Below are 69,764 nucleotides of genomic sequence, written 5' to 3' on the forward strand. Positions count from 1 at the left end.
ATGCTTTTTACAGACAAATTTATTGGTCTTTTATGAGAGTAGGAATATGTATCCTACATGACTTAATGTAGAATGGAGATGAGCCAAGTGCCTAAGAGTGATGAGGTGGCATTATCACTCAGTTGATGAAGGAATTGCAATGATGAAGAGCGCTGCTGTTTTTCATCATGAAAGTAGTGCTTTTCACTCCTTTTTATGAGGCTGAAGCAGAAGTGGGTAAATACATGAACCTAACAGTAGAGTACTTTACAAAAATGAGTGGGCATACTGGTTCAGGGTCTCCAAGGGAGTTAGGTAGCCAACTCCTCTTAACTTGCAAGGACCTAAATATCTCTGGACTCTCATCCAGAATCTGCCTAGAAATATCATACTTTGGGCAGTGTTTCTTGGTTTAAAAATGAGAGCAATCAGGCTGCTAAAGTCCAGGAAGTCCTATCTGCAGTTTTCTACAAGTCCATGCTGTGACACATGATGATTCGCAGCCCCTGCCTGGGGAGGCGCCTCGTCTCCTCCATGCTCAGACTCCACCAGTATTTACCAGTCTCAAAAACTGAATGTCCCATCACTAAGGACACGTGATGGTTACCATCACTGAAATCACTACCAAGCTAACCCAGAGTGCTTGTCACTGGGGTTTGAACCAAGACTGACTACCAGATTTGTCTAAAAAACTAATAGAATGGTGCTTTAGGACAGCCCCTGCTACAGGATAGGAGATGAAACTGAATTAGAAAAATGGTTCTGTGGAGTTCTTACTAAATGTCACCAGAAACAGCCAGTACAGCTCTCCACCTTACCCTCTTCACGGTGACTCGCTGGCTGTGTCACACTACGTCTCTCCTGCTTGTGCTGGTATATTCTTGCACTGGTATATTCCTGTGTTGGTATATTCTTGCGCTGGTATATTCTGCTGGCAGACTGGGCAGCTCTCCTCTGCTCTTCAGCAGGCACAGCCTCAGGCAGCAGATTGCTTCATGAGAAACTCTTAATGCATAAAATTGTTTGAAATGAAAGTTGTGGGAATGGTGCTGATGGTAATGCAAGTTATTTTCTCAGGAATGTTTATTATTTAATTAGTTAAGACCAGGGTCTGACTGTAATTCAGACCAGACTAAATTGAACAGGGCTTTGTTTTTAATTTCTCTTATGTCTTTAACAGTGTAAGAATTAACACATGAGTATGTATGAACATACGCTATGGGCAGCATGATTTAACTTTCCAAGACAGATCGGCGCTGACTCACAGTGAAGGAGTTGGTAACAAGAGGGGATCTCAGGCTGGCATCACAGGGCTCCTTTTGAAAGCTTGTGCTGTTCCCTTTATTACACTCCTGCCTCACCATCTGAACTCTGGCTTCAGAGCTGGGGAGAGGATTGCATCAAGAGCACGCTGTTCAACAGTATACTTGTTTTCTTCGTACAGAGAATGTTGCAGAACAGGTTTTACATAAGGGTCTGATCTTTGTTCCAGATGGGTTCTATCCCAAAACAGCACCGGGACTTGTCCAAACAAGAAGTGAGATGTGACAATAGACAGCTTGCAAAAAGGGAAGATAAAAGGCACAAGAAGAAGTGTGTAAGGGGGAATGCACACAACTTTTTTCTATCGTTCAGAAACTTCTAGTAGCTTTCAGTTAGAGAGATATTCTGTTACCAGGTGAGCAAGTAGATTTGATATTTACTAATACCGTACTGGCAGTATTTCACAAATATTAATGATTCCTTACTATTCATATTTTTTGTACAAGCTCCAAATTTTGTCTTAAGTGTCAGAAAATCCTGGACCCTGGCTTGTAATTAACCTGTCACAGGCAGAAGCTAGCAAACATTTCAGGACTGTGAACTCCGGGGCTAGATTTGGTGTGTCGTAAATGCAGATCCAAGATCTACACCTAAGCTGTTATCCTTTATTTCTTCAATATGAGAACTAGTAAACAAGAAACGCCACGGCTGGTAGTTCTTGACGGCTCGTCATGTCATTGCAAAAGCACCAGTATCTTCTAATCTCAAAGTGTACATTAAACTAGTTATTTTGGTTGTATGTTACTTGATTCTCTGATGAGTTAAGCACTGAGTTGTGGTTGAAATGCTCTCACAGCAGTTGTAACCCCGAGTTGTAGGTATGTTCTCAGTTGTAAGGAGACCCGCTGACGCACGATTTGGGGTTCACTTCGCACTTTCCCCCGTCCCAGAGGGCTCTGTCCCTCCTGGCCAGCGCAGCCGAGATCTCCGGTGACTTCTTCCAGGCTTTGAGTTCACAAAGCGAAGGGACTCAAAAGGCTCGTAGACATATGAAATAATTCTGCACGCGGATTTTAAACCGATTATGGCGAAATCTTTGCCAAACTCGAACACAGTTTGTTCCCCTCTCCCCAACAGTCTCTGATCTCTTCACCCGGCGGTTCCAAGGCCGAGGGTCCCCAGCACCCGCCGGCCGCGGCTCTGTCCCTGTTTAACCGACGCCTCTTTCCCCCCAGCGCCATTCCGCAGGATTCCGGGAGCCCTCGCGCGGGACAAGGCCTACACCGGGCGGAGGCGGCGCCGCTCCCGGAGCCGGCAGGTTCCCTCCGCCCCGGGGGCCCGGCCCGGCCCGCCGCCGGTGCCCGCTCCCCTCAGCGCCTCGGCCGTTCTCTCCCGGCCTTAAAGGCGCCGGCGGCGCTCAGCGAGACGCGCCGTTTAGAGCAGCGGCGCGCTGCGCTGCCCCTTTAAGGTTACCGCGGCGACGGGGCTGGGTGAGAGCGAGGCGCATTGACGTCACGGCGGGCAGTGATTGGCCGCCCCGGTTGGTTTCCGGTGGGAGCCGCCGCCGTTGCTGCCGTCGCCGAGGGCCGGGCCGGGCGCGGAGCGGGGCGGGGGGGCGGTGGTGAGGGCCCGGCGGAGCCGCCCGCGCCAGGTGAGCGGCGGCGGCGCCCGGCCTGGCGGGGCAGCCCCTGAGGGGATGGCGGGGAGGCCGGGCCGGGTGGGAAGGGCGCGGAGCGGGAGGCCTGCGGCCTTGGGGGCGGGGGCCGGCCCTGCTGGGGGGAGCGGCCCGGTGCCGGAGCCGGCAGCTCCCGGGGCGGGGGGGTCAGTGTCCCCTTTCCTGCCTTGGCTGAGACCCCGTGTCCCAGGGGGGAGAGCGGCCGCGCTGCGTGGGGGCCCCCCGCGGGCTCGTCGGGCCGTGCCGGGCGCCGCCTCCAGGCGTTGAGACGCTGAAACGATCCCCCAGCCCGGTTTGTCCCCCGGCCCGGGCACGCCGGGTGGTTCCTTTCGCCCTGGGGGCTGCTCGCACCGCACCGCTGGGCCGCGGCGGCTCTGGGGAGCGGCGAGCAGCCCCGGCCCTGCGGTGAGGGGCGGGCAGGGCTTGGCAGGGCAGCCCCGGGGCGGGCAGGCCGGGCCCGGGCGGTCCGCGGGAGCCCGAGGGCAGCCCTGTGTTACGGGACTCCGGAGAGCTTCGGGTTTGCAACGTGCAGAACAAAACCCTTGTCAAAATGCTGGAGTTTTGACGATTTCTTTAGTATTTTCCGCACTGGTCTTGCAGTTCTCGTGAGCAGCCGTGGCCCGGGTGTGCTGTCTGTCAGCAGCGCGATGCTTTTTCCATAGATTGTAATTAGTAGGCTGTCATGGAGCTACCGAGTTTCTCTGGGGCTGTTAATTAGGACTGACCTTCACTGTGCGAGTTGTCAAAACAAAAGAAGTAACTGGAGAACTTTAAGGCACTTTTGCAGTCCATGGGAAGCCCATACTTGGTGTTTATGCAACACATCGTACATCTGTCTGTGCGTACTTATGCAGGGATTAACTGTGACAAGAATGAAACCTGTTTGAAGTGTGAGCAATTTCGTGTTAACTGCAGTCCTCCTGTAATCTCTAGGAGCATAATTCAGAGGGACACAGTGTTACATTGCCTATGTCGTCTGTGTTTCTTGATCTGCTGCCTCACTAGGATAAAACTCATACTATGACTGCACCGCTTGGCTTTTCAGTGACTTGTCATTTCTCAAAATTATTTTGTCTGAATCCATTTTTTTCCCTTTCAAAAGCTGATCCTGGGATCAACGTATCTTACTGCATATTCATAAGCTGTTGTCACTGGCCCTGTACCAGGTAACTTTATATTTCATCAAAAATGCCTTGAGAAATTCTTTCCTATTTCTTTAGCTGTCTCAGTGTTAATTCCTTTCTGAAAAAAATGATGTGAAATATTTATATATATATAAATATATTTTAAAATGGTTCTATAACCTGAAAGGCGGGGGGAAAAACCTGCTTAAGAATATTTTTGAAAGTGTTACAGCTGACGCTATAATTTTAAAGTCTCTTGAAAACCTGGCATCGTAACAGATGTGTTTAAAGATGTACTCTTGATTATTTACAGTTGACAAAATATTTTGGGGATTGCAGTGTATCCACAGAGATAGTTATGAAGTATGGACCAGTTTAAACTGGAGAGTAGCTTTTTATGAGTAACACACCTAATCCCATAACTTTCCTTAGTGGACCCTGCCTTGGCGTTTGGTGAACTGGCTTTGGCTTCAACCTTAACATGTTTCACTTCCTAATACTTTTCATACCGGCCTCTCGGATTCCCAGCTTCCACCCACTGATCTCCTGGTCATCATCCCCATGACCCCATACAGACCGTACAGCTCTGTGCAGTGAGCTCCAATCCTACAAAATAGTAGGTTTAATCAGCAGAAAGTTTAGGTGGAAGCTTCCCTGGCTTTGAGTGCTTGCAGGGCTTGAATTGTTGAAGCTTTCCCAGCTCAATCAAATGCTTTTCCTTTTGTGCCTGGCTACAGAGCACCCAGATTTTTTATTTCTTTCCAGGTGCTAAATAAGTTCATAGCTTTTTCTTTCATGGTTTAGCTTAGTTACTAGTCTTAGAGATAAAGGTAGTTCTGTGCTGGGATATCAGTAAGATGATAATGCAGCATAACTTTTTTTTAGGCAGCATAACGTCCCTGACTCTATTGGGCAGCAGAATTTTCATTTCTGCTAGTTATTTAAGCTTCTCTTTCTCTTCTCTTCAGCAATGGCAGCTTCTAGCAGCAGCAGCAGCGAGGAGGAGCGTAGTCTTCGGGAATGTGAACTTTACGTCCAAAAACACAACATCCAGCAACTTCTGAAGGATTGCATTGTACAGTTATGCACCGTGAGACCTGAAAGACCCATGGGATTCCTCAGAGAATACTTTGAAAGATTGGAGAAGGTAAAAAATACGTGGTGGGAGGGGAGTGAAACAACCTGAACGTACATCATCTCTTTGTGATTTAGAGGTTGAGCGTCAGATTTGAAGTGCTCCTATTGGCTGTTGGAAATGGGGACTGATGCTTTTGGAAAACAAATCCTGTTTTCCAGTACTTCAGGCCAGTTGATCAGGGTGTGAAAGCACCTCTGTCATAACGAAGCACGCAGGGCAGAACGTAAAATGACAAGGAGACTTAATCCAGCTGGGATGAAGATGTAATCCCTGCCTCACGCTTACTCATAGAAGCTAAAAGAGAGCCTACACAATCATGCCTGCAGTTAGATGATTGACCAAAAGCGTTTGACCTTGGTTAGACACTGCAATAGGCATTTGGTTTCTTCTATTGAGACAAATGGTTTAGAGCCGTTCGGGTACAGCACAGCAGTAGTCGGCCAGCAGTAGTTACCCAGGCCTAGGTGAAGTCAGACACAAGTATTTGCATTCCAAATCTCTAGGAGAGCGAGCCTGTTTCTGCCTTCTCTTGGGAGTTTGGTGTTGGGGTTTTGCTTTGTTGTTCCTTTTGTGTTTGTCCTCAAGGTCTCGCTGGTGTTTTTGTTGTTGTTGTTGGAAGCATTCTGGGATCTTGGGATTGGAAAGCATTTTGTGATCTCGGTGCTCATGTTTGAGATGGTGATTTCACATTCTTTTGAACTGTTCACTTTATATTGATATCTAAGCCGATAGGAAAGCTGCTATGAAAATGGGAGGTTTTAAAGGCTAATGCAGAGGAAAGGTTAGATACAGTGACTCCATTCAGAGCACAATTAGTAAATAAAGTAGCTGTGACCTTCTACAGCAGTCATTTGCAGGTGCTGCTTGCAGTGTTTATATATGGGAGTTACAGCTTTTTCTTATTTTTATTCTAGCTACTTGCTGATGTAAAAAAGAAAGAAATTAACACTAGAGATCATAAATATGTATAGTGGAAATCGTCTTTAATGTTTAATGGAAATGTTCAAGGTAGATACTGGAAAATGACTAAATAGTGCAGACCAACCTCCTATAACACACAATGTGTTCAAGGAATGTTTTGCTTATTAAATGAACAAGAGCTCTGTAATATGTCTGACATTTTTTTGGGTAGTTGCATCTTGAGTACATTCTATTTCAGAGAGAATGCCAGCAGCAAACCAGGTAGTAATCAGGTCCTTAAAAATCCATTGTCCCTCCCTGTTACCGTGCCTCCTTCCCCACCTCAGATTCTGGAGTTTCTAAGTACGGATAGATTGATAATTTTTAAAACATCATCCCAACTGTTGATATATAAAGCTTTACAAAGTAAACTGCGTTACTGCACTTAGAATAAATTGTAAACCAATCCATATGTAAGGATATAAAATAGGAATGTTTGGATGCTTTTGTGTAGTGGACTTATGGTCAACATGCAGTATTTAAGATTAAAGGAAACTTAATTTGGTTTTAGCAATACAACAAGTTAGCTTTGAACTTAATCGTGTGTATTCTGGAGTTGAATAACTGTTGATGATTTGACTCTGGTGCAAATAGGCTGTCTAAGTACTCAATCAGCCTATAAGGAAGCTGAAAATAAAAATGCTTAGGTAATGTTTTTTCCCCTTAAATTACTCTAACAGTTTTGGTCAGGGTCTTTTATGAGTGGTGTTGGCGTGGGTTATACATGCCCACTAGTGCAGCTATAGCTACAAGTGAAACCGTAGCATTTTTCTTCTTGCCTTCTTGAATTTACAAATTGCTGCAGCTTTCTCGTACGTAATTTCACCACTGAGTCTAATGGATTGGTCTTAGTTTAACCAGGTACTCTGGTACCTTAATAGCTATCAAATAACAGGACAGTGAACATCCTGTGCTACGTTGATGAACTCCTCTGACATCCGTGTCTGGAAAGCATAAATGTTAAGTACTATTATTAACCAGCTCTAACCTGGTACTTAGCTCTGGTAAAGCAAAAATGTTTGAAATGGAATCTGCTTCACCTTCCAGAAGTAATGTCTGTTACATCTTTAATAAAGCAGAGCAGCTTTTCAATATACTTTCTAAATCTGTTAATCTGTTAGGCTGGATGAAATTGAAGTTGAGATACGGTATTTTTTTTTTTTAAGATTGAATTCTGAAAGAGCACCATTTAAAACCGAAGTGAGGTTGCTGTTTTCTCTCTAGTTATCCTGACAAGTCATCTCCTCCACAGAGCGCAAACACAGAGCTGATTCACTGTCATGTTATTAAAATACACTGAAGACATTTAAACATGCTTTTGAATTTATGTTGAGAAACATTAAAATTACTGCCTCTGAGATTGTGGTAGGTGCTATAGGAATTCAGATGTCCTGAGTTATGAAAGCTGTTACATGAATCTAATTACTACACATTGATTGTATAAATGTTTTTATTTTATCTGTTTGGTGTACTAAGGCCTCTGTTCTTTTGGCTGTGCAAACATGTCTGGTTACACCAATGCATACTAAAAGCTAACAGTTATCCAGTGCTGTGCTTGGCAGTGTAATGTAGTCTGAGCTATGGAAATTTAATGTAAAGATCGTTATTACAGCCTGCCATATGGATCTTGGATATTGGACATGGCTGTCCACTGGAGTAAGTGTGTGTTTGAAATACTGAGTGTAATGCAGTTATGTGCGTATTGGGCTTTATAGAAAGCTGGAATTATGAAGTGTGATTGACATCTAGGCACTGTACCTCTTCCCCACCACCTGCCCTGCCTCCACAGATACATGCCTGAATATTTTCCTATTTTCTTAAGTGTTTCTTTTGCAAAACATGGTAGGTAAGAAGGATACATTGTGCAGTTGAGAATTTTAACACTGCTTCTTTAGTTTCTGAGTGTTTGGGTTTTTTTAATATGTGGAGAGCTGATATAAATTAAATATTAATTAGCCAGAAATTGAGACTGTTTCTGGTGTAATGACAATTACCAGATGCCAGACTATACAGTGTAAAACATAATTCTGAAATGGTGAAGGTTGTCTTTAGTAGCTGATAGACTTAAATATGAGTATGTGAAGTCTCATCACTTTAATATTTCTCACTTGTAATAATTTAAATGGGCTTAATAACTATTTCTTACTTGTCAGGAAGAATAAAATTTACAGTCAGTGGTCACTGACACTGAAAACTTTGAACTGCTTGATCAGCTGAAAGACCAGGATCAACACTTGGATGTAATAAATAGGCTAACTTTATTATTAACCCTTTTTAAAATCCTGGTAATGGTTATAACTGATCAGCACAGAACAAAATGAATGCCTTTGTCCATTATGTGTTTAATCTGAGGAGCTTCTAAACCTGAACAAATACCTTTTCTCACTCATAAACACTGGCTAGATTCTAAGGTAACTGAGAATAATAACTGCCACTCTTTCTTCAGGTCCTGGTGTAATTTTTCTCTGATCTGATGGTATAACGTGATTTAATATTGGAAATTATAAAAGGTGTATTTTAAAAAGATGAATACAAGAAAAGCTACTGCTGTGAAAACAGTGGGATTTTAGCGTGTCACTCCATGGCACGGTGTTGTCTTGTGACGTGTAATGTGAATATATGGAGATTACCCTCATTCAGCGATAATCTTCCTCTTGATGAGTGTTTATACAGACTATTTAGAATGGGTGGTATATTTTAAGTTAATGTGTTATCTTACCCACCTGTGACTTGTTTCTGTGTCCATGCCCTACCTTAACATACTTTTTAATATAGTAATGTTGAATCTCAGATCAGGCAGAAGTTGTATTTTTTTTCTGTTAGTGCAGTTTCCTCGTTCCTTGATAAATGCTGCTGAAGTGCTTCTAACTCGGAAGGTTAGAGGATCTCCATATTTTATGTGATACTGCAGAAAATACAGCAGCTGGTGTTCACTTCTTTAAAAAGTGTCAAGCTTTTTTTCCCTGGGTTAAGTATTCTGTGTGTGAATGAACAGTATGTTTCTGTGGTTGGTGGTGTTGCCCACTTTGTAGGGAGGCAGTTTAAAGTGAACACTTACTACTGCTCAAGCTATTTTTAACTTCATCTCAGTTGAGACTTGTTTCTCTAAAATCAGAAGATAGAAACAAAGTTTTAAATATGGTTTGCTCCCATCATTTTGAAATGTAGCACTATTTTATCAATGGGCAAAAAGCAGGAAGCGAAATGTGATTTGATGGATCAGTGCTTGCTCTTCAGCCATCTGAGAGGTGTAAAATGTAAACTCACGGTAATGGTTATCTGATGTCCCTTTCCTCAAAGTGCTGGTGTTATACATAGCCTCGTGCACCTCCGGGGAGAGCGTGGCAGCCAAGCAGCGAGCTGCCTGCCTGGACAGGGGACGATTTCATCAAGGACACTGGGACAAACCCAGCTTTTCAAAGTGCCAGGAGCTCGCAGGGAACAGATGACTCCTTGTTCTTTTAAGGCATGTCCCAAAACCCTGTTTCCTTAACACTGGGAGAGTCATTTGAGCTGTTATGATGCAAATCCTCTGGCTCCGAGGTGGTTTTGGTTTTAATCTGATTTTAGTTGATTAAGGTGAATCTTCTGATGTATAGAAGAATCAAATTTCTGTATGTCAAGCTAGTTAGACTTCATTTTATTGTAGTTAGACTTCATTTTATTGTAGTTAGACTTCATTTTATTGTAGTTAGACTTCATTTTATTGTAGTTTTCTACAGTATCACTACAACACAGCGCAACAGGTAACTAAGGGAAATAAGGAAAATGTGTAACATTGTGCAAAATTGACAAATCTGTAGTTTGCGGGGAAAAAAACCCTACTGTTTGGCCTCTAGCATCCTTCCTCCAGCTCTTTTGTAAGCAGTGTTCATATTTCTTTCTCCTAAAATAACTGTTGGTTATTGAGTATCAAGTTGGTCCATGACTTGACCTTGTTTCAGAAGCTTCTCCTGTAACATGGATTTCAGAGGAATTGCTTTTCTGTCTTTCAAATCAAAAAAGGCTTAACACCTCGCAGCTGAGGGACAGAACTGCTGGGTTTACAGTCGGGAAAATGTCTTTAGCATTTGCAGAATGTCCTCATTGCCTGTTGAATAGACTAGTGGAAACTAGAATCAACTTGTTTAAACTTCTTAATTTCTTAAACTGTTAGTGTAACTTATTAAAATAAACACCAGTGTGATACGAATGTTCTGAATGAGAGGCATATCTACCATCGGTTTTGGAAGGCCTTTGATCTTGGTTGCTGTAGTCTCCTGTTTGCCTTAGTGTGGGAGTAATAGTACACAGGAAGCTCCTTTGCATTGGCAGGCTAAATTGGAATATGATATATAACGACTTTTTTTCTTTACTGGATTATGTGACACAAACATGTCTTCCTTCCTGTTTAGGAGGAAACAAAACAGTTGTTGAATCAACAGAAGTCTGGTTCACGCTCAGACTCACGGGAGGATGAAATCTCTCCTCCTCCTCCCCTGAACCCTGTGGTTAAGGGTCGAAGAAGGCGTGGGGCCATCAGTGCAGAAGTCTATACAGAAGAGGATGCTGCGTCGTATGTTAGAAAGGTGCTCTAACTTTTAAACATTGCTAAAAATTGCATCTACAATCCAAGAGTTTATCTAAGACCATCTTCTATCCAGTGTCTTAAATAACATGAAGCTCCTGTAGCCTGTTAAGTCTTGTGATAACTGTAAAAAGCAGACCTGTGTATATAGCTGTTTAACTGGAGGTTAGAATAAACTGTCCTGCAATTAAACCATTTACGCTTAACTTAAACCTGTTCCCTTTGAAGTAATACATATTTAGATGTACATATATATCATATATATAAACAAAGTGCTTCCAGTTAGTCGACAGCTGCAACAACATTACGTTTAGCCCAATGGCAGAGCAGACCTGCTGCTATTCATAGGAAAACCCAAGTTGAACAGATACTTGTACTCTTACAAAAAAACTTACAAATTTAGCATGGAATGATGCTTTTTACAGTTGAATAAAATAATACAAGATTTTATCTACCTTCTGCACAAACTGGCTGTAAACATTGACTTTTTTTTTTTAGATCTGTAGTGCTTGAAAGAAACTGGAAAAACTCAGCCAGTGTTTTGCAGCAATTTAAATAATTTATTTACCCTATGGAATGCAGAAATTTTTCTTGAAAAAATTAATCAGTTACTTTTTCTGGTTATATCCTAGGTTATTCCAAAAGATTACAAGACTATGGCTGCTTTGGCAAAAGCTATTGAGAAGAACGTGCTGTTTGCCCATCTTGATGATAATGAAAGAAGGTAGGAATGAATCTTTGTAGTTTTAAAGACAGTTTCTTAAAGTGCAGGCTTCGGAAGAGCTAAATGTGTCATAACACACAAAGCTGTACGGCCTCTTTACAACAGTCAGTGTGACTGTACAGAGGCTATAGGATGAGTGCTGATGGGTGGGAGGTACGGATGTACGAATGCGTGCCTGTGTGGCAGCTGTGCGAGCAGTTCTCTAATTTTGATATCCTTTTCTTCAGTGACATCTTTGATGCAATGTTCCCCGTCACTTACATTGCAGGAGAGACTGTCATACAGCAAGGCAAGTGACAATGTTTACATTGATGAATAAGTTGGAGATGGTGAGCAGACTCTGGCCTAGTGCTCTTGTTAGTTTTTGGGGGTTTTTTTGAATGTAAAAAGATTGAATGCAGTGACCCTTTCTTGCTGTGTTATCTGAAGCACAGCTCATGCAGAGGTGAGGCCTGGAGCCATTGTAGGAAGATGTGGGTTTGTTTCACGTGTTACCTCTTGGAAAGATTGTAATTCGATGGCTCTGTAGAACATGCTCTGTTGGTTTATGGATCCGGTACACCTTTCCAGTAATCCTGGAAATGCTGCTGATCTCCCACATACCAGTAGATGTGCTCTTTCACAGGCTGAGGGGAGTGCAAAATAGCAAAATGTGAAATTTCACCCTGTAAGCTGTGCAAAACTTGTCTCTGCCAACCTTGTTAGATTCTAAACATCAAAGCTGACAGAGATGCCAGTTCTGTGAGACACAAATGCTTGCATAGCTTTACTCTTTTTAGTATGTATTCAATTTTTGTTTTCTTCTTTAGGTGATGAAGGTGATAACTTCTATGTTGTTGATCAAGGAGAAATGGATGTAAGCATTATCAGTAGTTTATTAATGACATGTTCATCCCTAGCAGAAGAATAACCTGGTATTTGTTAGGCTTCTTCTATGGGTCCTTCCTTTAGCAGCTTTTCTCATAAAAAGTTCTACTTGTAGAAGCTTATTTTGCTTTGGAGCCTCTTTGCTGCTTAATGGCTCAGTCTGGCTGCATAGACTGTGGGTTGTGTTGGGTTTCAAAATGAATGATTCAGTCACCAACACAATACTAACGCTTTACAAGTGCAGGGTGGAGTCCAGTTGAAGTGTGGGACAGGTTTTAAGAATGACCAGGCTTTTTATTTTCCAGTCCAACTAACCCACAACTTTCTCTGACAGAGACTTTGTTGGGATTTTATTTCCTGTCAAAGGGTCTCAGCAGTCTACGTGTGTAGTCTCTGTGCATGTGATGTAGAAGAGGGTCCTTTAGTGGATGAAAGTAAAAATTGTGGCTGGGACTGGGATTGGCTGTGAAGTGTTGATAAAACCCTGAAATGGTCAACTGCGGCTGTACAGACGTGAGAATTTCCCTTTACTACAAAGGAAATAGGGGTAGCAGGAGCTTCACGTTGTCTCTGAGCAGCTGACGAGGCGCCGCGGGCCTTGGCTCACCACCATGCGCTGCCTTTCAGGTTTATGTGAACAACGAGTGGGCCACCAGCGTCGGGGAGGGTGGAAGCTTTGGAGAACTTGCCCTTATATATGGAACTCCCCGTGCTGCAACTGTCAAAGCGAAGACGAATGTGAAGTTGTGGGGCATTGATAGAGATAGCTACCGAAGGATCCTGATGGCAAGTATTTTTCTAGCTGATGTGTGGCTTTTGCCGTTGACTCTAGCTGTGTGCGTGACCTGGAATTATGCTTTTGGCTTTACTATTCACTCAATTTATACTGGTCATTTGACCTTCTACCTGTGCCTGTCATTTGCTGGAGTTATTTATTCAAAATCCTGCTATCTCTCTTTTGTAATCAGAGAACTGATCACTTGGCATACATTTATCAGGCTTGGGGCCATGGGAAATCTTGCATTAGTGAAAAAAGTACCAGTGCAGTATTAAACAGGACTAAAAATGTAATACCTATGGGTTAACATGTCAGATACTTCAATTCTGTGCTGCATTTAGCTTGCTATTTGTAAGTAGTATGTGTGAACAACAGTTGTAACTAACTGGAGCAGGTGTTCTGAATTTTGATAAGGTTATCCAGTTAGAATGCATTTTAGAAACATTAAGGCTGCAATAAATGTTAAGTACTTTATGAAGGTTGCTGAACTCTGAAATGAAATTTGAAAACACTTAATCTTGTGGGTTTGGGATCTGAGACAGGATGTGGTATGACTGGTTAAATTTTTTTGGTCTTGTTTTACACGATGCTTCAAATAAAACTCGTGAAGTAGAAAGCAAACTTACTTTGTGTGCTTGGGTTTGTTTTTCTTTTTTTTGTAGGGGAGTACTTTGAGAAAGAGGAAGATGTATGAGGAATTCCTTAGTAAAGTATCGATATTGGGTAAGTGAGAAGACTTTTGTTCTGAAATGGAATAAATTGCCATAATCTAATAAAGCTGTTATTCAGCATTATTATGATTACAGGCTATTGTGGTAGTCTGTTAAAACTGACTCCAAAGCCTGTATTGCTTTTCTGCATCATTCCAAAATAATTCTAATTCACATCTTGATACCTGATGAAATAGGTTGACCTCTGTAAACCTTTGACCTTTATACAGGTTGACCTGTATCAAGACAGAGCAAAAAATACAATTTCTGCCTTGAAAAGATACTCTGTTAATGAACTATTAACTCTACAGAATCTCTGGACAAGTGGGAGCGTCTCACTGTAGCTGATGCATTGGAACCGGTACAGTTTGAGGATGGGCAAAAGATTGTGGTCCAGGGAGAGCCAGGAGATGAGTTCTTCATTATCCTGGAGGTAAGGAAGGTCAAAATTAGAAGCTCAGAACTTTAGTACTTTTTTTTTTTTTTTTTAACATGTCTTATTCTGCCATTAAATAGATACTTGGAGGAAAATGACACATAAGAATGTGCTTGTAGAGAATCCCTAAAGAATTATAATCTTGCTGGACATGCAGAAGCTTATATTTAGTTTTGCTTGTTTTTACAAATGGTACTTCCAGGAAAAGTAACAAGTTTCTGGCTGAAATCAGTTTATCTTTTTCAGAGAACTAGAGACCCATTCTAGATAGCTAGTAACGTCTTGCTAGTGGTATCATTGTTTTCTGTCTGGGTTGTTTGGGTTGGGGTTTTTTTTTGCTAGTCATACCATAAATTCTTAGTATTATGAGGAAAAACAGGAAGAAATCAGTGCTGTGGAGATGTAAATACCCAAGACATTTTATGCTTGGAGAGGAGGGAGCACCAGCTGGTTTTATAGAGCAGCCTGGTGAACTATGTAAGGACTGTGAAGTGGTTTAAGACAGAGACATCATAACAGTTACTTCTGCAAAAGAGCCGATTCCTTGTGGGAATCAACATTTCAAGTGATGCTGGAAATTCCAGTTGTTTAATTGCTGTGATTTATTAAAAGGGCACAGCTGCAGTGTTACAGCGTCGATCAGAAAATGAAGAATTTGTTGAAGTGGGCAGACTGGCACCTTCTGATTATTTTGGTGAGTTACGTAGTGACAACCGTGATTACATACACCACTGTCACCATTTTACCTGTGCTGTGTTGATGACTGCTGTGGATGATAGTGATGGGATGGATTTGCTTAAGTACTGTTTTGGCTAACTCCTGTGGTTTCACTCATGTATCACAGAAATGTGGTTGTTCTAGAATACTTTAATGTAGAAGGGGCCTGGGGGTGATTTGGTCTGACCTCCCTACTCTGAGCAGAGCTAACTTTGAAATTTGCTCAGGGCTCAGTTGAGCCTCTTGTGTCTCCAAGGGGTGGAGATCCCACAACCTCCCTGGGCAATTTCTTTCGCTGTTTAACCAGCCTTGTGAATATTTTTTTTCTGTATGCTTGACAAGAATTTCTTGTTCTGCAACTTGTTGCTTTCTCTCTGCCTTTCACTGTGCAGAGCAGTCTTGTTTTGTCTTTATAATCACTCATTATGTAGCTGAAGACATCAATAAGATTCCCTCCTTAGTCGTCTTTTCTCCAGGTCAGACTAACTCAGCTCTTTCAGCATCTCTTTGTACATCCTGTGCTGCAGTCCCCAAACCGTCTGGGTGGCACTGCTGGACTTCCTCTGCTTTGTCAGCATCTTGTACTGGAGACTACGAAACTGTGGTTCTCTGCATGTAGTCTCCCAAGTGCAGATCAGGGTCTCTTCTCCTTCTGTTGAAGGTGTTCTTACTCACCTAAAAGTTACGTGGTATGTAAGTTGCTCTGGCTTGAAAACACTTAGGTATGCTGGCAAATAAAAAGGCTAAGATCCTGTTATAAATAGTTACTTGTGAAGACTTTGAAGTAGCCTTCACATGGAACTAATAACTTGTCTAGTGCATGTTGATTTATTTTGGATCGCAGATGAAGACTGGATACGTATCCTCACAAAGCATTCTTGCAATATAATGTAGCAGTATATAACTATGTTCCTGGTGGCCTTATTTTGGGTTCAGAAGAAAAGTGGCTTGCAGTTCTGAAACAAAGCAAGCAACCTGTTTAGAATCTACTACTTAAAGTTTAAATACTTCCCCTCTCTCTCAAAACAAAAGAAAGCCTAACTTTTTTCTCATGTTTAACGTAGATCCTCTCTCCTTATTACTCTAAGTAGTCCTTTTGCTGAAGCCTTTTGGTGGTTCAGTTTTTCAGCTTTGTAGATGATGTAACCATCAAATACTCTGTCGCAAGGCCTGAAGTGGGATGTACTCGAGTGCACTAATAGTACTGGATCTGACCAAAGGTCTGCTTAGCTCAGTATCTAGTACTAGATTTTTTTGTTCTATGTATGTGGTTTGTCTCTTCTAGTATTTCCTTTGATGTGTACTCTTTGAGTTTCCCACTCTTAAACTAAACATTATCTCTACCATTGTGTTGAGGTGCTGCAGACCTGTCCCCCAGGGGTTTAACTCTCCCTTAGCACCTACTTACTCTTTTGCAAGCCTGTGTTTTGGAGGCTAGTGAGTTCAAGAGTTTTAATTGGTCACAGAGGAAAAGCTCTCATTTCTTTTGAATGTGCCTTCTGATAATGCAGGCAAACTTATTCTCCAACGAGCACTGAGGTCTTTCCTCAGTCCTGAACGTGGAGATAAGCAGCCCAACTGCTTAAAAACAAACCCAGGCGTCAATGCTGTGGTTGCTTTCACTCTTGTTGTTAGGAGTGTTGGGGGTAGCCCTTGTCACCGATGGAAACAGGGGATTGTTGAAAACTTCATTTCCAAATATGTTGTTTAGCAGTTGTGACAGTTATTTGAAACAAAGCTTTTGGCATGTTTGTGCATAACTTATGAAATGAGAATCTGAGACTTCAAGATACTCGTCTTCCACAGATCCTTGATTCTGGCTGGCTGTGGGTCAAAGGCTTGTGCTGGTCTCGGTGTCCTGAGTCTCCTAGAAATACCAGAATTGAACAGTAGCATACCTTACATATTAGAAAAACCACATAATCAAGAAGTAGTTGTTATTTGAGACATGACCTTTTCTTAAATAGAAGCAATGTTGAAAATTCTTTAGGCCTTCTTCAGAGATGCTTGAATGCAGACGGGCTTTTTAATTTAAAAAAGTCCTCATTTAGTTCCTCAAGTAGTCTTTTTAAACTGCCTTCACAATTGCTTCTAATCTAACTATATAAATACTTGCTCTGATCCGTGTTAAAACCTCAATTACCTTCTGTTCAATTCCTGCAGCAGTTTGAAATACAACAGGGTAATTTCTTCGGCTCTTTGCATGTTGATTTTTTTTTTTTTTTTAACGCTGTTTGCACTTTCCTGTTGCCCTAGGTGAAATAGCTCTGTTGATGAACCGTCCCCGTGCTGCCACAGTTGTTGCTCGTGGCCTGTTGAAATGTGTAAAGCTTGATCGACCCCGATTTGAACGCGTCCTGGGTCCGTGCTCGGATATTCTCAAGCGAAACATCCAGCAGTACAACAGTTTTGTATCGCTGTCTGTCTGAAACCTTCCTCCCTATCCGAAACATGCTTCACGAATGCAGACTGCTTTATTACCCTTGTGCAGAGCCACATTGCCACTGGCATTTGCAGCTTCCTGTCTGTTTAAAAAAAGGAAAAAAAAAAAAAAATGCTTATCATGGCACTATTTTTAATTTAGAGCATATTAGTTCTGTGCTCTCTGTCCCATTAAATTAATAGAAAAAGTTCTATGGAGACGTTTGCTCTTACGGCTTCTCTATGTGCAAGTGTCCAACTCAGGCGAGTGCAACCTTGCTTCAGCGAGGGAGAGATCTCCTGCCACCATGCCAATTGCCATAGAGTGAGGAGGTGACAGTAGAGGGGGGGGGGGGAAATTCTTTTAAAGGTGTTTCTCAAATTGTTGGACAGATTTTAAGGCTGTGGTCATAATCTGCTGTATTTCTTTTCAAATGAGAACTGCCCTGGTAATTGAGCTTCTTGGGGCTTGGGTTTTTCTTTTTTTCATATTTTTGGGTACTGTAATCCTGGGTTCAATTGTGAGGCATCAGCTGCTAAGAAAGCCACAGTTGGAATTTAACAGTATAATTGTTCCTGTGTCTGCTGGTTTAAGATTGCTTAGTTATGTTTCTGTCAAGTGTAAATCAAAGCTTTCAAGGTTAATAGTTCTGGTGAACTACTGCAGTTGTTACTTAATTTGCTGACTTGCCGCAACTGATTTTTTTTTTTCTTGTTCTTTCTTCAGCGATAGATATGCCATTTAAAACTCTTCCTGTTCAAAGTGGCAAGAACCAAATGTTACATTAAATGCCTAACTTTGGTCTCTAGTACATAGATTGGTGTAAGAATGGTGCAGCTGTCTGGCTGTTAGTAATGTTCAAGTACTTAGATTGGTGTAGAAGTCAGAAGCAAACATTTTATTTTCCCTGCGACTCTTGCTTGCTTTGTATTCCTCAGTTGACTTTTTAAAAAATGATCATCAGTTCAGGTGACCCTTTATTACCAGGGAAAATAAATGTTGAGTATTTATGGCCAGCACCAGTTGCAGGTGGCAAGCTTGCTGGTCTGTATAGGTGCCGTTATTCTTGGTAGAGAATGTGAGGCAGAAAAAGTGAATGTTTTAACTTTCCTGCAACACTCAGTTATTTTAAGTTTTTTAAATCGGTCAATTCATAACTTTTAAAATTGTTAATTATAAATCTAGTTTAAATACAAAAGGTGCATTCTCTTTCCTTACTTATGGAATTTACATGACGCATATTTCATACTCACTCTTTTTTCCAAGTTCAATATGTTGCGGAGTCTTAAATGTATTTCAGTATTTACCAGCTTTGTGTTCCATTATTCTGTGTGCACCAATACTTCCCAAAAGTTTTTACTGAATTCCACGGTTCAATAACGGTAGGCAATTTTTAAGGTTTCCTTTAAACTGTAATTTATATAACGTAGCGTAGGTTTGTATTTGGGAGTGACAGCAAGCAGTTTTGCATTTGTTGTGCAACTACTTCTAATGATGGAGCCCTCATTTTATTTGCTTTCTGAGGTGATACGGATTCAAATTCAACAGACTTTCTCCCAGGCATGTAGATAATCAGAAAGAGTGCTAATTGATGCAAAATAATACTGAGGGTATCAAGCCTTTACAAAAGGTTTCAGGGTATTTCTGAACCTGAAATCCCAATAATGGTATTAAAACTTTTGTGGTTTGAGTTCTCTATTCAGAAGATGTTGAGTAGAGAATTTCTGCCAGAGTCCTTAAGGAGTAATGCTACCTTTTTGGTTCTTTTTTTTTTTAATGGTAAAACTGTTTTCTTAAGTTTTGACTCTATCCAGGTTTTTTTTTTTCTTATGTGTTCTTTGTGTTACTTTAAAGCACCAAAAACTGTGTAAACTAGTAGAGCTCCACAGAAAATGCACATTTTTTTTATATAAGGCTTTCTAATCGAGTTTCACTACTGCATCTTTTTAGCTTGCTGTTTACTCCCTTTTGTAGTTTTACCTACAAGATTTTAAGATAAATCAGCTAAGTCTGAGTTAAATATTAATCACAGTTATAGCTTTACCTTTGTGTGCAATTTAAATATGTTTGAAACCACAATTGGCATAGTTTTGCCTTAGCTAACATTCAGGGCTTTAGAAGTAATTTTTTGCTAGTCCACCTTTAGCGAATTTATGAAGTCTATTGCCCTAGAGAGCTATAGTCAACCAGAGGACCATTTTTGTATTGTTACCTGACTCTATAAGTCTGATTTACTGTATGTGCTAATATATTATATTATATTCCTTTTGTTATAGATTGTCCTAATGGCAGGTAAAGCAATAAAATGATTTAAATTCTTAAATGCAATCAGTCTCTTTTTTTTTTCCCATCCCTGTATTGTGTTTTCCCTCAGCCTTAGAGTATACATTATTAATGAGATGGTAGAAACCAAGGAGCTTAATGACTTAGCTTGATGTTAACTCTGGAGGCTTGAATTCAAGTCTTAGCTTACAGCACACCTGAACCTGCCCCTCGAGCCTGCCGGAGAGCTTGGACCCCACAAGCCAACCCGTGCCTGTGACCCAGGAGCTGCTCTGGAGTCTGGCACCGGGTGCACATCACTGCTTTTGAGGTGAGAAGGTACCTGCATCTTGCCCAGGTGTCTCTCAGCAACTCGTGCTGCTTTGATCTCTTCTTAAGGTTGTTAATTCCCGGCCCAGCCACTATTCTTGGAGCTCATAAGCTCCTGTAAGTTGTCTGCTCCCATCTGTGCCTACCCTTATGAAAGTTTTGAACGTGTGATGATTAATGAGTTCTGGTGGACAGACAGTGAAAAATAGAAGAGGGGGATTTTCACACTGTGATGAAGTAGGAAAAGTTTGAGAAATGGTGACCTGAAGCAGCTCAGACTAGACATATTTTTCACCCAGCTCTGAGAAAGCTTTCACCTGACTTTGAAGATACATTAAAAAGCTGCCGTGTAAGGGAGAATAAAAATAAGAAGAAAGCAACCTTGCTACCCCTGTTAGTGTACCAGCCGTTTAAACATCCGTGGGTTTGTTTCTTTCATATGCCCCTCCCTTTCCCCCATCCCCTTGATCAAAAAAAAAGGCCAAAACCTTTCTTATTACCTAAAATGAAAGTTTAAAACTTCCACTTCCAACCTTATAGCTTTACTCTTAAACTTATCTTCTGTTGCCATGTTCTTCCTGTTCAAGCAGCCAACAATAACCATTCCAGAACACCGACCAAATTAATTTTGGGCTTATCTGTGGTAAACTCACAAAAAGTCGCCGGTAGAGGGAGATCCAACTTCGGGAATACAGCGTCCTGGACTGAAACAACCGCCCATGCTGAGAGTGACTTAAATCCTTTTATTTTCATCTGTTCTCTGTCCACAAGAGTAACAAGGCCTGTAAGCCCACCAACGTCGAGAATTCTGTTTGTTTGATTGAGGCTAAAACCTTGGTTTTGTGAAAGCTGGAAAGGGGAAGGGGGAGAGTTGGAGAGACTAAAGGAGCGTCGTGTGGGTTTGGTTTTTTTTTTTTGGTTGGTTGGGTTTGTGGGGGGTTTTTTGTGAACCTTTGTGGCTTCAGAATATTGGAGGAATCTCCTTGCTAAGTAGAAACACTCCAAACTTCCTCGAACATACAAATGCACAGAATAGGCACCTGTAGGACATACTCAAATTACAGCTAGTGTGTCTCTAGTAGTTTTACAGCGTGGAGACAGGTAGTCAATTGTAGAACTGCTGTGGAGTTGAATTAAATGTCAGCACAGACCCTGTGGAAAATGATAGCTGCGGCCAAACAAGCTTTGTTCCTTCCTTGCATGATCCAGGCACTTACTGCCAGCGTCACCGAGTTCCCTTTAGCTTGGGCAAAATTCCAGCCCCTGAGAAAAAGCCAGCGGTGGGGGCAGCAGCTTGCTGAGAACCTGTTAACACCTGCTGCCCGACTACGGTTGTGCTGTGGGTTTAGCATTCTCCTCTGAGAGCTCTGCAGGGCTATACATGGGGTTTGTTTAACTTAAAGGTTAGTTTAGAATGAGCTTCTAGTAGATTGGTTGTGAGGTGTGTTTGGTTTTAATTTTTTTTTTTTTTCCTCCTTAAGGATGATAAATTATCAACAAAGTTCTCAACTACTTTCCCATGGCTGCCAAAAGGCTCAGTGTAATCGTTCTTGAACAGTTAAAGGAAAAAGCTATTAGGGAGCTTCAGTAATCAAGTTGTTCTTAAGCCTTGTCGTTGGGAGGCAAGGGGAAAACTGCACATTGGAAGTCTATGTTAACTCCCTCTCTGGGCTTTTTTTGGTCTCCAGTTCCTGTTGCACCCCCTCAAAATACACAGAGATTGGGGGGGAAGGATACTATTTTTCAGGGAATTCTGACAACTTAAGCAGTTTTAAAGCTATGAGAAGATGACCTGAGATAGATTCCCCCTGACTTTGGCAACATGTTTTCACTAGAAGTGGGTGGCTTCTTGAATTGTAAGTACAGTCATATGCCTCTGAGCAGTTTGGTTTTTTGCCTTTTTTGGTGGTTTGGGTTTTTTTTTTTTTTTTTTCCTTGGGGTCAAAGGCAACATATACCTGCCTTTCTCCTGTAACCTAAACTGGCTCTTCCACCCAGGAAACAGGTGGAAGAGGTTTTACTGCCCTGTGAAGCTGTAGGCTTTTGAGGGACGTGCACAGATCAAAATGGTGTGGGTTGATCACTCTTGATCAAGACCAGGAGGCAACCGGCAGACTTGATGGCGAATACTGTGCAGATGCTCTCCAGTCTGGCCATGCCCAATCAATGTGCTGTCTTGTCTCCGTGGCAGGTACTGCCCTTGTGAAGTAAGATTGCTCTTTTCCCATACGCAGTCTAGATTACAGAACAGACTTAATAAGAGGAAAATGCTCTTGGCATCTCTTTATTCAAGCCTCATCCTTGGATCTAGTTTGTGTCCTTCACTCGCAAGACCAAGAGCCCGTGCAGGTTGAGCAAACCAATGGCCATGTGTTCCCCCACCCTCCCAAGGGCACGACCAGCTACAGAACAGGAGATCCCTGCTTTTCCACCAGAGAGCTGGTGTTCAGGGTGTAAAGGTCTGCTGCAGCCAGACCACAGCTTAACACACTGCCCGAGCACAGCAGCTTTGGTTGAGTACCCAGCAGAGAAGCCCAGTGTGATTCTTGAACATCTGAAGAGTTGCCCCTCTCAGTCTCCACAAGTGTTTGTAGATGGAAATTACCAGCTATTAAAACTTGCCACTTGCCTTGCAGGGGTTTTCCCTACCTCTGAGCATGAGTTAAGGACTGTTTAAGTGGTCAGCTTTGCTCTGTCAGACGCAGGAGCCTCGGGCTGTGTGGTGTCGTTGGCCACCACCTTGGCTTCTCCATACGTGTCTATGCATTTCCTCACAGCTTCCAGGATCAGCTGTAACCGTCTGTCTAAAGCCAAGAGGTGGGGTTCGGTGAGGACTGGGGCCAGGCGGTCCTGCAGGAGGGATTCCCTCATCACGTCGCTGAGCCGATATTCGGGCTCGGCCAAGAGCCGGAGTCGTAATAACGTTGTCCTCTTTATTCTGGGGGGGGGGAAAAAAAAAAAGCAGACATTTTAATGCAAACTTCTTGCGGCAGCCGAGCAAGAACCAGCTGTCTGTGCCCCTTGGTAGTGGGGAAAGGAGGGAGGGCAGAGATGGGTGAAGATACTTCGCAAAGAACTTTGCAACAAAACCTTTCCCTTTCTGAAGGAAATGAAAGTTTTTACAGAAACCTCTGCTGCTTCCTTTGTTTTTCCAGACTGCAGAGTATTTGTACTGCAGATTTCTGTCATCAGAGAGAAAAACATGATAGAAGTTCTCAGTAATGAGTGTTTTTCCTCTGAGTCAGAGATGACCCAGTTCCCCAGATTGCTGCAGGGTGGTGCCATGTTCCCAGGGATGACATTTATGGGGTGTGGGCAGAGGGGGAGGTAAAATGAAGAGGCATGAATGAGGAGAAAAAAAAAAATCTTCTATCAAAACTGAGCAAAAAGAGGGAATATATCCTGGAACTGATTTAACTGTGACTTTTCACCTTAAGAGGTACTGAGATTTAAATATTATATCCCTTTGCCAGAAAGTGGGATGAAAAGCTATAATGGAACACTTCTGGGAATGAAACTAAGTATTCTGAAATAATTTGTTTAATTCTCAGCAAAAGTGCGTTGACTTCAGTATCTCTAATACTGAAATTAATCAGTGGTTTTACTTATTGCCCTTTAAATTTTGAAAACGAAGTAGTCTGTGTCCGTGGAGCCATTCCTATTTAAAAGCTGAGCCAGAATTTTCAGATGGAAAAAGGTGTAGTTGGGAACATTTTAACCAGCTCCAGAATTTGCCTTTGTATGTTTGTTGTTTACCCAGGGCATCGATTGGGAACAGCAATCTGGCTCTCTGCAGCTCTAACAGGCCACGTGCTGTTCAGATGTCAAGAGAGGCTGCTTGGAGCTGCTGTTCTGGGCTGAGCAGCCGCTGAGCTGCACCAGGTGCTGGCAACGCTCTGGAGCAGCCAAGAGACGTGCACGTCTTCGGTCGGTGATGCCCGTGGTGTTGCACGGAGGAGGGAGAAAGGTGCTGTGACCGGCTGCCTCCCGTGCGGTGCTGGCGACTTAAACCGCGGCTGTTGTCCTGGCTTGCACGAATAACCAAACCAAAAAAATACAAAAAAAAAAATAAAAATCAATTGATCAAGTGCTAAGCCCAGCAACAAGGCTTTAAATCACTGCTGGAGGACGGCTGTGAGGTTCTGCTGCTGCCGGAGAAAGCTGCCTGCAAAGCAGATGCGAACCGCAGCAATCGAGCGTGCGTGCGCTCTCCGTCTAGTCAAGGGGTGGCCGAGGAGCTGCTGTGGGTAAACACCAGCTGTGTTTGCTCTGGTCCGAACAGTGACGGGGCTCGGAGGTGGAGAACGGGATAGTCTGACCCCGCGGGGAATGGCTTAGTTAGTGCTGTAACAGTTACATAAGGCGGAACACGGAGAGGAGCGTGAGGTGGAAATCCTGCCAGCGGGCAGTTGGAGCCCTGCTGAGGTACTGAATTGTTGAAGATCTGACCCCAGAGCCTTCTAGGGGCTTCATCAGCCAAGCAGATAGATGTGCCAGGTTAACTGGGGGCTGTTTGCAGGCCTGTCTGTGCCTTGGTGAGGGGTTTGACCCTTTCAGGACTGTCTCTTACTGCGTGGCTGTATTTGTGCCATTTACTGTACTCGGAGCAATGCTGGGAGAGGAGAGCAGCAGACTTCAACGTGTGGGACAAGGACTGGTGTGGGAGCTGTGAAAGGAAGCTAAAAATACCAGACTTAAATCTGCTGGAAGCCAAACTTAAGAGAAAAACTCGGCTGGGAAGGAGATGACTGTGTTTAACAGGGAGCCTGTTGTTCAGCATCCCCGCGGTTTGCGTGGTCCCTCTCGTCTGGAGTGGCTGGAGGACTTTGTTCCCGCTCAGGTGAAATCTGTGGCCTCTGCACTTACTCAAATAAACCTTTTTCCTTCCTTTCCAAGCGTTTGTGGATGCTCCCCCACTCCGAATGGACTGGCTGTTGTGGGAAATGAGGTTTTGTGTGTCTCCCTCGGGCAGCGTGAGTTGCTTTTACGCTGTTCTTGGCCCTAGTTGGCTTATTACAAGGTGCGACTTGCAGGTCTTCTTACCACTTGCTTTTTACAAGAGGAACTAAATTAAGGAGAGCTTCTGGGAGGTGGAAGAACAGGAAGGATATGACCTGTGGATATTACTGTATACAGGTCAAATTAAGAGGTAGACTTAATTTAAACCGCACAAAACAGGAGTTCAAGAGAAGGATTCGCTGCGAGCCTGCGATTATAAATGAAAAGACTCACTGGGTGCAAATAACAGTTCTTAAAATTAGATCCAGTAATACAAATGTCTGGGGAGAGTGCAGTTAACACCCTGAGGCTGAGATGGAGCAGGTACAGCGAGGAAATAGGTTAGGCATCCCTTAAAGAGAAACCACAGGGAAGAGCAGCTTTTTCTGTCTCTTAAATTTGACTTTCAGCGGATGATTTATGTGAATTAATAAAGGGGGAAGATAGGATTCAGATAGTAAAATTTATGAGCTTCTCCTTAATGCCATGGGAAGAAGAAACCTGATGAACTGTATCAGAGTTCTACCAGGCTTTTGGATGGATTCTGAGCTCCGTGTCAGACGAATAGGGCTGAGAGCACCTCATGTTGATGGGCTGGGAGATGCCAGTAGGCACTTCTGGAAGGGTTTGATCTGATGGACAGTGTCTCCTGGTCTATCGGTGAGAGCTTTTACACTTGCAAGGCCTTTTAGTTTCAGCGGGAAAGTATCCAGGAAGGGTAGTTGAATGACACCGTAGCAGGCTGCAGCACATCAGAGTTTAATACTCTGATATAAAAGCTTAATCCTTGCTTCAGGGACAACTTGTCTGGCCTGCCCCCTCGGCTGGGATTAGCACTGCTGGGTGGAGCCAGGCCCGGGTGACTTCCCGCAGCAAGTGCTGCCAGTCCCTTACGGTGGGAACACCGACGTGTCTGGGGAGGGAGATGAAGCTGGCACTTACGTGCAACACTGGGAGAGCGGGGCCAGGATGGAGGTTTCGTCATGGGAATGTCGCCCGAACCTGGCGGGATGAAGCAGAGAGCGCAGAGCTTTAGTGCCTGCCCGCCACCTTCCCCCCCTTCCCCAAAGTCCTCCCACAGCCTCACCCTCTGGCGTTGTCCAGATGCAAGAGGAAGCCGTCGTCCCCAAACTTGGTGAACATTTCATAGTGGTGACGGTCCATGTTCCCTGGTAAAGGGCAGACAGAGGAACAGAGTTTCCCTCACATGTGACAGAGTAATTTTCTAAACTATCCTATGTTTCCTTCCAGATCTGCCTGAAATACTTGTTGCCTGCTGGAAGCGTCTAAGATGCTCAGAGCTGCTGCTTTCAACTTGCTGAACCCCCCGGGGAGTGGGCTGGGGTGGGCTGGGGGCTCCCCATTGCCGGCACATCAGGAGGGGTCGTGCTGGCCAGCTGTGGGGAGACATAACTCTCCAAAAACTGTCTCTGGAGTAGAAGGGATGGCTTTGAGAAACCCCGTGGCATGGGAAGGCAGACAGACTGACGCTGAAAAGCCCCATGGAAGTAAGGAACGTTATTTCCCCTGTCATCATACCTATGAGGAAGTCAAATATGGCCATGTCGATGATGTTAAGCAGCCGGTTGCCGTTGCTGTAGGGGTAGATCTCCCTCACCGTGTTGCAGTAGAGCGGATTCACTTCCCACCTGCAGGAGATGGAGAAGTGGTTGCTGTCGCCATGTCCCTACAGCACCCCAAAGCTGGTCTCCCGTGTGGAGATGGAGAGGAGGAGGACTTAGATCTCCCTCCTTGTGCACACAGGAGACTGGAAGTCAAACCCAGTCAATGTCCAGGCATTAAGAGTTATTAGACTAATTATGGGCATTCTCTGAACCTTGGCCTTCCTCTGCCTGGACATACAATTTCTGTACGTATGTCTGTGTGTCTGTACCCTGCTCATTCTCCTTCCCGTGTGCTCCCTGCAGTGCAGATATGGGAAGCAGCATCATTTACCCACTTACTCCTCTTTTCCATCAAACGAGTAGGACCGGATCCATGGGTTTGGGATGGAGAGTCGTGGTGCCAGGTTGAGGGACGGCAGGAAGGCAGAGAGGGACCCTTCCAGGAGGTGAGGGTTCCCACACACCGCATACTCAGTCTTGCACATGTACGGGCACTTGGCAAAGAAGCACACGTTGCTGGCTGGGAGGAGAAGAGAGAGGAGAATGGGGAAAGGAGCTGTGATCTGCAGGAGACCGCAAGGTAGCCTGGGCTGACTTCTTCCCCATCGCGTGACGGTGACTGCGTATATTGTGGTGTACGTAACCAAGCACATCACGGATGTGAAACTGCCAAAACGTGGACAATACCTGGAGTTTGGTCGATGGACAGACCTAGTCCTGTGCTAGTGGAAGAGCTGAGGGAAAATTGGGTGTGGGACTAGATCTGGCAGATGATTCCAGCTGGAGGCTGAGGGACACCCCTGCTGTAACCGTGTCTTTGTGCATGTTTCACTGAAGAATTTAATTTCTGCTCAACAGCACAAATCCTGCCGGCCCCTCTTGCCTGCAGATCCTGCTCTTCCACCCACATGGACCAACACGTCTAATCCCAGCTGGTGGCAGCCAAGTGCCTACCTGGCGAGACAAAAAAGACGCTCTGCAGGATCTCGTTCTTGGTGACCTCCAGGATCTCCTTGGTGACGTTGATCAACCTCCCAACTGTGGGCGGGACCCTCCGGAAATCCAGGATCCTGCACAAAAGGGACAGTGGCTCAGAGCCTGCGGTGCAAAGGGATGTCACTGCACAGGATGGCAATGTGGGGCGGCAGATGCTGCCCTGTCTGTTCCGTTGGTAAACCTTTTGATGGCTGCACCTGCATGGATTTTTTTTCTCCCAGCTTCTTTCTAGCAAATAGCCAGGATCGTTTTACCCTCTGGACCAAAACGTGGCTGAGTTTGGATTTTGATATTTTAATAGCTGCTGCCTGGAACAATCTGGATGTTCTCCAGGATTAATGTCTTTTTCCCTAACTGGTTTCTCTCATCCCCTCACATGCAAGCTGGGTCCTTTGGGAGCCAGAAGAGCCTTTTGGGCCCTTCTACGATGTTGGGTTTGACACGGAGCAAAGATGTGTTGAACCTGGTACAAGGCGACTGAGACAGTGGGAGGTGAGGAGGCATCACCCCACTCAGAGACACTCATGCCCAGCTGATTCAGCTCAAATATTCTCAAAAAAATCAGGGCCTGGGGCAGAAAGGCATTCATGGCAGTGAGTGGAAAGCCGCTGTTGATTGCTGAGTCAGTAACACGGCGTGAACGAGCTAATGCTGTGCTTTGCTCCTTGGGTAATGCCCTCTGCTTCTGAGAATTGGGCACAAAACAGGATTTAGCCTGTTACTTATTGAGCAATGTTTAAAGAAAAAAAAAATTATATGCTTTCATCTAGCATCTTTCAGCTCTAAAAACCACAAAGCACTTCAGAAAAGCAGTCGGGCCTCATTTTTCTGGCGGTGGAGCTGGGCTGCAAAGACAAGCTGAGGGTAGCTGAGTCAACCAGAGTCACTGCGGTGATGCAGGGGCAGAGCTGGGAAGGGAATTCAGCTCTCCATTCCCTCGCTTGGAGCTTGAGCTACAGGACTTAGTCTAGTCCTGCTTATTGTATAAGTTGGGTGTGGGAACTGGAGACCCCCATCCATGACCATCATCAGGGATCACTTTACCTTGATGTTCAGTTCTCATCCCATCGAGGGGAAGAAGGCTGTTGCCCTGCTCTTCTAATAAGGGTATTTTTGATTTTATTAAATACAAAGCCAGCTGGCAAGAGGCGCCAGGTTAATTGCTCATCAGCTGAGGGCTTGAAACTGCATGGCTGCAGTTTATCTCAATCCAAAACACGCCTTGATTGCTGATTGAGCGTGTGACTCCCTCACCGGGAGGGGATCCAGGCTGTGCCCAGAGCTCATCTTTGCACTTCGATGCACGGGACGGATGACGTGTGTGTGGCTGTGTGACGGCCGGGTGAATACCTGAATACCTATCATGACCTGGATTTCATCCACCAGCCTCTTCTCGTGCAGCAGCCAAGGCAAAGCTGACCCCTGGGCTTCAGATGAGAGCCAAAGCCACCCCATCCCCAAAGGATGCATCAGCTCCCAAAGGGGTGCTGCAAAGCCCTCGCTTATCTAAGGCTGAGCAGCTCTGCAGGGCTCAGTGCGGCTTTTCTCATGCCAGAGCTGTCCGTGGGCAGAGGATGGGGTGCTGGCACCATGGCAGGGCCCTACCTGTCCAGGTGGAAGGCGGCAATCTCCGCGTTGTGCCGCTGGAAGTCAACGAAGTAGAAAAAGTCCTCGGGAGTCTCTTCCTCGCGTTTCTGCCTGGGAGAGAGCAAGGGGGTTAACCTAACCGAGCAGGGCACTGTGGGCAGGCAGCACTGCAGGCAGCTGGCAGGAGCCTGGACGCAGAGCGGAGGCATGAGGACAGCGCACTCGGGGTGTGTGGCCACCATGCTGGTCCCAGGGCCACCGGGCAGAGCTGCAGTGCCCAGGCCAGGACCCAAAGCGCCCGGTGCTGAGCCAGGGCCATCACCCGCCGTGCTGGGGAGCAGCACTTGTGCCCTGTCTCGGTGGTGGGTGGGCGAGGGAGGCAGGAGGGCTGACTCTGGGCTTTAAAACCTTCTGTGCCAGAGTTTAAACCCACGTACTTAGGACAGAGTTTTGAGTGGGTATAACATGGGGGGATGTTAGAGGCCACGCTCCACTTCTTGTTTCCCCGTGGGAGGCAGAGAAGAGCTTTGGCTTGATCCTCTCACCCCTCAGATGGGAACAGAAGCTCATTTAATTTCATTTTCTGGCTGTCACACAGTGCCCCAATATGTGTAGCATGTGAATTTGCATGCTCAGCCTCCCAAGCAGCTGTATACTGCAGGAAAGCCCACAGGCACTGCGGAGCCCTCCTGGCTCAGCTGAGTGCACAGATGCTTTCCCTCCCCTCCTGGACCTGCTGGACACGGAGCAGAGGTGGATGGAAACCAACGGGAGAGGAGCTGGCTGCTTTCTGGCTGAGTAAACCATCCCAGCCGGCGTGCTGCCAGCTGCCCTGCCTCTGCACGGAAAGTAAAGTGACTGGGAAGAGATGTGAAGAGTCCCAAGGGTCTACGAGTAAGTGCAGAAGCAATTTAAAACTCTTGTTTGAGGTGACCGGGACTGATGGCTGTTTCTTGGAAATACTCTGGGGAATCCAAGGAGAAACAAGGTAAAACACAAAGTCAGCTGGGGAAGAGGAAGAAATGGGCAAAGCTCTTGGGAGAACAAGTGTCCCAAGGTCCTTCGCCGTCTGGCATCTACGAACCGAGAAATTTCCAACATCAATAAGCAGTGTGGGAACATCGGTGTTTATCTGCGCGTCCCTGTGATGGTGCGAGCAGCCAATAATAATTAAACATTTTTGGTTTTCAAGGTAGCTGAATGCAGGAGAGGAAGGACGTGGCTGTCCTTGCCAAGGCTGCTCGCACCCCTCGCTGCAGGGCTCCTCGGTTCGTGGCTACGGGGGGCTCGGGGGCAGCTCTGCCAGCGTGTCTTACCTCATGGGCTTGAACATGGCTTTCCCAAAATCCTGGAACCTGAGGACCAGCTTCAGGTGCACTCCGCTGGGCTTCACGACTTGGGGAGGAAACGGGATGTTAGCTGCCTGGAAAGCCTCCCCGGCGCACGGGGAAGCACTGCGTGGGCACTCAGACGCAATTTAGCTTTCCACCCGGTGAGCCCATCCCATCGTTCCTTCCAGCTGCTTTCCTTGTCTCCTCTGCTTCTGCAGTTGTTTATCCTCCCTCTCCTCTGTGCCATTGAGATTTTCCCTCTACCACTTGTCCCACCAGCCATTTGTTACATCCTCCTGGGGACTTTTTCCTCCATCCCCCAGCAGAAACCAGTGGTGTACATGGCACCCACATCCCAGCCTCTGCTGGGGCAATGGGCTTTAATTGAAGGGAGAAGGGCCTGGTGTTGCCTGGATTTACATTTCCCTTGTTGAGGTTAGGAAGGAGGAGTTGGGGAGTGAGGTCAGCTGAAGCTAGACTGGCTCTTAGGAAGTATTTCTTTGCAGAAGGGGTTGTTGGGCGTTGGAATGGGCTGCCCAGGGCAGGGGGGGAGTCCCCATCCCTGGAGGGGTTGAAGAGTTGGGTTGACCCAGCGCTGAGGGATCTGGTGGAGTTGGGAATGGTCAGTGTGAGGTTCATGGTTGGACTGGAGGAGCTTCAAGGTCTTTTCCAACCTTGATGATGACTGTGAAGCGAGGGCACGCGAGGGGAGAGCAGGGACCCGCGGTGTCACACTCACTCTGGCTGCAGTCGCAGGCTCCCAGCAGCGCTTTCTCATCCTGGCTGTAGTCTGCAAGGGCAGGAGGAGCGGTGAGACCCCGCTGGGCTCAGTTTCTTGCTGCTGACCCCTCCTTCCGGCACTGGGCATGCAGGGGAGTGCTCCCTGCCTGCCCCAGCCTGGCAGCCCCAGTGCCACGGGGGCATAGTCCCCTTCGGAGGCATCCTGGGGGGATTGAACGACTGTGCAATGGGCCCCCTGCATGGCTGGCACCAAAAAATGCTGCATTACAGGCCACAGCCTGGTTCTCCCATCTCAAGGTAAGGGCCTGGCAACTGCAGAGCCCAAAATCTGCTGGGAAGCTGGCTCAGGGCTTCCTCCAGCGAGCAACATCCCCTGCCTTGTTTGAAAAGTGACTTTGGGGAGGGGCTGGAGCCCCCCAGCCCCATTCAGCTCCCAATGGCCCCATCCCCATGGCAGGAGGGTGCTTACCAGCACTGATAGTGGTGAAGTCTTGCATGTCCCGGAGGAGCCTGTTGATGGTGGGGCTGGAGCGCGGGTAGAGCCCATCCCGGCTGATGCCCAGGTGGAACTGGAGCCAACTGGCCTCTGGCCGGAGTGGCAGCGGCGCTGCGGGGGAGGTTAGGTTGAGCTCCTCCCTGTAAAGCTTGTGCCTCCTGGAAGAAAGTGGTTACGGGGTGATGAGGATGAGCCACCCTTACTGCTCTGAGCCCAGAGGCTGTTGGGGAGTGGGGAGGGTGCTGGGGGGCACGGGGTGGATAAGAACTCTGGGTGCTACCCAAGGAGAAACTGAGGCAGGGAGTGATGACTGAGATGGTCAAAGGTCTCACAAATTGTGCTGCTTTCTTGCTTTTGCAAAGCCCTGGGAAAGCAGCCTCAAGTGGGAACACAAGGGACTCTGTTGTCTTCTCCTTGCCCCATCAGGACCAGGAGGGGTGTCAGGGCATGGCTGGAGCTAAACACACATCTCCAGTAACACAAGAGCTGGCCTAAGTGATGGATGAAGTGCCTCCCAGAGGGACTGCAGGCTCCAGGCCAGACCTGGGGAGGGGATGTGATGTGATAGCAGATAACTTGGGTCTGGACTGCTCAGTGAGGTGGCTGGAGAGCCCAGGAGAACAATAGGGTCTTGTCCAAGCGAGCCTCTGCAGAGATCTGTCCTTACGGTCATTACATCTCTGACAGAGCTTTTTCCTGAAGCCAGACGTCCCAGGAAGGGGGAAATAAAAAAAAAAAATATCACTGTTAGAGCCAAAAATTGCCTCCGTGACCAGATTCACAGCCCTTGGTCTGGCGAGCAGGGATGCAACGAGTGTCCTGCCCCTCATCTCTTAAAATTGAGGTTGAATCCAGCCCTTTCTTGGCAGGCAGAGCCGAAGGGGCCTTTCAAGTTCGATAACAACCCAAAAACATCTCCCCACTTGATCAGCATTTTCCTCAACCTTGAGACCTCCACGGCTGGGACCCACGCTTTGCTAAACTGCAATCGAAAGGTCACTTGTTCCACCCGGCGGAGGACAGAGCGATAGTTTCTCATTAACGCCAGCCGAGCCATGTACGGAGTAGTCAGTCCTGATAAAGGGAAAAGGAAGTTCAGTTTGCACTGAAAGTGCCAAGATACATCTGTGAAAGAAAACAGGAGCTGGGGGCTGATATTGAGGGGGGCTGGTGGTAATGGAGGGGGGCATTAACCAAGCCTGGGATGCAGCGGCTGGGGAGAGGGAGGTGCCACGTGCCTTGCAGACCCTTGGCAAAACACGCTCTGGGAAACAGGGAGATGAAAAGAGACTTTTCCCTGCCTGCCTTTAGTTTTTCCTAATTTTTTAGTTTCTGCCCGACGCAAACAAAACTAAAAGCGGCGAGGAGCGGGAGGCTGGCTGCCCGCGCTTTTCAAGCTCAGTGGGAGAGGGGAGCGTGCGCGGGCTCTGCCGGGGTTTGCGGTGCTGCGTGGCTCGCGGCGCTGGCTGCCGCACGCGGGTGCTGACCGTGCACCCAGGCACTTATCAGCCAAGGCGTTGGCACTGACAGCTGGAAAGAGCTCTGCCTCATGGGTGTTGCCAGGTTTTTTTGCTTCAAACCAACAGGAAAGTGTTGGGGTTTTTTTTCCATCATCCTTCTCTATCCAAGCAGGCTAAACAGCCTGGTTAGTCCAGTCTAACCATGAGCCAAGGTGGGGAGGGACATGTTTCAATAGCGTCCTGGGAGAAATCTAGGAAACGGAGAGACGTGTCTGCAGGTCAGAGCAGCCCGTTCCCTCTCCCAGTTTGTTTGCCTTTCAGGTGGATCGGGTCAGCGATGGCGCAAAGTCCACATGTGCGTGGTCAGGAAGAAGAGCGTCGGTCCGGCTCTTTGCTCAGGCTGCCTGCGCGGGAGGCAGAAGCTCCCCCGAGATGGGAGGAGGCGGCTACAGGAGCACGCAAAGACTCGTCGGTGGGTTTGGCTGGCAGGCTGTGCCATGAGGATGTGGCTCCGGGATGCTGTCGGCTCCAGCGGACGTGCCTCGACCTTCCAGCGTGCTGCTGCGCACCAGGTCTCGCGTGGGCAAGTCTTTGAGGCACAACCTTAACCCCCCGCCGCAGCCAGGGATGATAAAGACCCCAGTGTAATTTAGAATGACTCAGGATTTTTCCCTAGGGAAGCTACCCAAATATTTTACCATATTTGCTCTCCTGCCTCCCATACACACAGGCTGGTTCCCCCCCCCCGGGGTGGCAGTGAGCAATAGATTACTGATGGGGAAAAAAATGCAGCAGTTATGCAAGGGGAGGCAGTTCCCGGCCGGCGGCTGCTTCCCAGCCCGGCGCCCACACGGTCCCTGCCCTGGCTGTGCTGCTGCAGGGCCAGCGAGCCCCTTTCCAGCCTTTAAACCCAAAATACAGCTCCCTCTGCCTCCCCATTTCCTTCAGGATTCCTGAAATATTTCCCTGTCAGAACAGATCTCTGCAAAAGACATAATGATACAAAAACTGGGCTCATTTCTATCTTGCTATAAATAGCCCTGGGGGTGCCCTAGCCCTGCTCAGCCAGCTCGCTGCTGGGCTGTGCGGAGCACGGCGTGGGGTGACACTGGGCACAGGCCACTGGTGTCTGCTCGCCCCGTGCCTCCCCCAGCACCGAGCCGGTCACAGAGTTTGGGGTTTTCAAGCTGCTCCTTCAAGGATAAAAATAAGCTCTGGAGTTTTAAAGGAGGGTTTTTTTTTGGTTTTGAAGAGGTGTGGATCGTTTTTTTGCTGTTTCCTTCCTGCATCCCCATCAGTCTCTCCAGCTGGTTCTGCATCCTGCAATCAAATTCCTGGTCCTAATTGAAGAGCCGGGGAAAAGCACGGTGATGGGCAGCAGCCAGCACACAGCGAGCACGGCGGAGGTAGGACACGGGCTGCCGGGCTCCCCTGGGCATGGGGATGTGAATCGGGCCGTATCCTGGGGCTGCTCCATGAGCTGGCAGAGTCCCAGCCCAGCTGATATCCAGCTGGCCGCAGAAATGAAGACGGGCACGCTGAGCTGTAGGTACAGGGTTAAACCACAGCTTGTTCCACTCAAGGGGAGCATCCTGCCACTCTGAAAGCTGCTTTGCCGACAGCCAGACCTACGTGTGGCACAGAAACGTGTTGTCAGCCAGGAGAGGATGGCCCAGGGACCCTCAGCTCTGACCCTCTTCCACCTGGTAGTGGATGTGGTCACACCTCGATGAGAGCTGGCATGGACCTTGCAGCACTATCTCCAGCCCACAACAACCGCAGTAGCTTCACTCAACCTATGGCTTAGGAGAGAAAGCCACGGTTCCTGGGTCCCACAGAGGACACTGCCCTTCGCTCTTGGCAATTACAGGGACAGCCCTTTCACTGGCCACGTCGGAGGGGACACGGGCTCTGCAGTGCTTCTGGTGAGGCAGAAATTCCTCCATGCCCACAGCAAATTAACGGTCTTACGAAATGCATCAGCCCCGGCAAGTGCCATCTTATTATATATTCAATTTGCAGCACCAACGGCAGGGGAGGTTGTGTGTCACCTCGTCCTGTGTATGCTCTCTGAAGGCTTTACAAGCTTATGAGCATCATATATTTTATTTCAAAGTGACTGAGGAATAATCAATACTCTGCCTCCCTTCTCCTTCCCGGAGGTGCAAAGCGAAGTCAATCAAGGGCAAACAGCATCACAGTTTTTCTCCTGGCCACATCATAACCAAACCTCAGAACAAAAGGCAACGTGCAGCCACGGCTTTGTTACAAACAGCACGTTTAAACAAAGTGGTAAATAAGGTCAGGGACTGCAGACTTCTTACCAAATAGCTGGGGCTGTCCCACAGGCAAGGCTGGCACGGGCGTAATGCCAGTGCTGCTGCAAGTGCCTGGCACTGGGTGCTCAGGGCTTCTGGTGGTGCTCAAGAAGCCATCAAGTATGTGCCGTGATCTGCTTTGGTTCAAATCCCCTTTCCCCACCCGGCTTTTGTGTGGGAAACATCCATCTTGCTGCCCAATTCCTGCTGACTTCAGGAGGCGTTGCTCAGCTCTGAGAAGATGCACCCAAGGGTGGCCCGTGGCACAGCCTGGCCACAGCCCGTGTCCCGAGGATACACAAACCCACCGACTCAAGCCATGTGAAGGAGGATTTGACCCGCTCCAGACTGACTTGGGCAAGGGATGGGCCTTGCAGGGGTGACCCCTGGCCGAGCGCACCGGGCGGCTCCAGGCTGTGGGTGTTGCTCAGGCCCTGGAGGTCCTTCTTTGGTTCCTTCCATTATCATTTTCCATCATTTCCTCCTGCGAATCGTGCCCGAAACCGGGACTAGGTGAGTCCCACCGAAATAAGAGGAATATGCATCAAAGTGGAGAAAGTGGGAGCTTGGAAATCCTGCTCAGCAAACAGCGTGTGTGGCGGGAGGAGCAGGGGCTGGCTCTGACGCTGGAAACCAAACCTGGCCAACGGGGAAGTGCCAGGACAGGGACCTCTGAGGTTGGTCCCCAGCAGATTCTGCTGTCCCCTTGCAAGTGGGCACTGTCCCCATGCCGTGAAGGGGCAGCGGGACGATGCTGGGAGCTCGGTGACCTGCTCCAGCACCACATCACCGTGGCCATCCCTGCTGGAGCCAAGTTTGTGCGTGAAGGAAGAAGGTGGTGGGTGCAGGGAGGAGCCGGGGGACACTGGAGGGTGCTGGCTGTCACACAGCCCTCCTGCAAGGGGGGGTCAGATCAGGGGTTCAGGGCCCCGCAGTGTGAAGCCCCAGGGGTCGGATCCTGCACAGGCGGCCAATGGAGCTGATGCTGAGGGTGACCCCCCCTGCCGGGGCCACCGGGATTAGTGATGGTCCCACCCCAGGAGCAGGAGACGCAGTTTTCCTGCGACCGGAGAGGCAGCAAGAAGAGGGCTCTGAGCTGGGAGTCCCTTTCTCTCCAAAAGTAAAAGCCTCCGCACCGTTTCTTGCAGGGACGAGGGGCTGGACGGGGAACCAGCACCCCGACACCGCTGTCGTGGATCAGAGGCAGACACGGGCACGCAGGGCTCTGGCCTGGGGGACTGCGGGTGCTGGGTGCACCCAGCTTTGGGGTTTAGCGCCTGGGGGTTGTCTCCCCTTCTGCCCTGAGCCAAAAAGGCGACGCAGAACAAAGCAGCCGCTTACCCGTGGGAGGATGTGGCTTGTGGGGTCTCACCCTGTGCCCCAACAGCCACCTGTCCCCTCCCCTGGGGCTCTAACAGCGGGGTGAGAGGCACCCCAGGAAGCCCCCTCTACTCAGACCTGCCTGTCTGTGGGGTGCTGGTTGTTGGAGAGGGGGGTGACGGTGGGGCAGAGAGCCAGGAATGGGGGACAAGGCGGGCTGGGGAGGCTGGGGGGGTACCCCGGGGGTGTGTGCCCAGGCAGGGGGTGCTTAAACAGGGGTGTCTGGGAGAGCTGCCCAGAAAGGGGGTGCCTGGGGGGTACCTGTGCAATGGGTACCCAGGAGGGCTGCTGGGGGGGTGCCCGGGAAAGGGGTGACCAAGAGATGCCTGTGCAGGGGGTGCCTGGAGAGGAGGTGCCTGGAGAGGGGGTGCCCCATGGGGAGATGCCCAGGCACGGGGTGTCCAGGAAGGGGGTGCCTGGTGGGAACCTGTGCTTGGGGTGCTCTTGCAGGGGGTGCCTGGGGAAGGGGTGTCCGGGGGGTGTCCAGGGAGGGGGACCCGTTCATGGGGTGCCTGGGGAGGGGGTGCCCCGTGGGTACCTGCACTTGGGGTGCTCATGCAGGGGGTGCCCGGGGAGGGGGTTCCCAGGAGATGCCCACGCAGGGGGTGCCTGGGGGGTACCTGCACTTGGGGTGCTCTTCCAGGGGGTGCCCGGGGAAGGGGTGACCGTGGGGTGCCCGGAGGGGGGCGCCCGCACAGGGGATGCCCGGGGGGGTGCCCGGGAAGGGGGTGCCCAGGAGATGCCCATGCAGGGGGTGCCCGGGGCGAGGGGGTGCCCGTGGAAGGGGTGCCCGGGGCGGGGGGGCGCCGTGTCGGCGGGACGCACCTGTTCCAGCGAGCCGCCTTCCGCCGGTAGTAGCGCAGCGCTTCGCGGGCGCGCAGCAGCGGCTCGGCGGGGCCGTCGGCGCGGTAGAGAGGGTGGGCGAAGAGGCGCCGCAGCGCGGAGGCTGCGCGGGGCGGGAGCGGGGCGGCGGGAGCGGGGAGGCGGCGGCGGCGGCAGGGACAGCCCGGGAGTCCCGCCGCCAGCTCCCGCCGCGCCCGCGGCCAGAGGTGGAAGTAGAGATCGGCCGCCAGCAGAGCCCCGAGCAGCAGCAGCACGGCCGGGCGGTCCCGGCGCGGCCCCGGCATGGCCGGTGCACAGGGGACCGGGAGCCGCGGGCGGGGGCAGGGACAGGGGTAGGGACGGGGACGGGGACGGGGACAGCTCCGGGCGCCGGGACCCGCCGCCGCCGCCGCCGCCGCCGCCTCCCGGGGCAGAGCGCACGGGGGAGCTCGAGTGGCGGAGCCGGGGGGTGCGGGCACCTCGGGGCGGGGACCGGGCCGGGCGCTCGGGGCCCGGGGCGGGGGATCGGGGATGGGGTGAAGGGAGAGAGACGAGGTGGGGGGGGGTGTCTCGGTTTAGGGTGCCGGTCCCGGCGGAGGCTGCCCCGAGGGAGGCGGGGACCGAGCCGCCCCCGGGCTCTGCCGCCCGCTGCGACCAGAGGAGCTGGAGCCGCCCGGCTTCCCTCCGCTCGGCCCCGGCGGGCTGCGGGACGCCCCCGCCGGTCTCTCCGGGGGTTGTGCTCCCTCTCCCGAAGGGGGAGCGTCCGCCCGGCCAGGAGCCCTGGCAGGAGCTGGGGGCTGGCGAGCGGGGGTGCTCGGGGCAGTGTCTGGGTCAGGCGGTGGGCTTGCAGCCCTCCTGCGGTGCTTTTCGGCACATGGTTCAGATTCTGCTTTTATTTTCTTAATTACTAATAGATAAATAAATAAATTAAATAAATAAATAAATTACTCGAGGAAACTCCTCCTTGCAGTTTGCTCGGAGAGGCTTGGAGTGGGGATGTGCTTGGGCTGGGACCCACCGAGCTCGGCGTGGAAGGAGAACGGCGTGGAGAACCCAGCGAGGAACAGGTTGAGGAGCACCAGGCCAAGGGAGGGAAATGGAGGAGAAACGGGCTGTAAACAGAGGGAGCGTGACGAGACTAGCCTGGCTCCGGCACTCTGCGGAAGGGAGAACAAAAAATAAACTGCAGAAAGAGGGAAAAGTCAGTTATGTTTTCAGCTGGCTGGAGCAGAGTTCAGTTTTGCATGCAGCACTGCGAAGGGAGGCTGGGCGAAGCGTGCTGGGATCAGGGGCTGGGCAAACGGGCAGCAGTGGGGCTGTCGGTGTCTGTCCTGGCACCTGGGAGGCTCCTTTTGCCGAGGATGGGCAAGGAGATGATCCCCTGGGTTGTGGCTGGAGGGACCTGGAGAACATCTGTCCCCTCGGTCTCTTGATCTTTGGAAGACGGGGGTAGTTCATGCTCTCATTTAGAAATGCAGTTTCAAAATTGCTCCGTCGTTTGGTATTTGAAGACTTTGGGTTTCAGGTTTGGGGGGCTTGCTCTAAGGCTTTTTTTTTTTTTTCCTTGTAATATCAGGTTTTATGTATTTTCCACAATATGTCAGAAAAATCGTAAGCACAAACTGCAGCTGGTGCGAGGGCCGGTGGGAGGAAACGATGCGCTCCCCACACCACTGTGCTTCTGCTAGGTTCACTGGCTGTGCTCTCAATTCCATGCCCTGTGGGGACAAAATTGGTTCCTTTATGCTCTAAACCAGACATGAGGTATCAAGAGGGAAAATTTTAGGGTCCTGCCTGTACTGGAAAGTCTTGGAGGCACTGGATGGGCAGGGTCTCTGCTCAGAGGCTTAGGGTCTGCAGGACGGGAAGGGCTCCCACCACGCTTAGAGCGGATCCTCGTGATACCAAAATACAGAAGAAGCTTTCAGGACATAAAATTGGATGTAAAGAGCGGAAAAATGATCACCAGCTCTCTGGCCACGTTGCTTAGGAGACAGCAAAGGGGTGTTGTGCTGCAGCAGCACGCTTTGTGGGGGGACATCATGGTCTTTGGCCCCTCCATGGGCCAGGCGGCTTGGCAGCTTCCCCAAGCCAGCATCATCATAAGCCTGATAATAAGCAACGGCCTGGGACTAAGAATAGGATTATTCTTTTTTTTTTTTTAAATTTTTTATTTTTTATTTAAAACCCAATGAGATTAACCAGTTGAAGTTAACAAACTCAGGAATTCAGCAAACCTGAATGAATCACCAGGAGCAAACACTGCTCCGTGGCTGTCAGCCCTCTGAAGGGCACTCATTGACTCACTTAAACTTACAGAGAAACTTTTGACAAACACTCCATCAAAAAACTGGCTAATACTTGCTTCTCTCTTAATCCTCCCTGAGCTGTTTCCCTGTTGCTCATCTCTCCCAGAAACCATTATTAAATCTTTCCTGGTCTGCAACACTAATTCTGAACGAATGCATCAAGGAACAAAACATCAGCTGGGCCTGTGTCTTTGTGTTATTTGCATGCTCCGCAGGAAGATCGTTTCATTTTTTAATGAGACTAATTAAAAAGAAGCAAAAAATAATAAATCAATCCCATTAATCTGTAAGAAATTGAAGCACTACAGTCCTTCCCAAAATGTTGGTGACTGCCAGCTCCTAACACACCAGGATGCAAAATCACTCCCGTCATTATTATTTAGACCATCTCAGCGATGCCCCCATAATTCCAGCACTACCTGGGCTTTGCTGGCACGGCCTCCAGCCCAGCCCGCTCCCGTGGCAGCAGGGAGGGGATCCCACTGGATCTCATCTCCATCCCACGTGCATCCCTCGGCATCTCACCGTATTCTCGTTTCTTGGTTCGTTGCTTTTGCTGCCGGGCAGTACCTGGGCCGTGCGCAGGCACTGCGGTCCCGGGGCTGGAAGGAAAGCACTGCTTCCCACCCCGAGTCTCAGCAGGGCTCATCCGAGCGGACCAAAACGGGTGGACGTGTTCCTAAAATTAACCTGCTTTGATAGGACACTGACAGCTAAAGCGGAATCAAATTATCGTTTGGAATTACCATGAGATAATTGGCCTCATTTACTATTTTAAGACTGAAAAAAAAGGCTCCCTCTTCCAGACAACTGCAATGGAGAAATATTCAGGCGTAGATGATGTCCCAAAACATATCATTAAAGCTTTAAATAAATGTATGATGACATCTCATATTAAGAAAGACTTCCTTTGTATTTCAGATAGGAACCAGCCAGGTCATTTTCAAAGTCATTTTTTAATAAACAAAAGATATTCCTCTTGTTTTCCAGTCATGCAACTTAAAATATTTGGAGATGTAAGTATGTAATTTGAATTCTTTCACACATTATTGATTTAAAAATCATCCTCCTTAGAGACGCCTCTTACTTGCCAAAAGGTAAATCCTCTGTCTGCTGCTTTTTGTCTTTTTTATTCTGCTTGAAACGCTACAGAACTAACCCAGTCCCACCCTGCAGATTATCATGTTTGTAAGAATGAGAAAGAGATGAGAACTATCCCTTTCTCGCTCTCTCATTAATTACAAGGATTAAACGCCAAGGCAGCTATACAACATTATAAAGAAAATAAAAATATGAATCGGAGGAGCCAAGTTCTGCATTTGCTGCTCCACTATCACGATGTGTCTGAGCAGATCGTGGTGTGGCCACGCCAGAAGCACGTCCCGCGGCTCCGGTCCTGTTCCCAGTCCAGCTGATCCAGTCAGGGCTCAGAGGACCAGGTCCAGCTTCTCCCTCTTTACACAGTGGAGCTGCTCTGTGCCGGTGGCAGCCATGGTGTGGGGGGACAGGGGTGTGATGGGGGACAGGGAGACCATGGTGCAGTGGGGAAAGGGGTTTCCTCTTCCCATGGAGCTGCTGAAAAAAGGTGGTTCCAGTTTGTATCCCCAGTGAGGAGGGAGAAAAGCCCACAAGGAGCAAGAGAGCCTGGGGATGTGTTAGCACAGGGCTAGAAATAGAGGCAAAGCCGCAGCTTGGACCCTCCCAGGGAAAAGCCAGGCTGATTTGCAGCTCTTCTGGAACGTGAGTTTGCATCTGAGGTCTCTGCTGTGTCCCTGACCCCGTGATGCTGTTTTGGCTGCCCCCGCGGCTCTGCAGCTGGGGCTGTCTGAGACGTCCCCGCGTGTCCGGCTGCTCCCTCCTGTCCTCCATGGGGCTTTGGCTGTGAGTCCCAACCACCTCCATCACCCTCCTCTCACATGCCCTTTCCACCCATAATGTGACTCAGGAGATGCAGCTGCTTGCTCAGGCTCCTGCCCTACAGCAGATGCTCAGCGGTTGCATCTGACCTGGGTTTTTGGCAAGGGAGGGCCCCAGATAGAGCACAGACGTGCTGGCTGCTGCCCTCAGGGCTCAGGAAGGTGCCCGAGACCCTCGTGGGGTTTCATCCCCCCTTTCCCCTTTGCTCCCAGGGCTGAGCACCTGCTCCCAGCCTGGCTGCCGGACCCGAAGCCCCTTTGGAGCAGCGGATCCTCCTCTTTGGCAGCAGTGCAGGCAGGGACTGCAGGCAGGAGTCACTGCCAGCCCCTGGGGTGGGGGGAGGAGCCACGGTCTGGGAGCTCCACCCAATAGGTGTGGTCAGGAAGGGCCAATCAGGGAGTGGTGCTGCCTATAAAAGTGCTGCCTGTAGGAGCTGGGGAGGGCAGAGGGTGTTGGGGGGTGGTTGGGGTTCCCCAAAGTGCATCCCCCAGGCTGGGCACAGCCTTGTGCCCTTGCAGAGGCTGGGGTTTATTTTCCGGGGAAGGTGACACCTCTTGCAGGGTGTTTGGTGGGGTCCCCTCTGCCTCAACCCCCCCAGGGCTGGGGGTTTTTCATCGCCAGGGTTGTGTGAAATCCTGCCCGGGTCTCTGCTGTGCTGGTTTGGTGAGGGAAGTGGTCGCTGTTGCTCTGGGCTGTCTCGCGCTCTGCTTCAGCTTGCAATTAAAAATGAAATATTTGGGCTAAGTGCTTAAATTAAGAACACATTTTTGTTAGCTAACAATACACAGAAAAGCCCTGGAGACCCTGATAGGGCAATTAGTGCCTCTCCACTTGCATTGGAGATGAATCTTTTGAGAGAGGAAGCCTATTCACTCCAGAGGATTTTTTGGTACAAAAATGCAATTATAGGGTATAAAAGGAAGCGCTTAGAAACATGCAAAGTGGGAATGAAGCCTGAAGCCTCCTTTGCTGCAGGACATGGAAGGCAGGAGGTGAGAGATGCCTCAGGCACAACATCCCCCTAACACTTCCCCATCCGACCTGCCGGGCCCTGGCAGCAGCTCCTGTCAGCTCGTGGTTTTGTTTTCCTCCCCTACCTCTCCTGGCTGTTCTTCAAGGTTTGTCTCCTTGGCCTCGGCAAGCTCTCAGCTGCTCTGGGCTCGGGGGGCCGGGCGGTTCCTATTCTACTTGGCAATTAGCTTTTGCACTGCTAAGCACAAACAAGATGAAACCACCTTTGTGGTCCAAGAGAGCGGCTGTTGTGGGCTGGGGTCGTTTTGGGGTCGTCTCCTTCAGCACAACTTTGTTTTTCCCCTCGCACCTCCCTCCCTCTAAGCATCTCTGAAGCTGGTGTTAGTGTTTAGAGCAAAGATTTGGGTGGCTGTGGCAGGTGCCCACGCTTGGTCCCGACACCATCCTGTCTCAGGAGGGACAATACAGATGGTGACCAAGTCATGAAACTCTTGCCCAGCGCATGGGATCTGTGAAGGCTCCAGCTGTGCTGCACAGGTACCTTCTCTTGTCTGAACTCTGGCTGGTGGACACCAACCCTTGGAGCCTAAAAAAGGTCTGTAACAAGCAGAGCTCATGGAGAAAGGTGGTGGTGACCTGCACGTGGGCAGGGCTGCCTGTTCTTGCTGCTGCCTGTATGTCCCCCGCAGAGCGGGTGACACGGGGATGTTTGTCTTGGATGTGCTGGGGTGGACTGGCAAACAGTGTTGACCTCTTAAGCAACGCTGGGGGTTTTTGGCCGTCCAGCCAGTGGCTCAGCTTGCATTGAGTTTATGGGATCTGATTTCCAAGATAGTAAAAACAAAACAACCCTCCCCAACAGCCGGACTCGCTGACTGACGTCGCCTTCGCCAGGGAGGAAGGGAACGGCGCGTCTGTGTCGTTAAAGGTTAAATAACAGCAAATCACATTTCTTGTCTGCAAATGATGCTGGGCTGTGTGTGCGCATTCTTTAATCAGTATTTAGTTTGTTGAATTACTTTTATTGGTAGTTAACTGTGTAATGGTCTCGGTGGAACATCTGGTCCATGATTTGAAAAGAATATTCTTCAACCCTTGCTGAGTGCAATTATTTTTGGATACAAGTGGAGGCTTTAGAGCCATTAAGAAGATAAAATGCAGATTGTTTGCAGAGGTTTTTATTTTATTTTAATGGCTTTCAAAGAGAGGAACTTCTATTTTTTTTCTTTTCTATTGTTAGCAGACAGTGCAGTGGAAACCAAGCCGAAAGGCTGGGAAGAGGCACAGATGTTCCCTTTGCCGTTGGCTGGGCCAGGCACCCAAACCCAGGGCAGAGGGTTTGAACCTCCCTCCGAAGCTGCTGTAACATTTTCCAAATCTTGCAATAGCTCATCTGCCCACCAGTTTCTTAGTAAAACCACCAAGGGCTGGTGTGGGACTCCCTATATAATAGCTTAAAAACGTGTCAGTGGATGGGACAAGGATTGCTTACAAAACAGAGAAAATGAAGGGCTTTGTGCTTTCTTCCATTGATGGGAAAATCACAGATGGATCCCAAACCCCTGACTCCCAGCCCAGTGCCGGTCCATCCAGACCACAAAAGAAAATAGCCAATCTCTGTTTTTTGGGCATGGTAGGGCATTGTGATAGCAACTGGGACACCTTTATCCTCAGGAGTATATATTCTCCAAAAAAGGCCCCAAACCATTAATTTATCAGTAGATAATAAGTTCTCTCGTGAGTTAAATGTCGTTTATACATTATGCCCCTCCATGGAGGAGGCTGGCTGACTCCTCTTTGTCTGCAAGAACAGTGCTTTAAATTATTTAGAGAGAACTATACAATCTTGGCTGCTGTTTGTTATTACGATTGCGCATCTTGTCCCAGTGAAAACCGCAGGCAGACGGGCTGTAAAATTATGGCTGTTTTTTAGTAGGAAGATAAAGTGAAACTGTAAAACCAGGTAAGGATGGATGCCTTTAGTTTATCCTGGGGACATATAGGTGAGATTGTGGATTTGAGAAGGACCTTGGATGGCGTTGGAAGTGCCAAGGGATCAGTCATGGGATGAAGTTTGATCTTGGCTTTGTGTGTTTTCAAGTGAAAAGGGCACTGCAGAAGGAGAAAGAGGAAAATGATGGAGGAGATGGCAGCTCCCCAAAAAGCTTAAGAAGGGAAAAGGGTGAAAACCAGCCACGACCTTGGGGTTGTGCAGGCACTTTGCTCGTGGCTGGTTCATTGGTGGGGGCACCTCTGCCAAAGCAGGGTGGGAGTAAGGGCAGGAGATCCTGGGCCCCTGAACCCCCCCAAATGCTTCAGACCTCCTCTGTGGTTGCACACAGAAGTGGGCTGGGGAGCAGAGTTGATCCCTCCAAGCTTCAGTCTGAAGTCAATCATGTGCTCGTTTGGGTTGGGGCTTAGTAACAAGTTTCAAAAGGAGAGTCTATGCCTAATAATAGTGAGACTAGTTATAATAGTAATAACATAATAATAATAAATCAGTGTTTCATTCCAGCACCTCTGTATACTTGATTTTTTGGAAATGCCTTTGTGTTTCAAAACTTCAAGGGAAAGAAAAACAAAGGGAGTGAACTTCTTAATCACAGACTGTTTTTCAGTATTGTTTGTTATATTGAGGGAACAAAGGAAACACCTTTCAACTTCAGTCCACAGTTAACATTGTTAATTAAAAAGCACCAGTAAATTGGGATGGTCGAAAGCAAACTGCAGAGCAGCAATCTGTTGCTTCCCACTCGGGAAGGATGCTTGTAGGTGTGTAAGCACCATGTCAGCTGGTGGAGAAAATCCTCCCTTTTCCCAGGCAGCCTTTGTGGCACCACATCCCTACTCAGCTTTTCCTGAGCTTTTTTTTCCCCCTTTTTTTTTTTTGTGTTTGTGTTTGCTTTTTCCCCTCCTGACTGTATTAATCTCTGCTGCTCACCAGGTCGTCTTAACCTTGGCTCGGCGGCTGGCCGATGGGAAGGAGCTGTTTGGCAATAACTCTTCTGGGGAAGCTCTCTTTGTGGACATAGCATTCACTAATAGAAGCAGTGATTTTGGAACAGAGAGCTGGTGTAGGGACTTATGCCACAAGAATTTATTAAATAGCTTATTCTGCAATAAATGCAGCATAAATTAAAAAAAAAAATCGGAACAAATGGAGAGCTGGGATAGACCTCAAGAGGACAAGTGCTCCGTTCCTAATGATGCCAGAATAGATGTGTTTGCTGGGTCTGGGCGATCGACATCCAGATTGATTGCCTGCCAGCTCCTCCGGCGTCCTTGCCATCAAAACAGCTTGAACTATTTGGGCCTTAACTGCTTGTCAGCTTTGCTTCCTGTTTTCTCACTTTATTGGAAGTCAACAGTAGTGTTGAGTTGTTTGTGCTTTACATCCTACTGGTAAAAAAAAAAAAAAAAATAAGGAGAATCAGTGAATCTCTTGCACTAACAGAAAACAGAAAATGAGCGCCCTGCCGAAGAAGTGCTGAGCCAATGTGTCTTTTCCTGGGAGGAGCCTGTGTCTGTCTTCAGCACAATTGTGTGCTCAGATCAGATTAAGATGCAATTATGGCACTGGGGCTTCTTGTAGGTTCAAATGTCTCTGTATAAAGTGTCTCTAGCATTTTAGACATGGGTTCTTGAGCCAGAATGATGCTCTTTGACTTATTCTGCCTTCTAGTACAGCTTTAGGGGTCAGTTACCATGGAGGGGTTGGTTCAGCCCAATGTAGACGCAGAAAATTCACTGTCTTGCTGTAGAACCAGCAATGAGATATTTTTTGAAGCAAGAAAATAATCAGGGTGGTTTTAATGAGCCTTGGAAGGAGGAGTCTCTTATCGGCGGGAAATTCAGCTGTTACTCAACTCAGTCCTTCCTTGACTTCCTTATTAACCCTGTCTCGTCTCTCACAAACCCTTAGTCTCCACCAAGGCCAGGGAACACTGTGTAGAGCAAAGAGTGAGTTGCTGCCTGAGGGGAAAAGTTTGATCTGGAGAATAGGGTGAACACAGAAGTACCTGGACTGTTTACAACTACACTAATTTTTCAGGCACATTGTCAAATTAGCAGGTTTTCCCGAGAGCCCCCGAGAAAAACACTTGAACAAAGCTGCTGACTGAAGCGGGTTGAAGTGCACAGAAAAGGGCCGGGATGGGTGTCAGGGGCAGCTTATGAAGAGGGGACACGAGGACAAGCTGGTAACCTCAGCCAAGTGAGCAGGGGTGAGCTGCCAGCTCTGCACCCAGTCTGGAGGTTCTGGTGGTTAATCCTTGATTCCTACATGGCATATTTTGCTGGGATTTAGGGCAATATTAATCACTTTCAGCTATGCCTATTTCTGCTTCTGTTTCTTCACCGTGTCCCAGCAGTGTGAAGTTTTGGGTGCTGCGGTGAAAGCCTGGATAACTGGGGGGCAGCCAGGGTCTCTGGACAGGGCCTGAGAAGGTCACTTTTCTCCTCTCCTAGGACCTCCAAGAGAAGAAAATGTCTTTAACCTTATTTCTCTCCATATTTTCAAGCCTCTGCAGCCCACAGGAAAGGGCACAGGTAGCCTTCTCCACCCAAGCACAGCATGCTTGATGGAGGAAGCCTTGGAGAGAGGTGATGCCAATTTTAGTACAAGTTCCTGCAACAGAAATAGATATTCCTGAATGCACGCTTAAATCTTAGTAAATTATACCTCAGGTTAAACTATTTATTAAAGTGCCACAGGGGAATTTCAGGCTAGCTATGTACATCATCACAGGAGATAGGCTGACAATTACAGTAATTTGGAAAGAACATGGATTTGAATCTTAGGCCCCGTGGTGAAAGTCAATGCACAATGAGTTATTCCACTTAATAATTCATGTTCACACATGGATTCAGCTGGAGCCAAAGTATTTCTATAGAATCACATTTCTCCAACGAGCTACCAGGTGTAACACAAGAGCTCTTGCGGGGGGTTTTTTGCTTGTTCTTGGGTTTTTAATTTCTGCTTTTGTTGCTCATCCGGAGGCAAATGCCGATGAAATGAACTTGTTCATCTGCTGTGTGCAATAACCACAGAGAGGGAGTATTTCTTTCTGCCCTTAGTAGTTAGTCTTCTGTGATGGTGGGAAGCAAAAGGCTGGGGAGCCCTTGTCATTTGTGTCCTGGCTGGTGGAACTGCAAAGCCATGATGATGTGTAGGGATGTCTAATCTTTTTACAACAAATGATCAGGGAAACTGTTTAATTGGCAGTAAGAGAAGCTCCAGCTGTTCCTGCAAACTGATGAAATTGTCTCTTGCTGCTGCTCCAGATGTTCCTCTGGGTCTGTCTGTCACCCTAGAGCAATCTCTGACGGGCAGAGGGTGATGGGCAGAGCATCACTGCTGGGAGAGGGACAGTTTGGCCTCAGAGGGGTGAGGGACCTCCCGTCTACCTGGGTGCTGGTCTCACAACAAGACCACCTCCTCATGCTCTCTCCTGTGCTCCGAATTTGCTCAAGAAAGTGGGATCCTTTGGCTCCTCTTACACCATCTCTCTGCTCCCGTGTTTTAGCTCACGTATGAAAATTCCCTTCAAATTTTGATGTTTGCTTAGTGGTGCCAGCTGGAGTTCAACATAGTTTTTGTAGCACACAGTGGTGTGGAGGTCAGCGAAACCTCAGTAGCTCGGTGCATGATCCTCCTGGCTTGAGTGTGAAAGTATTTCCTACTGCATTTCTTACTGCACCCCTCTAGTGTGCAGGGCTTTGGTCTTCGGCTCGGTTGATTTTATGTCTTTCAGTACCAACAGCTATGGCTCTGGAGGGAGAATTAGCAAGATATAAAGAAACCTGACACATGCAGAAAGATTTTTCTCCTCTCCTCAGTCTTGCATTTAATTTAAAATAAGTATTATTAATACCAGGGTCTCTCCAGTCTATGAACAAATGACATTCTGGGAAAGAAGGAGCTATGAGATCACTGAATAACCATTTTGTCCATCTCTGCTGCTACTGTGCACACGGAGGCATTTGTAAGCACTAAGAGTTTTAGTGAAATATTTGAACTGTATGTAATTTAATAAGCATCCTTTATATCCAACAGAATCATGTGGATTTAGCAGTGGAAAATCTTGAATTTGGCCTTGTCCTTTTTCTTTTGCAGTGGAGCCTTCAGTCGTTGTGTTTGTCATGTGCTGGGGATGCCATCCTGCGTGGGATGTATTAGCACAGTCAGGAGGTTTCTGTTGATGTGATTTTTTTTTTTTTTTGAGTGGGAATTGCAGTTATGCAACAGCTTTAGCTTTGCTGAACTTCATCTCTGATAACATGGAAAGGTTTCCTTCTGTGTAGGTTCAGAGGTTGATCTGTACGTGCCTCACGGGAACTGCAGCTCGGGGCCTCCAGCTGTACCACTGTGAGTTGATGTTGTTGACATGGGTGAGTCGTGGCTCCTGGGCTGGTGTCACCCTCAACATCATCTGTGCCTGGGGTTGGTGTCCATCTGGTCTCCCCTTGTACTCCTGCGAGCGCTCCCGTCTCAGCCCAGTGAAGGTACCAGCTGGCTGTAAGCATTGTAAAGAGCTGAGCTTGGCTGCAGAGCTAACCTGGCTTATTTCATTAAAAATAAGTTGTAGAGGAAACCAACTGATGTGCAAAGATGTGCTGAATAGCTGGAAGTAATAACCTTATCTAGCAGATCTGGGAGGTACAAGAGGAGTCTGGCTCTGCGTTGCACTGGTTGGATGGGGCCTCTCATGGTCTACAAACCAAAATTTTCAGTACTTTTTCACTGCACAAGACATGAACATTTAGTCCATGTGCTCAAAGCGAGATCAAAATATCAAGTTTTTCCCCTTGGCCATGATGTGGGTACCCTGTTGGCTCCGACTCTCACACTCTGAAAGCTGTTAAAAACATCTGTGAACCAAATGGCTCAGAGAACAGCAAGAGAAAAGCTTTAATTTTAGTTGTGGTTAAAGTCTTTTTTTTCCTTTTCCAAATTACCCACCTTTCTTCCCAGCCCTCAGCTCGCACTGAGGCTGATGGGTGGTTTTGGGGGTGTGCAGAAGATAGCTCAGAGAGGCAAGCCTGTGCACTCCTTTCCTCTATTTGTTGCGTGGGGCTCCACAGGAGAAATGCTAAAGGTCTGTTGATAGAAAAAGGTTGAAAATTACTGAATATTTACACAGAACTCAATTGCTGTCCATCTTCCCCACTGTTTTATTTCAATGCAAAGAGCAAATAACTGTGTGCAGTGATTGCAGCTATTGCTGAATTACATCGTTATTCATGACAGCCAGATTACAGGGCAATAATTATAGCTGAGGTTGCTGTCATTTTACTAGATTCTTAAGTACCAAGATCTCATAAGCGCTGGGGTTTTTTGCTCATATGGCAGTGTTTAGCTTTAGCTGGAGACACAGTTAAGTAGGGAGCTTTCAAAATGCATCCTAACTGCCAGGGAATCACAAGTGCAAAATCTCCTTGAAAATAAGGTGACAACTGAATCTTTCTTTGTCTGGACTGAGCTTCTCCCATTATATTCCGGATGTTATTCTGAGAGCTGGCACAGGCTCTGAGGGGCATTAGCAATACAAAAATAGCACTGGGTTTGGCCATGTCCAAGTTGTTGGTTAGGAGACTGTTGGTATCTGGGTGATGGTGGAGGAGAAGGGCTGAAGATGGCTGGAGTGGGAGGGTGGGGAATTAATTCACTTTTGCTCACCGGGGGATCTCACATCAGGAGGTTATCTTTTCTTATTAAAGACAGAAAAGCTGCAGTGCAGAAAGGCACATTAAAAAACAACTCTATGTGCTTATCCAAGGGGAATTTGGGCCTGAGACCAATGACTTGGCATGGCTGGCCAGGGGATGGCTACTTGAGCAGCGGGGAAGGGAGCTGCCTGGCTGGAAGGGTTAGTTGTAAAGACCTGAGGTCTGACTTCGTGGTACAAAACATTTCCTTGCTCAGCATCTGGGAGGTCACGGGTAAGCCGCGGTCTCAGGTTGGCTCCTGCACCTCGTGGGGGACAGGGACCTGCAGTGAGCACACAGACCACCCCTGGGAGAGGTGGTCATCACGCGTTTCTCTGCCAGCATCTTTTTAGCACATGAGCCCGTGTGGGTGTGTATGGATTCTGCCTGGGGGAGCACTGCTGGAGTGGATTTCTAATTATAGCTAATTGCAGGGTTGATACTCTCTGGATCTGGTGTGATACAAGTCAAATGATTTCCTGTTGTTCAGCACTTTACAGACACGTACCCAGAAGCGCCGAGATGGACGTGTTTTCTGAAGGCATCCAGCTGGGCAAACACACTCTTCCCTTTCCTTCCTCTGCACGGACCTCAGTGGAGCAAAACACCCCAACGCTACCTCTATCTGTGGTCTTGGGTGATGTTAACACTGTATTTGATTAAATAGTGTAGAGGTCCCTAAACCAGGTGTAATGGTTGGGTTTAGTTAAGCTGAGGGCTCCCAGGAGGAGCAGGGTGGCTTGGCCATGCTGAGCCCTGGGCTCCTGTGGTCAGACCTTTTAGGTCCCCAAAAGCACAGCATCTTTCTCTTCAGAGCCTTGCAGCTGGTGCTACTGACAGCACTTTGCATCAAACACTTAGGAAAACTCTATCACGGATATACTTTTTGAAAAATGGGAGCCAAAATAGCTTAACTGTGGACTTAGTCACTTAGTCAGACCTAGCTTAACTTAGGAAAGCTCTATCATGGATATGCTTTTTGAAAAATGGGAGCCAAAATAGCTTAACTGTGATCCTCGCAATGGGACTCGGTGCATTAATTGGTTAAATATTTATGCAATGCTTTTTAAGTCAACTATTGCATATATTCTAAATTTTATCCTAAGTTAGTCATTAAATTAATACTTTAAAGCCAATTTTTAGTGTCCCCTAATGGGGAAATTAAAAGTGTATGTAGTTAATACAGTTGTAACACTGTGCTGCCAAAGATCCCAGGCAGTAGAAGGGGAACTCATTAGCCCAGGTACTGGGCACACAGAGACAGGGATCTCAAACACAGAAAGGATCAAAGTTAAACCAAGGTGTAAGACGAAAATCAGCAGCTTCCTGAAAGAAAACAAACAAGTTTGACTCCAAATGTAATTTTTTTTTTAAAAAAACTTTGACTTTCACATAAGCCAGGATCCAGAATGATTGTTTCATAGCCTTTAAGATGTTTCAAACAACCAGTATTATTCTCTAGGAAAAAATGTCCCCCTCTCTCCCAGGCACCCTCTGCAAATTGAATCCACAGTCCTGAAAACCTGGAACTGATGCCAAGCATTTTAATCTTACCAAAAGTAAACAATGAGCACAAATTTACATAAAAATTGACTTTTAAAATTGTTTCAATGTTAACATTGTAAGTGACGCTGTAAGTGTATTATGTGACTTTGGGTCTGCTCAATGCTTTTTAAATGGATGCTGCTGGTACAACAGATGCTGGTCATGTTTCTTTTCAGATGTTTGTAGGAAATTATGTGAGGAAAAAGCTCTGCTTTAGGAAAAGCCCAAAGGAAAATGGAATGAAAAGAAGGAGGAGATTCTCCAAGGACTGCTGAGTCTGGAAGTCTTCCTGGCAGGACGCTTTCCAGCGGAGTGGGAGGGTTGGGCGCCTGGGAGGATGCTCACCGTGGCAGCTGGGGCCTCCTGAGGTGAGCACGTGGTCCCAGAGGGGTGGTATTTGCTGGCACTAACGGTCCCCAATGTTTGCTTGTTGACTTTTCCTCATGCTGTTCTCTTCCTCAGCTCATTTTCCACATGTTGTCTGAGAAAGCTCTGGGAAGGAAAACAGGAGTAAAATTTGTTTGTGAGAGCAGGGACTGAATTAAAGAAGAGCCTTTGCGGGAGAAGGGCCCTGGCAGTGAGAACGGCTGGAGCTCGGCTGGCCCTTGCCTGTGGACAAAGGCTGGTGCGTCCCTCCTTGCAAATAGCACTAAATTACCAAACCTTCAACCCTGTTCAGTTATTGGATGAAGCATTTCTGCCTGTAGCGGAGAGCAGCTCATACGAGATGTTTTAATGGCTGCTTCAGATCTTAAAACCAATGAGTCCCTGAATTGCTATCCAAACCGAGAAAAACATCCTTGTAGCTACGCTGGCATTTACTGCGCAAAGATGTACTGAGGTATATCTAAGCACAGAGTCTGCATTATCAGACCTTTGGAGATTACTTTTATCTTCTTTCCTCTATTAAATACAGCTCAGCTCTACTGCCTTTCACACGAATAAAATTTGCTGGCTATTACTCCTCAGAATCATCCATTAAGTATTTTTAAAATGCTGTTCAGCCACGTGTTTGCCCCTGTGTTTGCGCTAGATGGGATCGCTGGTGTGTAATCCACAGAGTGTTCCCTGTGCATGATGATTATTTTTTTGGCTGATTTATGTAGGAAGTAACCTTCCCTGCTTCACCACTCTGTACGTCTTTTAACAAATCTGAACAAATCTGATTATCTTATCTTGAGCTGTGGAGTTTTTCCCTTGGCCGGAAGCATGGAGTGGACAAGGTCAGAGAGAGGGAGATGGTCTCACCTGGTGATTTCTCTGGCTGGAGGTGCTGTGTGATGGCTGTGCAGGGTCGCTTTGCCCAATTCCCTCTGGAGAACTGTGACCGGGTGATGCTGATGGGGTTGGGGGATCATCAGCACGTGGATTTCAGCAGAGAAAGGGCAGGGTAGGGGGAGCAGCTCAACATCCCGCTGGAGGAAGGATGCTCTGCTCATCTCCTCCTGAGGAGAGCCCCCAAAGGGAGAAGGAACCGCACGTACCCAGTGCTAAATGGCATATGATTCAAGCAAAAAAAAAAAAAAATCACACCTCTTTATTACATAGATTTATCTCACTGTGTCAGGGCCTGACAACCACCACCAGATGCTCATCTTCTCAGTTGCTTTATTGGATTCTGGGACATCCTTGTAATTGCCATAAGTGGGATATGATTCCCCAGCATCTGGCATGTGTTAATACTGATTCAGAGCGCTTATCAATCCACTTATGGAAAGAGCATACATGCTCGGTGTACAGTCAGAGGCAGCCTGGCAAATTCTAAAGCAGTATCATTTGATCCTATTTTTTTCCCTTGAATTGCCGCTGAATGACTGAGTCCTTGCCACCGTTTGAACAGTTAAAGGTGGGGAGGCATTGCCCAGCTGTCATCCCCATTTCTGGTGATGGGTAAGAAAGTGCAGCCCCATTTTCCCCAGTCTTGACCCAGGCTGTCTTCAGGAGCTGCTGAAATTCTATCTAAGCACAAGTTGCCCCTCAACTCATGAAAAGTGCATTTAGCTGTTTAGGCCCAACAGAAATCTTCCAATAAATTAAAGCTACTTCTGTTTTATTTTTTTGTTTTAGGTTCAAACTGCTCCCTTTGAGGCTGGCTGCAGATATCGATGAGCACAGCTGCTTGGACACTTTTCAGCTGGGTGTCTTTTAACGGAGGAGGAAGCACTGCTTGGAGGTCTATGGAGGCAGCAAAGTCTCAGGCAGGTGGGTTTCCCTGCTCAGCTCAGAGTGAAGAAAAAGGGAGGAATAAAACTAGCTAAAAGCAGATATTTCAAGAATTGCTCCAAAGGTGCTGTTTTCATTCCAGGTGGGAATAAAAACATGGAGTTTAGGCAGCTTTTACAATTTTTGTCCCCACTTCCTTCCTCTGAGGATCCTGGCAGTGTTTGGTCAAATGAGAGTTGGTGTTGGCGTGCATGCAGCAGCGCTGGCAACCTCCCATCTTCCAGGCAGAGCTTTGGAGGTTTTCGAGGGAGACAATGGTGCAAAAGGGTGTGTTTGAACAAGGGAATTAAATATTTCCCTGCATCACTCCTGGATGAGGAATGCTGCTGGGTTTTGAATAGTACGGGAGGGCAGGGAAAAGGCATTCCTTGGGCTTGCAGGGCTCCAGCGCTGTCTAGACTTCATAATGCAACGGTGCACACCGCCCTGCCTTGAACTCCTGCCACGGCGTCTCTCAGCGCGTCCTATAAATGGAAGCTGAGAAGCCTTCCCTCTGCCAAAGCCTCAGTCACACTAATGAGACCCTAGTTCCTGTCAAATTTGGCAATTTCTCCCACTAAACTGGTGAACTTGCAGCAGGTGGTAGCAAAGCTCATTTCCTAAACCCACATCTCCCTGGAAACAGAAAACCACACCTGACTTCCCGTGGTGGGGCGACCGCATCTCCCTCCAGGCTCACGGAGATGCCCGGGGATGGATGTCCTGCACAGGGAACCTGCACACCGCTGCTCTGCAGAGGTGATCTTTGGACTGGCACCTCACCTCGAGTCAAATAGCTGTCAAGTCATCTTGGAAAAGTGACACTTGCTGCTCAAAGCCCATCCCATTGAACATGGCACTGTCTATGAGAGGTTGCAGCCACCAAAAGCAATCTGTTCTTTAGATGTTTCTGTCCTGTCTGGCTCCATGAGTCTGTTGGCAGAGCTCAGCTGTGCAGAGTTGGTTTGGGTCACCCCTGGCATTAGGATGTGTTTCCTTCTCCACCCTCCTTTCTCTTCTTTCTGGGATCAAGTTTCTTGCAGCTAAACATTCTCTTGTCTCTGTATTTCCCACTGAAGGCTGAAGCGGGGCTTGGCCACCTCTGTTTTTCTAAACCCAGCCCAAGTAATGAGCATCTGCCAAGAGGCAGAGGTTTTCCCTAAGCCCGTGGTTTGAAGAACTCATTCTTTACAGCCTTGCTCCTCTCCCAGACGCATGCTGCCCACAAGGAGTGGGAAGGACGTCTCTAACCGCTGGATGCTGCCTCCTCCAAAGCACTCAGCAGTGTACGGCTGTCAGCACACCGCATCCAGGCCGACGGGAACACGGCGCTGGCCAGAATCGCTGCCTTTGCTCCAGCACCAAGTCAAAGCTGCCTCATTTTGCTCTCACTGGAGCTTTGGTACGACCTTTCCCATGGCATGTAGAGTGGAGAAATGTCCTCCCTGCTTTTTAGGAGGTAAGGAAGTGATAGAGCTGAACAAAGCCAGGGGCGTGGGGTTGAGGCAGAAAATGAACCATCATCTTCTAAGTGCCAATGACTCGCAGACACCAGGACCTGGCACAGCACTTCACCAAACTCACCTGAGAGGTTGTCTCACTGCAAGCCCAGAGAACCATCGCTGCTCCTATTAGCAGGAAATGAGGATCTTAGTTGTATTTTAAAAGAGCCTGAAATTTCCCAGAGTTCTTTGTCATTTGTGTGCTGGCAGTTTCTGGTGCATGGGCAGACACTCCTTGGAGACCATCAGTTTCCAGAGGTTAAGTCCCAAACAACGCAGATCAGATCTCATCTTCTTTGTGTGAAAGTGGAGGCAGCTCAGATCTTTTGTCATTTCGGTGCATGCTCCTGCACTCCATCCAGACAGTGCATTCCTGTGCAAAACTGTTGGCTCTAACTGAACCGGCAGAAGTGAAATCTGTAAAATTCTGCCTAGATCCCAGTAAGAGGTTCAGCCCCGATGTGAATTCGAATTTTGGATCAACAAGATTTTCAGACTTGCTGAAGCTTCTGGTTTGTGGTATTTTTGCCTCCTGACTGACATGTCATAGATGGGCTATGCATCAGGAACTGCCTTGACCCATAAAGAAATCTTGCGGCCGTAGGAAAGGACTAGTCCAGCTTGTTACACTGTAAGGTCTGTCTATTCCAGGAAGGACGGAGGAGGTGCCTGGACTGAACAGAAAGATGGTCAGTTAGGGCCTTGCATCTTGGATGAGCCTTCACTTCTTAATTTACATTCAGGGAAATGGGCGCAGAGAGCTTCTGTGCTAAACTCTGTAACAAATGCTGAGAAAACCTGCAAAGTCCTGCTCCCATTTCCTGCTCTAAATCCCGCACAACAGACCCTGATATCCAGGGCTGGGAGCCAAACGCTCTCAAGTCAATGGAAAGATTCCCCTTGACTTTAATGGTCTTTGCATGAGTGCCTAATTCCTTCCTGTTCACAGGCTCTTTTGGACTTGGTTATGGAAACAACTGCAGATATAAAGTGCTGCAGTGAACTGTAAACCCTTCAAAGCAGTGCGATGGCAGATTTTACTGTCCTCCCAGACAGTTGGAATGGGTTTTGTTTGACAAAAAGCCTGATATATGTTCTTCCAGCCAGCGCCGTGGCTACAGTGTGAATGAGCGTTTTAACAAATATATTCATGCAGACAGGGTTTGTGGTCAGCCCGCTGGGTTTGGAGCCAAGCTCTTCCCAGCAGGATGGGAAAGGCAGGGAGCCTGTGTCCGTGCTGGGCGAAGCTGAACCTCCACAGCTTTGACACGCTAGCATCTCTCAGAGCTGTGGTCTTGGGTCTTGCAGCTTCTAGGGACTGGTTCAATTCCCTGCCTGCAAAGACCATGTCACTGGTAGAGACTCGAAGTTGCCCGGTTTTGTCAGCTCTCTGTGAAATATAAGGTTTTTGCCCCAGACTGTCCCACCTTGGGCAGGGCTGGCATCTACAATTTCCAGGAGAAGGAATGAGACGCCTGCTCAGCGATGCACTTGCTTGACCATAAAGATGTTGTGAAGGTCCAGCCCCGTCGCTGCCCTGAGCACTCCCCGCCCGGACCATCACGGCACACGTGCCATCAGCCCACCCCACGCGGCGAACGGAGCTGAAGACATTGCCTCGGCCGCCTCGGTGGCTCGCTCCACAAAACTCCATTTGGCAAACACTTAAAGAGGTGCTTAACTTTAAGGTCACAGATACGTTTCACTGACTTCCACGGGGATTAGACACGTGTAAGTGTTTGGCTGGGGAGGGATCCTGGTGCATCGGGTGGGGCAGTGCCGTCGAGGGATACACAGGATTTTCTCCCTGATGCCTGGGACTATCAACTAGCGCCTCAGAGCATGAGATCTACCTGCTCTGGTTTAATCACAGAAGGAGCAATAATAGCAAGCAGATTATTTAGTCTTTATAAAGCCCACAGACACTGAATATGACTGTTAGAGGAATTGTGGCTTTCACGGGGGATCTGCCTGAATGTTTGAGAAGAGCAGAAAGTGTTTTCCGATATGGAAGGTTGCTCAGCTGACTCCCAGGGGAGAGGAAGCTGATGACGATTGCTGTTTCTTTCTCTACGCCCGAGAAACTTTCTAGATCTAGTTAAGGGTTTAGGTTGTTTTATTTTGCTGTTCAAACTCTGGATGGGTTTTGCCATTTCATTTTTCCACGCACCCAAAGTCAACTGGGTGTCTGCACCCCCCACCCCCATACCCCTCACTCGTCGTATGCAGTGAGAGTACAAATGTGACCCCGATCCCAGCGTGGCCTTGATGGCTTGGGCACAAATCTGCACTCCTGGAGCCACGTTCTGCAAGAGGAACTGAGCCCTCACTTTCGCAGCTGTGCATTCCTGAGATGAAAAGGGCAGCTCAGGCCCAGGCTGTTTCGTAGCAGAAAATCAGACCTGGGCAATCTATGGAAAAGTCTGGCAGCTGCAGGAGCTGTCTGGCTGCTGGAAAAATCTGTGGTGAGCTCTGTCAGGGTCCCCTCCTGACGCCCTGATTTGGGGAGCAGTCCCCCTCAGATTTTGAAGATTTTGAATGCTTGCCCATCAGTCTCACTACACGTGTGGCTGTATGAAGACTCCCAGTTCCCAGACGCAGGAATTATAAAGTGCTGGCCTGGCTCTTTCGGAAGGATTATTTGCTTTTTAAAGTCACTGCCTGCAGCCGAGGCTGATCATTCTGTTGCAGAGGAAAATAGGCAGCAGACTGAGACGTGGATGAAGTAATGAGTCGTCTCTCTGCAGTCTAGCCAGGTACACATTTTTTTCTCCCAGAATTTAATTAAAATGCATACATCTTTCCTCACATTTTTATGAAGCTCAATGGCAAATAACGGTCACTCTAATTACACCAACATTAACTTGTTTTCATGGCTGAAAAGGACAGATCCAAGGGCAGTATCGTTCTCCTGTGTTTGTTACTCTGGGATGTGCTATCTCCAGCAAGCAGCTAGAAATCCAAGTTTTGGCATCTAGGCCTGCATTCCCATGGGCTGGATTATGCTGGTCCAAAAAATGGAGGATAGACTTGTCCAGTAGAAAATATACTCATTAGTCTGGGCTGGCTGATAAATCCTTACATGGCTGATGCTCTTCTGCTCTGTTTTCTGGCACCAGCATTGATCCTGTGGACCTCGTCCTCTCTGGGGTTTGAAGCTCCCCTGGCTGGAGGAGCAGCCCATTGGTCATGGCTTGTTGCCTGCTCAGGGTCTTCTCCTGCCTGGAGTCCTCCTGGTGTCCCCAGGGCTCACTGAGGGAAGAGGAAAATCCAAGCAAGTTTGATTGAACGACAAGTTAAGTTTCTTTACCCAGCCACAAGACTGGTCATATTTAGCCAGAGCAAAATTAAACAGGGGCCCTCCTGGTGCAACAGAATTGTCTGTTCTACAAAGGAAACCACCAGCTCCACTGTAGGATGGATGTAAAGTTGTTGATGGAAACAAGCACACCGTGATCCTATGGCCTTCCACTCCACCGTGATTTTGGTGGCTCCAGACTATGATCAGCAGAGCCAGACCAGTCCTCATCCCAGCCCAGTTGGCCACTGGCATCAGTAGCTGCTGGTGAGTATGGCTGGGTGATGTGCCTCATAGCAGCTTCATGGAGGGCTGATGCAGTCCCAGAAATGTCTTTCTGCTTTTTTGTGATATCTGTCCAAGTTGGTTGCATCCTGCAGGGTTATTGGTTATGAAATGGCTGGTTTTACAGTGACGTTTTTAAAATTGAGCTCTTCTTAATATGGAATTGGTTTTTACTAGTATGAGTTTTGAAGCATTGTTGTCTGCTTGAAATTACTGCTGCTCTAACATGCCAAAGCTCAGGACATTTTGTTCCATTTTCTTTCTAAATCTGACCAGTCCCATGAAGTCAAAAATCTAACCTGAAATACTCAAATTTCTCAAATTGCACTGCATACATGAGAAATGAACACATTTAGACGTGTTGCTGGGGCGGCTGCACTATGAGAGAGGGTTATGCACTAGGAGAGAGCCTGCAAGTCCAACATGACTCCACCAGTGGGTGGTTTGGGTCTCGGCCAAGGCAAGGAGGTTGGAAGGAAGCATGCGGCTTCGCTTGGGTGCTTTGTGGCTTGACCATCTGCAAGGAGGATGAATAGGCACCATCTCTCGCATCCACCCCCTCCAGTTTAGGGCACGTCTTGAAAAAGGCAGTGGTAGGTGCTGTCTGTATAATAAATGGCATCTGTATGACAAACGGTGCATCTCTAGGGCTTTCCTTTGCAGACTCAGAAAGTTGGGGCTGGAGTGATGGGAACAACAGAAGAGGTCACTGCAAGACCAGCTGGTTCAAAGGGCTTAGCTCGGCTGCCTATTCTGGGGGTGAGTTAATCAGCTATAATATGTGAGGTCTGCAAGGCACGGTGATGAACGGGAGCATACGGAGAGGGAAGGCCATACAGTTACATGAGCGCTGGTGATAGCACAAAAATCCTTCTGGCAATGTGATTTATTAGGCTGTGATGATGTCTTTCACACGAAGTGGCAGATGCCGCCTCATACACAACATTTAATGCAGGATGAGAGTGGTTTCTCTGTAGGAACCCATTCTCTCTCTGCAAGGGAGACACTGGGCAGGGTGGACCAAACTGGCGGCGCTGGTTTTGTGATTGCTGCAGCTCGCATCACACTTGCAGTTGGAAAGGGAATTTTTAAAATCGGATTTTTATTAGGTGCCTAATTGACTCATCATCCCTGCCCCCCCATGCATACACACTTACTCTGCCCTGAAATGTGAGCTAAACGAGGCTGGCGAGAAATGTTTTCTGAATATAGCTGGGGAAAGAGAGGACTGAGGAGAGTGAAGGAGGAGTGAATTCACGCCATTTTTTTAAAAATGAAGATTGTAAAAGACTAAAAAAAAAACCCCATACAAAAAATAACAACAACAAAAAAGTTGTGGTTTCTTAAGCCAGTTTGCATTCCTGGAAGTTGATGACGCCCTGGATTACTGTTGTTTTTTTAGACTTCTTTCAAATTTTTTTAGGATAGTTTGTCTGTAGTGTGGGTATGTGTGGGTAGAGAACTGGGGAATATGCAGAGGGGAAAAAAAAGCTAAAAATGGGCAGGAACAGGCTGACTGCATAGGTTTTTTTTTTTTCTTAAATAATAAAAAAAAAGAGCTCGAAGTTGTTAAAGATTTGGGTATGTGGGGGTGGAGCACAGGCATGGCAAAGGAAGTCGATCCTGAAGACCATGTCTAATACAGGATGTTTTGTGCTTCATTAAACACTGTGTCTCATCGGCTACAGAGGAACTCTGACTCAGTTTGCAAAATAATCAGTCCAAACTTCTGATTTATGTCACTTAGAAGCTGCCTTGCTCTGCAGAGAGGAGAAGAGATGCAGCCAAGGCCAGTGTGCTGGGAGCATGACGGTGTGGTGGTCTTGCAGGTCTTGGTGCCACCAGGAAATTTGTTTCTTGTTGCTGTCCAGTTGTGGTGGCAGATCTCACTTTTGCTTAGAAAACAGCCATCTTCTTCAGGACATATGTCTCTTTTCTCCATGTTATTCATGCTTATGCTGAGCTGAGCCTCACCAGTCTCAGGGTGAGGCTCAGGCACCAGGGATGCTGCTGCTTTACAGAAAGTCCAAAAAATGGAGAGTTAGCTCAGCTGGTCTCTGAGCGGGGCAGAGGGAAGGCGGGGTGTCAGAGGGCCAAGGTCTGCTCCCATTTATGTGCATGTGTAATAGCCAGAGCATGTTCTGGCTATTCTGCTGATTTCCTGATGGTTGCTCTGGATTTTTATTGCTTGCACTAAAAGAAGGGTTTGGTCTGTAGTTTGAACAGCTTAGGGGGAACACAGAGGAAAAAACCAGTTGTTGCATCAGTGTCTGAAGGAGAAATAACTCTGCCCGCTCTGCCAGGGCGTGCGAAGGTTTCCTGGGGAGAATGGCTCCGTGCTGGCCGGGGCCTTGGCTCCAGCACCTGGCCGCTCTGCCCTGCCCGGAGGTGGCAGCTATGAGGTGTGGGTGCTGTCACTGCCAGGTGAAAAACACCCATTAAATTTTCACTCCAAGCTCCTCTCCACCCTGAAGCTCTGTAGACATGCCAAGATCACAGTTGTTTTTTTTTTTTTTTCCCCTGTTACCAAAGCAGAGACTGACGTACCCAGTAAGTGTATCCAACAGGTCTCTTCTTTGCTCGTTGCTCCTTTCCAATACAACAAGGCCTCATTTGAAAAGTTCAGATTAGTTCTCTTCCTTTTTTTCCTCAGCTGGAAGCTTCCTTTTAAAACATTAATATCCATATTATTTTTTTCCCCTAGCAGGTTAATTAATACTTGATTCATCACCTCAAAAGCTAATGGATATTTATCCAGATCATGAAGGAAATGAATGCCTTCTATAAATAACTGCAGCAACCCTCGCTAGCGCTCACTGGCAACCCATCTTTATGCTCCTTCTTCTTCAGGAAACGAACTCTGCTCAGCTCTAGAGGAGCTAATCCTAACCTTTTCCCAGGCTTGGTTTTGCACTGGCCTGGCTCGATGTTTTCCTACTTGAGCTTTACTTTATAAACATGGTGCCTTTTTCCGAGGGAAAAGGGCAGCGTTTGTGGAGAGAGACCCAGACAGCGTGGTGTAATCACTCCAGCCTGGCCAGCAAAGGCCATTTGAGACTTTGGGTGTTTTCATGGGCTGGGAGGTCTCTGGCATTCTCCAAAACGTTCTTTAGTTTTGGCTATTGAAAAAAATATTGGAGAGCCCTTTCTGAGTTCCCATCTGCTTCAGATAAATGGTGTTTATTGTCTTTGTCTCTAGCTCTCCAGCTATTGTCATCAGTGACCTTAATTATGAGCATATTAAAAATCATGTCTAGTTTGTTGCTCACACGTGAAAAATTAAAAACTAATTATTTACTTTTACTGTTAACTTGTGCATTCCTCTCGGGTTCTGCTCTGCATCTGAGAGCATCTGACTGCTCGCTGGAGAAGAACATCCTTGTTGTCCACATAGTCTGCAAGGGCAGAAATAACTGGACGGGTACCAGGAAGCTGGACAAGGGGACCAAGGCGCACAGAGAGCTGTGTGTGGATGCTGGAAGCCAATGAAAGCACAGCCTGTTGTAAAGTGGTTCCTTGGCTTTTCCCACAACCCTGCCCATTGCTCACTGCTGCCTGTGGTGTGTCTACACCAGGTCTCACCACCTGCATCTCTGTTACCGGTCAAAAGCTGCTCTCATGTCTCCAGAGGGGCTGGGGGCTGCCAAGAGCTCTATGTGCTCATCCAGACCAAGGCTGGAAAATACTGCTGATGTCATTCCTAGGCTTCTGACCTCACTGCAGTAAAACCCAGTGGACAGCTTGCCCTGAGTTCTGCAGGGTGGACTTTTTGTCACTTCAGCAATGACACTTGTTTTGAGACAGGGTAAGGGGAACCAAATGAGCTTGCTCCTCCTGTGTTGCTCAGTCTCTTGGTTTTCATCGTAAGTGATGCAATTTGTAAAGCTGCCTCCAGGAAGCACCAGCCTCTGGGGTTGCACAATTGCGTAAAAATCTCAGCTTTTGTTCATTTTCCTGTCCCTCATGAAAATGAGATCTGAAAGCTTCAAGCACAAAGGAGCAGCTAGACATTTTCTATGATTGTTTTAAAAATCTATGCTGCTTAAGATGAACTTATGTTTTTTTCTTTTTTTTTTTTTTTCAGGGACATTGGCTCATGAATTTTTAATTCTTGAGCTTGGCAGCACTGGATGAATTAGAAACAGAAAAACTGATTTTAATGAGTGTAAGATTAATGCAGATGAGCTTGGCTGAAACCGCAATCCAGCTGAGGAGAGAGGATTTTCTCACTTCACCTACCAGCTCCCTCCTCGGTGGGCTGTTACGTTGCAAGCATTACTGTAGCAGAACATATTCTCATCACTAGTCATTACCTGGGAGAGAGATGCTCATTAAACAGTTCGGTTTGTACAGCAAATCTTGCACGTTAACCCTTGGTGGCTGCCCTGGACCCTCGACAGCCCTGCAAGGTGGGCTGCGGCTCTTGAGTGTGCAAGTGGGGAAGAAGGAGGGTGTGGATGGATGTGAACTGATGGAGGAGAAACCTCCCTTGACTCTGGGACAGCGTCTGCTGGGTGGGAAGGAGAAGACTTTTGGCTGTTGCATGGAGCCACCACAGCTCCGAGCAAGGTCATGGTCTACACCTGGTGCCTATCCCTTGGTGGAGAGCTGTTGTTTTATTTGTTTGATAAAGTGTTTAGCACTCTGGGTTGTATAACTCACCGATATGAGGGAACTGGTGCCCCACAACACCCCTGCACTGGGCAGAGCTCTCCTGCTGCCCCGAGTAACCTGTTAGCTCAATGACTTGCTTTCCTACACACCTGAAATTAGATATTGTATGTATAGTGAGTGGTTTTATTACCTGAGCAATAAGGAAAGATGGGGGAGGCTGAGCTGAACTAATTTTATTTGATTCTGTGGGCAACTGGCAGTTTTATATCTCTGTTTTATTTTTTTATATGTTTTAATCAGGTAGTGCTTTCAGAGATCGCATCGCAGCAGGTTTTGCCTGCTTGGGCTGTTGAGCAAATGTAGCAGGAGAATTCATGAGCGACATGTGATGAACCATAAATAATGAGCAGTCTCCCACGAAAGCATCAGGGGACCACGGAGGAGAACTCTGGCCCGGCAGCTGGTGAGATTCCTGGCTACTCGTGCCCAGCTTTACAGGGACCCCCTGCCTGACTATGGCTAAGCCACCGTGGTCTGCTTCGATAGGAGGAGCCATGCAAGATGTGTTAGCAGTTCCCAACCCAAGGGCTTCTTGGTGTCTGCATCACCCTTTACATCCTTTGGGGATTAAAAAGATGGGACAGGCCGCTCAGCAAAGCGGTGGGACCGCAGGGGCAGACAGAGAGGGCATTATCACGAGTCTGTTTTGTGGTCGCAGTTTTGCAGATCTCGGGGGTCGAGTAGGGAAATCTGTGAGGGCAAAGGGGTGCCTGGGACAAAAGTGCTGTACCCCAAAATTAGAACACCCTAAAAGAAAGCATCCAAAATAACAGCACACGCGCTTGCTCTTCCCAGGTGCTGGAGGGCCAAGGATGTCTCTGCGCTGGGGCTTGGGAACGCACAGGCGTGGGACTGCCCTGAAGTGGGAGGCACTTTTCTGAAAGCTTATCCTGAACTTTTAAAGGATTTTTTTTCAGCTTCAAAACCTGTATATTCTAAAGTAAAATTCCTCACGTTGTTAGCATCACTTTCAACCAGCAGCAATCATTAGATCCTGAGCCTGTTGCCAGCGGCAGCAGCAGTGATTTACCTTGTTTGCTGCAAGGCTAAAGGATGAGACAGTTTCTCCCTTTGCTGAGCTTCCCACATTGCCTCTTTGCTCACGAAGAAGCAAAATTCCTTACAAAAATTGGGCTGCCACCACATCAGGAGACTGCCAACAACCGCCTCCAGGTGCGGCTGTCTTGGAATGCATTTAAAAACCCACCCTGAACGCATTTTTCCTCCTCTGCATTTTTCCCCAATACATTCCGCCCCCCCTCCAGCCTGAGCTCCTGGTGCTGGTTTGCAGGGATGGCCACCCTCTGCTACTGGCCCAGTGGCCAGCAGCATGTCCCGTGCCAGAGCAACCTGTCCTCATCCTGCCAAGGTGCTTTGTTCGCTGTGCTTAGTTTTGTTCCTCTGCTAACCCCGTCATGCTGCTCCTATTTTTAATACCAAGGGCTAAACCCGCCTCTCCACTGCGTCTCGCACGCGTTGCGAGCGGCACAAGGTATTAAGTTGAGCATGTCTGTGTTTAGCACCTGCCAGGCGGCTCCCGGTGAGGAATGCATCAGCTTTTCTGTGTCGCCAGCCCCAAATTACAGCGTTTCTTCTTCCTCCGTGGGAGATGTCTTCTGAACTGGCTGAAATGACAGCGCCAAATTCTCCCCGTGCGACAGAAGGTTGGTGTTTTATTTTTTTTTTTGGTTTCACTGAAAAGCAGCCTCTGAAGTGAATTTAATTAATCCCAGTGCTAGAAAAAAGGAGGAGATGCAAATGCAGTTGTGTCCTGGCGTCCGCCCTGGTTTGGTTTGGTGCAGGCAGCATTGAGCTGCAGCTTAAGGGGAACCCCCCACCCAAGGGTGCTCCTGAGGAACGTGGGTGCCAGTGAAATGTACAGCACGTTTTTTCCCCTTATAGCACAACAATTCCTTTTATTTTTTCCTGGGATCAATTTAAAATTTGTGCTTTGTTTTCTTTTAAAATTTTTGTAGGGCTTTTATTGCCATGACAGAGATACCAGGGTGGAACATCTGATCACTGGAACAAACACATCCCAAAATAAAGGGTTTGCACATCCTGTTTTTAAAGCTGGTCTTGCGAAGTGTTCAAAAACTTTTCTATTTAGCTAGCATTTCAGTGTCCATAAATGGCCTAAACTTCTCCCAGCTATTGTTAGTGGCAGTATCTATAACTCAGTGGCTGTGAAGAATAAATAAATACATGAAGTAAAACACAATGGCTCAGCTACATTCCCCGGTGTTATGGATAGGATGCTGGCCTGGGATGCAAGACTGGGGGAGTGTAGTGTCTTCACAGCTTCAGTGATGTGTTCTGAGCGCCTCAGTCAGGACACTGGTCCCGTCGTCCCCACTGAAATTGCTGGAAAAAGGCCCAGTGCTGTGCTGGAGCAAGCATCCCTCTGGGTTGCCAGGTCAGGATGTTCACAGCATCTTGCTGACGGCAGGATCAAAGCAGCTTTTACAGTCTTACCAGACTCAGGGGCTCCCCAAGGGCACCGCAGCATCCCTGCTCAGAGCTCACAGGAATTGCTCTGCCTTTTGAGGTGCTCCACCTGGAGCCGTGCTGGAGAAGAGCAATTTATCCATGCTTTCTCCCGAGGTTCCTTAAACAAGTAGCACACACACATTTAAAAATGGCTTTATTAGACTCTTTGAGTTGATTTCTAGAGACCCAACCCCAGAATAAATCCACATACTCTCAAAAACCCCGTTAATATCTGCAGCATGGGGCCAAGACTCCATTTGCCCCCCTGAGGGAGTCATCCTTGTGGCAACCAGCCCTGAGCTGCTGTGGGGTTGGATCAGAACTCTGGGTCAAAGTAGAAACCGTGACGGTCTCACTCCTGCAGCAATCAGTCTGTGCTGGGACCTGTCGAGGCCCACGTGTGTTATCCCTCCCATGTGCATGGCCGATGGAGAGGAGGAGGTTGGCACCCAACACTGTCCCAGACAGTGACGGTGGAGCTATCAGATCCTGTCCCCACCCGCCAGGAAAGGAAAACTTGCTGTGAAATGTTCTGCTTTGCAGCACTTTGCCTTTGATTAATGAAGAGCAGCCGGAGAAGGGAACTGGCCCTGTGCCATCATGTACCGGAGAATTACATCTTCTTTGGCCGGATGATGGGTTCCTTCTGCTTTTGAGAGAAAGAAGCCCCATGGCCACGTCAGCCACTGTCCGTGGGCTTCTGCGTGGAGAGAGTGCCACTTGCTGTCGGGTTGGGGAGTCAAGATGTGCTCCGGCCACACGCTGAGCTGTGGTTAGTGTGGTACCCATCCTGCTGCCACCAGGAGGAAGCCCCAGAAGGTAAATGCTAATTTATGCTGCATACGGTCCCTATTAGACCCTGCACTGAGCAGTCAGTAACACAGAGTCACGTGTGGATTCTGCTGGGTTTTACTGACTGTGAAAGTGGGGAATAGTCCAAACATATCCATAAAAGATCAGGGTCGGGCGCTTCATTACTGCGGTGGGTTGGGAGCGTTTCCAGGGGGAGGCATGTGTTGGGCTGGTAACAAGCTCTCCTTTGGCACAGGCGGAGTGCTGAACGGGTGTGAAAACTGGAGGCTGAAGGCAGCAGATGGGAGAGGTGAAAAGGAGGGTGTTTGCAGCTGGGGGTACCGGGGTGCCCGAGGCAGTGCATGCCGCAAGGGACCCGCGGCAGGAGGATGCTGCGTGGTGGGTCTCAGCCCGCCCAGGAGGTACAGCAACCTGGAGGCTGCAGGGACAGGAGAGGATAGCAAACCCCTCCTAACCTCATGGAAGAGGTTGAAGTGGACGTCGAAGGATCCTAGCAGCAGTTTTCAGGTGACGCCGTGCACAAGACTGACTTAACACCAGCTGGTGGGGGTGGGTCTCGTGGACTGTTTTTCAGTCTCACCCAAGCACTTCTCCCACCCAGATTCCATGTGGTGATGCTGTGCTGAGGCCAAACATGACATGACAGGAGCCAAACCATGACAGGAGCTCAGGGATCTGCAAAGGTAGAGAGTTAAAAGGTGCTTGGGACTTGTTTTCCAGGCAGGTTTACAGGATGTTGCTTTAGCCTCACCCTCTCTGTTTACTGCAGGGCAAAAGTGGCCTCAAAATTGGTCCATTTGTTTCTTGTGGCTTCTGAGGTTGGTCTGGCAGCAGAAAGGCTGGAGCATTGGACCTGTGGCTGTGTTTTTTTCCAATGGATTTGGGAAACGAGTGACTAATGTCATGGTAAACAAATGGGGCCGGGTGTGCCACACTGCTCAGCATCCCGCTGCTGGCAGCATCCATGGTGGGATGGGCTGGTGGCAGCTGGTGGCCTGTTCTTCATTTGGGAACAGATTAAAATAACAACGTGAGGAGCAAGCGAGGCACTCTTGGTGGGTCTCACTGCATTGCCATCTTCCTGTGCTGCAAAAATAATGGAATAGGGATGTGTCCCCAGCTCCCTCCTTAGCACCTCCTGAGCCCTGGGCCAGCCAGAGCACTGTCCCCTCTCGGATCCCAGCAGATGCTGTGACCCTCTCACTGCAAGGACTTGCAAGGCGCAGCACAGAGAAGTTAAAATGTCAAATTCCAAAGGAAAAGACGTGGTTCTGCTTTAGTCTGGCTGCATGTGGAAGAGGCTTCCCTGGCTCTTGCAGAAGGGCTCCTCTCTCCTGGAGTTAGTCATGCAAAAAAGATTTCAGGAGGGTCTGCTGGAGTCTCTCCCACTGTGTGCATTTGTACCGCAGTAATAGTCATTACTGGCTGCAGTTGCAGATTTTTCCGTTATTAGGGATAAGATGTGCACGTGTGCAGGCCCCCTCCTCCTGTGTGCAGATGCTGGCTGGCCCTGCCCTTCGGTGGTGTACGGAGCAGTCCGTGTGCTGGGGCAGCACAGGAACAAGGAGAGTCTGTAAAAATCTGTCCTAGATCGATTGCCAGCTTTCTCTTGGGAGAAAACATATCTCTGGTGCCTGAAAAAGCCCGTTTGTGACTTATGACTTCAGCAGAGTTCATCTGAGGGAAGTCCTTATGAAGGAAGAGATAAAGAAAGGCACTGCAGTTTTTCTACACGTGGTTTTTTTAGACCCGGCTTCTAAAAAATGCAGCGGGGTCCAAGGCAAACACTGGGCAGCAGCGGAGAGAGCAGCCTGGAGTTGGGTTTTCATTCTTCACTAACAGGGGACAAAACTGTGTGGAGTGCTGATAATTAGCAGGGCTTGAATTCTTGCATTTCTGTTGAAAGTGGATGGTTGTCTTGGCACAAATGCCCCTGGCAGTGCTGGTGGAGGCTGTAGAGAGCACAGCACTGCAGGGCTATGTGGTCACTACTTCTTCATACCTACTGATACGGGCAAGCTTTAACACCCCGATGTATGCCACAGACGAGACTAAGAGGAGGCAGGGAGGTTGGTGCATGAGCGTGAGGGAAAAATCCCCCTTCTCCAACGTTTGTCCTGGCTGCAGACGTGGGAACTTCAGCATGAACACCTACAGGCAAGTCTCCAAGAAAACATCCCCGACTTCCAGCACCTGGGGAGGTGAGAAAGAGAAGCTGGAGGTGACTGCAGGGTTCAACCCTGTAGCTGTGGGAAAATTGAAGTCTGATATTTGTGGCTTCATCAGATCCAGACTTTGAGCATTCTAATTCACTCTAATAGCTACATAATGAAAAGAGCCGAGC

General features: G+C 48.0%; 2 protein-coding genes and 1 long non-coding RNA gene across 3 annotated transcripts; 2 read left to right on the forward strand and 1 right to left on the reverse strand.

Annotated features, from left to right (window-relative positions):
- Window positions 1-2,802: 2,802 nt before the first annotated feature.
- PRKAR1A (protein kinase cAMP-dependent type I regulatory subunit alpha) lies at window positions 2,803-19,683 on the forward strand. The gene is made up of 12 exons (XM_074888843.1): window positions 2,803-2,893; window positions 4,020-4,083; window positions 5,010-5,188; window positions 10,534-10,707; window positions 11,339-11,430; window positions 11,658-11,719; window positions 12,240-12,286; window positions 12,925-13,083; window positions 13,738-13,798; window positions 14,097-14,218; window positions 14,834-14,915; window positions 17,195-19,683. Exons 3-12 carry the CDS (start codon window positions 5,012-5,014, stop codon window positions 17,365-17,367), a joined length of 1,149 nt encoding a protein of 382 aa, XP_074744944.1. The 5' UTR covers window positions 2,803-2,893; window positions 4,020-4,083; window positions 5,010-5,011; the 3' UTR covers window positions 17,368-19,683.
- Window positions 19,684-22,209: 2,526 nt separating this feature from the next.
- On the reverse strand, window positions 22,210-38,153 carry FAM20A (FAM20A golgi associated secretory pathway pseudokinase). Its single transcript, XM_074889266.1, has 11 exons — window positions 37,710-38,153; window positions 31,700-31,884; window positions 31,229-31,279; window positions 30,475-30,553; window positions 29,177-29,269; window positions 27,530-27,645; window positions 26,915-27,095; window positions 26,490-26,599; window positions 26,038-26,119; window positions 25,893-25,952; window positions 22,210-22,890 (listed from the first exon to the last, which is right to left on the reverse strand). The coding sequence occupies exons 1-11, from the start codon at window positions 38,009-38,011 to the stop codon at window positions 22,626-22,628; spliced, it is 1,524 nt and encodes a 507-aa protein (XP_074745367.1). The 5' UTR covers window positions 38,012-38,153; the 3' UTR covers window positions 22,210-22,625.
- A 25,114-nt stretch (window positions 38,154-63,267) lies between these two features.
- On the forward strand, window positions 63,268-67,292 carry LOC141952007 (uncharacterized). Its single transcript, XR_012631526.1, has 4 exons — window positions 63,268-63,852; window positions 64,358-64,520; window positions 65,638-65,781; window positions 67,151-67,292. It is a non-coding gene; the product is annotated as an uncharacterized LOC141952007 (long non-coding RNA).
- Window positions 67,293-69,764: the final 2,472 nt, after the last annotated feature.

The sequence above is a fragment of the Strix uralensis genome, chromosome 19 (genome assembly GCF_047716275.1).
Source record: "Strix uralensis isolate ZFMK-TIS-50842 chromosome 19, bStrUra1, whole genome shotgun sequence".
NCBI lineage: Eukaryota > Metazoa > Chordata > Aves > Strigiformes > Strigidae > Strix > Strix uralensis.

Bases quoted from the DNA above. Each gene is read 5' to 3' on its own strand.
- PRKAR1A (XM_074888843.1), top strand. From the start codon at position 5,012: ATGGCAGCTTCTAGCAGCAGCAGCAGCGAGGAGGAGCGTAGTCTTCGG. The intron at 12,287-12,924 runs GTAAGCATTATC...GCTGCCTTTCAG, and splicing joins TTGATCAAGGAGAAATGGAT to GTTTATGTGAACAACGAGTG. The intron at 13,799-14,096 runs GTAAGTGAGAAG...TTAACTCTACAG, and splicing joins TAGTAAAGTATCGATATTGG to AATCTCTGGACAAGTGGGAG.
- FAM20A (XM_074889266.1), bottom strand. From the start codon at position 38,011: ATGCCGGGGCCGCGCCGGGACCGCCCGGCCGTGCTGCTGCTGCTCGGG. The intron at 31,280-31,699 runs GTAAGCACCCTC...CTGCCCTTGCAG, and splicing joins CTTCACCACTATCAGTGCTG to ACTACAGCCAGGATGAGAAA. The intron at 26,120-26,489 runs GTATGATGACAG...GCCCTTTACCAG, and splicing joins CATATTTGACTTCCTCATAG to GGAACATGGACCGTCACCAC.